Source organism: Emydura macquarii, unplaced genomic scaffold (genome assembly GCF_026122565.2).
Source record: "Emydura macquarii macquarii isolate MOO-44397 ecotype Brisbane River unplaced genomic scaffold, CSIRO-AGI_Emac_v2 contig_2768, whole genome shotgun sequence".
Classification (NCBI taxonomy): domain Eukaryota; kingdom Metazoa; phylum Chordata; order Testudines; family Chelidae; genus Emydura; species Emydura macquarii.
In genome coordinates, this window is record NW_027132905.1 from 47,545,725 (window position 1) to 47,605,041 (window position 59,317).

General features: G+C 43.1%; 3 protein-coding genes across 3 annotated transcripts; all 3 read left to right on the top strand.

Moving 5' to 3' along the window:
* Positions 1-5,054: 5,054 nt before the first annotated feature.
* LOC137165403 (arylacetamide deacetylase-like 4) lies at positions 5,055-15,417 on the top strand. Its single transcript, XM_067566661.1, has 4 exons — positions 5,055-5,231; positions 8,229-8,445; positions 10,549-10,612; positions 14,643-15,417. Exons 1-4 carry the CDS (start codon positions 5,055-5,057, stop codon positions 15,415-15,417), a joined length of 1,233 nt encoding a protein of 410 aa, XP_067422762.1.
* Positions 15,418-21,012: 5,595 nt separating this feature from the next.
* Positions 21,013-26,702, top strand: LOC137165559 (arylacetamide deacetylase-like 4). The gene is made up of 4 exons (XM_067566841.1): positions 21,013-21,260; positions 23,923-24,139; positions 24,570-24,633; positions 25,907-26,702. The coding sequence occupies exons 1-4, from the start codon at positions 21,084-21,086 to the stop codon at positions 26,679-26,681; spliced, it is 1,233 nt and encodes a 410-aa protein (XP_067422942.1). The 5' UTR covers positions 21,013-21,083; the 3' UTR covers positions 26,682-26,702.
* A 1,572-nt stretch (positions 26,703-28,274) lies between these two features.
* Positions 28,275-32,774, top strand: CFAP107 (cilia and flagella associated protein 107). Its single transcript, XM_067566662.1, has 4 exons — positions 28,275-28,405; positions 30,567-30,680; positions 31,714-31,891; positions 32,491-32,774. Exons 1-4 carry the CDS (start codon positions 28,295-28,297, stop codon positions 32,772-32,774), a joined length of 687 nt encoding a protein of 228 aa, XP_067422763.1. The 5' UTR covers positions 28,275-28,294.
* Positions 32,775-59,317: the final 26,543 nt, after the last annotated feature.

A 59,317-nucleotide genomic window follows, 5' to 3' on the forward strand; every position in this document is an offset into this window, starting at 1 on the left:
ACACTGCCAGACATAGCCAACAGGGTGAGGCTGCTCTGCCCCTCTATGCAGGTCCAGATGTTAACTATGCTGCACAGGTGCCACTTGGTTCTTTTAAATAAAGAAACCTCTGGTAACAAGTTAAAAGAAAGAATAGCTCTGAAGGGGCAGAATGATAAAGCAATGAGGGAAGCATTGAGAACACTGCCTGGGCTCTGGGCTTGCTGGACTTTCAGTGGTTGAGAAGGAATTCAAAGGTGATTGGACCCAATTTCCCCTCTTATATCCTTGGAATCCTCCGTAAAGAGAGGGACAATTGGCCCCTAAACCCCTGGTCTCTAGAAGATTCTGCAGCTTTCACTTGTAGACAATGTCAGAGGTGCGTAAAACTGCTGGCTCTCCTTAACCAGTTGCCAGGGCTCCCTCTGTCCCCTATTTCTCCCTTATGGTGTTTCCAATTTTCACCAGCACCCGTAGGGTTCTAACAACAGATACCTAGAACATGTCCTGAAATGTTGGACTTGGTCAGCTGCAGCCACCAGATGTCACTGCAGGACCACATTAAGTGACAAACTCCTTAGCTGCAGAATAATTCGAAACCTCGTTTCTAGCCACGGTCCAAGTGCAGAATGTGGGTGCATTACAGGAACAGTGGAAGGATAATAACCAGTTTAGTTTTCACTCTTTTCCCTGTTTTAGAAAAGCTATATTTAAAAAATGTCCCAATGTTATTTATAATTTGACAGCATCTGCAGCTGTGCTAAATGTTCAATAGAAACAATCTTAAACAAAAAATCCAATAGGACAATGGATCCAAATGCAGAATTTCTTGCTATTTCCATCACGTTGCGGAGAAAGTTCACAAGTGCTCCAATACTACGTGGGTGACGGGCGCCAGTAGAGGACCAAAGATAGATGCAAAGTTACTTAGAAAAGAGTGGAGAAAATCTGTTTATCATCAACATTTCATTTTGGCAAAAAACATGTGAGCAACTGTAGCCTTTTTGTTGCTTTTCACAGAACTCCATCCACCTATCCACCCATCCTCCTATCAACCAAAGCTGCTCCTTTTACCTGCCTCAGGTCATATGAATCCATTTCAAACTGATCCTCCCACTTAACCCAATTGAAAATGTTCCTCCAAACAGCCCTGCGTCAAGCTGTGACACCCGCTGCCTCATTCAACCTGCCAGGCAACCTTCCACATCTGGTGTTACAAGGACACCATCACACAAATCAGTCTCTCTCCCTTTGCACTATCTGAGCAGATACAAAGAGTTAAAGATCATCCCCTTATGTGTCGTGTGCTGAGTATTTTTGCAGCCTGTTTGACTACTAATGGAATAAGCAATTGTTTACCATGATAACTAATTGCAGAATATTGGGATAGAGAGGAAACTTGTTGGGTTTTTTTAAATCACGGGTGTCTTTTTACCCCCTCGATCATAATGCTTCTGCATGCCAATGATGCCTGAGTGGTGTGACGTGCCTGCGGGGACACCGTCTGTCTGTGCAAGTCAGAGCAGTCCTGAGGCTATTTGAACTTGTATTAATGGCTGAATTGGCTCCTGGCCAGCCCTAGGATCTAGGGGGCATAAAGGTGGTGAAAAGCTATTTTTGCTCTTCCCAGGTCCTGCAATGAACAGAGCTTAGTTAAGATCAAGAATCAGGGTCATTATTCTCACACCTTGTCTTCATTGTCCTGTCCCCCCTACCTCTCTGCTCTCATTCTCTCTAGACCTGTTCCCATTGTTCTTTTGCAAGTCTGGCACCTCACTGCTCCCTGCTTCTCCCATAACAGACTTTTCCCCTTCCATCACGCTGCCTCATCCTCTTATTGCTGGAGTAATGTCCTTTTCCTCATCTACCATTCACCTTCTATTCCCCTTCTTTCACACCCATGTCTTCCAGCGTACCCTCGTCTGCCTTTCTTACCATTCATATTCCCCACAGCCTCACTCAGAGGAGATGTTGGCCCTGATCTTTTGTTGTTTCTTTTGATTTGATCAGATTATAAAATATCCAGGTCAAGGAAGTGCCTATAATTATATCCACATTTTGAATCTGTAGTTCTCAGCCAAGGTGGATAACCACAATTATTATTTTTGCAAATGACGTAAGGGACAAAGAAAACAACTAATGGAGGGGACAAATAATACAGCCTACTTGTCCCGGCCCCCCCCCCCCCCCCCCCATGATCAGCCCATTAGATCATAGCTACCCCATAACAGATCTTTGTGTAGCACCAGGTACATTCACAGCGCTATACAAATAATTAACAACAACGTTCCTCTGCTGGGCATCAGGAGAGAGAGAGAAGCCAATCTGCAAGCATTTATATGTCTGAGAGAAAGAGATAAATTGTCAAAATTAGCTAGTTTAACTTGCCTATTCCACACAAAGGATCCTTAGATCTCCCTGTAGTTCTTGGTAACGTGCTTCAAAAGCAATCACATTATACTCCTTTGCTGCTTTTTTTTATATCACTATTAGTTCAAATAAAGTGGATCTCAACAGGTAGGTAAATTGGATAACAAGGTTAAAATGTATTCACAAAGTTTAACACTAAAATAGAAACAAGAAATGAGGAACCAGCTCTGAAAGAGTAACAGGATAATTGACTAAACAAGGGACTCTGTGTCAGCTGAAAAATGACCTTTCCACTGGAAATATTGTACTTACTGTTACAAGAAACACCTAAGGTGACTGAAAGAATCAAAGTTCTTTTATAGACCTGACCAGGCTTAGATAGCAGAAAGGAATCACTGTTGCCACTAATAGCAGTCATTACAGGTGAATCCTGTGTCCAATTTTAAACAGTTTAGATGCACCATCTATGAGGAGGCCTCAGGAAACAGGAAAAGAAAAACGTGTTAGGTATATAATTGGCCACCAGGTGTCATTGAGGAATGAACTAAAACACACAGGAGAAGGAGAATAACTTTGAACCCAGGGCTGGTAAAATTTTTCCATCTGTATTTATTTTTGAAGACAATTGGATTTTTGCTCAAAACATATTTCACAGGGTGTTTGAATTTCCTCCAAATTTTTCAGCTTTTCATCAGCAAACTGAAGCTTCTGGTTTTCGACAAAAAAAGTTTAATTTTTTCATTGAAAATTTTCATCAAAATGTTCATGAATGGGGCATTCTCCCCCCACTCCCGCAACACCTCTACTTGGAGTTCGTCTAGTTTGAGCTCTGACTACAGAATGGGGGGGAACTATACACTCATGTAATAGTTGTTTTAAGAATGACTTTTTTTCAACTGAATAATTCACGCCAGTTTTATACGGCGTCTAATTTTGGAGCTGCTGAGTTCCTACTGGCTTCAGTTAGAGCTTGTGTGCTCAGCGCCTGTGAAAATGAACTGCATCATATTTTATAGAACGTGAGTCTCAAAATACTTCAGACTTTCCATAAATGGTACAGTTACAGAGTTAAATAATATCTGGGTATGTGAGAAATAAAGAAGTGTTGATTAAGAGGGAAACTATATTTTTTCAGCTGAGTTTCCAAATGGGATAGAGAGTTATGGAGGCAAAGAAATGCAGGAAGGCTGGTCAAGATGCCAGGAGCTACAGAAACGACGACTCTTTTACCTACAGCGGTGAGTGTGGAGTTACAGGAAGAAGGGAAACACTAGAAAAAAAATAGGGTGTGTAAAGGAAGAAGAGAGTGACTAGATCCATGAGATAGGCTTCAGCAAGACTAGAGAGGGCTTTGGAAATTAAAAGGAAAAAAATGTAATGGGGTCCTTAAGGGAAGGAGCCAAGAAAGTTGCTTGAAGGTAGGACTGAAGTAGGTTAACTTTTCTGTGCCTGTTCGGAGGCAGTAGGCAGCCTTCTGTCTGTAGATACTGTAACTCAGAGAACTGGGCATTAAAGGAAGCCAAGTGGGAGGCGCTATAACGGTTGATGAGGATTTTGGTAAAGGTGGAACCAACGTATTGCTGGAAGGAGAAGAATCAGATGTCGTCGTTTACAAATGCTGGCAGAACACTAAATCAGAATGAAGTTGAAGTGGGTGGCAAGATATGAACTAAGTGCTCTTTCCTGCTGTCTGAATTGCTTCCAAACACCAAGGGCTAACCTCATTTGGTACAAATTGATGTGGCTCCATTTGAATTCAATGAAGTCATACCAATTTACACCAGCTGAGAATCTGGCCCATTGAACATCGTTTGGCGTTCCTCCCACAGTCTAAATGCAAACCACTGTTGAAGAACTAAACAGTTTGCTCCTTCTTTGCTATCTTAAATTCCTGCTGCATTATAGATGGACCCTGCTGGGGCCTGTTGAGGGGTGAAGGAATGAGGCTGTGGAGTAACCCAGGCAGAAGATCACCAAATATACAGAGAAACGGTTACATGTCTGAAGAGCATCTGAACTTTTGGTTACTTGACTGAATCACATTTCTAAAAGGTTCAAGACATTGTCACTTTCGCCCCCTCCCTTATCTTCTGAAAATAGTGGGATGCCTAGCAAGTTCTAAAATTACCGTCAGCCGCAAGAATTAAATGCGTAACTCCCATGTTCCTTGAGATGAATACACTGGAGATACAAAACTATCCTGCTGATTACATGTAGCATTAACAACTTTGTACATGTACAGTTTAGGTTTTGCTACCGTACTTTGGCTTTGCTCTGTCTCCTTATGAAAAAATCTGCACATCTCTTGTGTGGCTGTCAGGATGGGTGCGCTTGCCTAAACAATGGCCACTAACAGAATTTTATGCTAGTTTGTGCAGGAGAAAGCCTAAATTAAACCCATGAATCCAGCCAGTTACAGTGCAGACACCTCCAATCTCATCTCTCACAATTTCCAATATGATCTAACTAGTATTTACCTGCAACGCTTGCACAAATTGTTATGAAATCATTTACGGTGTCAACAGTGCTGTGATGAAATATTGGGAGCAATGAAACTTTCTGTATCATTGTTTCAGCTTCGGATGACAACCCACAATCTTTTGTGGAATGTAATAACATGGTTATATTACCAAGACACTTCAGAAACTGGAAGGAACATTAAGTTAAAGTCAGCTCCCTGACTACATCATCCCCAGACAAGAGACATGGAGCTTGCTTACTCTTTGTTCACATTTACAGTTGAAGTGTTGATTGTTTCTTTTATTCTGGTGGCAGCCTTTGCAATTTATTACGATTTTGCCTATTCAGAAATCCCTCCTGGAGTTGAGCAACCTAGAAAGCTCCGCATCCTTCATTGCCTGTTGATTATGTCAATGATTCTGGTGAGTTCACCTGGCTTGTTTTCATTTTGGTTTTTGATTGAGATGGGGGGAGGAGGGAAGCAGGTGGAAAGTTTTAAAAGCAAATGTTTAAATGTGGTGTGCTCTGCTGAAGCAGAAACCAGGAGAGGTGGGATGTGTGTGTAAGATAAGAAGAAAGCCTGGCTTTAGAATTATGGAGCAAATTCCACCATTTTTCTGCAGGTGCAGATATGCTCCTTCCAGCAGAATTAGATGCACAGGTCTGTGTGGCAGAGAATTCAACTCTGAATTCCACTGTCCAGGGACCAGGTGAGATCAAATCTGAGGCTGGAGGGCCTGGAAATCTGCTGCTACGTACATCCTCTGCTATCCCTGTCCTTCAGGAAGGGATATCTTAGAGCAACAACAGCTACTGTCCTCAGGGTTGCAACAAACACCTGTAGAACAGCAGTTGGTCTGACGCAGAGGATTTCTTTCCTTACTGCTCTATCCTTGTGGAAAAACTCAGGGTAGAGTGTTCGCAAATTCTCTATGATCTGCAAGCAGATTTATGCAATGCATACAATCAAGAAGCAAACACAAAACTCCTGTTCACCATCGAATATATAAATCTCACTGTGTGAAATATTTTTGTGCAACATAACTCAACAAAAACTGTTTGCAAAACTGATATGGTTTAACGTGGTTTTTTCCCTTAAACTGGTTTGTATGGGCTAGCGTGCCTTCATGTTCCAAAAGATTTTGCCTTTTCCATAGCTTAGTTGGATTGTCAGCCAGCAACAAAGATTTAGGTTTGAGGTGCGCTCTTGCATGTTCATGCAGATTTGAATACAGGGCCGGGAAAAAGAGTACACTTTACCAGAGCCTGGAGGCCCTGGGGTGCCGGCCCAGGCTGCAATCCCCATGGGTATGTGTGTGGGAGGAGGCCTGTGTTACAAGTTTGTACTGGGCCCGAAAAAATTATGTTTGGGCCCTATTTGCATAGGGCTTATCAGAATGGTATATGGGAGTGGAGGCCATATTGAGAAATAATATATGGCTTGTGACGTGATTTGTCTTATGGAACCTGGTTTGAACTTGAAATTCACAAGCTAATAGCAGCCTCAAATGTTTGCCGATAAGTTGGTTTTAACTGTTCCCTAAGGTGGAAAGGTGTATGCTTTTTGCTCCCCGGCTCACCTACAGATGTTAATTTTCTTGTTGTCTAAAAGTTCAATGACTTTAAAAAGTTGACAAATGGCTGTGAATGAACAAAGTTTAATTTTGATAATTTTTGAGATCTAAGTTGAACACTTCATACAATTCTAATGCTTGTGCAGTGAGGAAATGATTATTTTCTTTCTTGGTTGCAGTGACTGTAGTTAATTTCCTGTATCTGATGCACAACTGCATTACCAAATTTCTCGGTGTGACAGCTAATTTTATAGTAATTATAATAATTTTATTTCTGTTTGTCAGAAGTTGGGAATGTGCGACAGGATGGATCATTTGATGATGACCTGTTCTATTCATTCCCTCTGAAGCACCTGGCATTGGCCACTGTTGGAAGACAGGATGCTGGGCTAGATGGACCATTGGTCTGACCCAGTATGGCTGTTTTTATGTTCTTACAGTCTAGTACAACTTTAAATAATAGGGATTAGATGGTTTATGGGACTGGGGATGAAATACAGAGCCTTTTATCTCTAGGTCAACTGGTCACATTTATCTACTGTGGTAGCTAAAACTCACAATAATCTGAAGGCTATTTGATTATCTCTGTTAAAGGAGTTGATGATCTTAGATCACTTCCTAGTGGACCAATGGCCACCTTTGGCATGGATTTGCAATAGCATTCTTGGCAAAGGCAAAGGACTCAAAAGGACATGGGAGCTAACCTCTCGTTTGAGGCATAAAGACAGGGAGGTGTAGGGGTAACTTGCATAGCCACTACCAAGGAGGCATTTATTCTGAGGAAAAACAGAGGACTCCTGTCTCCAGGCCAATCAACTTGGTAACTTTTCCCATTGTAGCTGGGTGAAAAATTTCACACCCAATTCACCAAAAAAAAAAAAGAGGCAGTTTTGGGTAAACCAAAAGTATTCCCAAATTTGACACAAATTCACCAAATAGTTTTGGCTAATCTCCTCTCCCCCCAGGATTTAGCTGCCATTCACAAAATCAGCAGCAGCGGATGGTGTCCTTCTTATAACGTGTAGCCCTGTGGTTAGGGTGCTCACCGCTATTCAATTCTTCCCTCTGTCTGATGCGGAGAAGAGATGGGCACTTGGGTTTCCCACATTATGAATGCCTGTGAAGTACCACTATGAATGACAGCGAATAACCATTGGGCGAGGGAAAGAGAGAGAGACTGACTCTGTAGAGGTGGGTAGGCACTCATTTATGATATGGGAGACCCAAATTCAAGTCTCTGGCCCAATGAATATTTTATTATTTATACACATCTTAGCAGCTTCAACAGGAGAGACCTCAGAATGCCACATAGCCCCGTGGCTAGCGTACTTTTCATTCAGGGATTCAAATCTCTTCCCCCCATTAGATGGAGGGAGGAACTGAATGCAGGAAGATGCGCTAACCACTGAACTAAAAGTTATAACAAGCACATCGGCTCTTACCTTCTCCTCCAGCCATTTTGTGAATCTAACCCTTCAAAAATGCCAGCAATAAAATGTTGCAAGTCAAATAACGTGTTTCTTTCGACCCATAATGGATTTTTTCCATTTGCCAAATTTTTTTGTAGTTTTCAAAATTGGTTTGACCTGCACCACTTTCCCCCCGTTTTTCCAGATTTGCCAATCACCTGAAAAATCAATTATTTGCTCAGTTCTAATCACCATCCCTAAATTCACTTGAAATCCTGTTTTATGAGCTCAAAACACTACAGTAAATAGCCGCATCTTTGTTCGCCCATATGTAGAATAGTAAAAAAAAAACCACCGTAAGCCCTGTGCAGTATCTGCACAGTGGCCAGATCTGAGCCACCTTAAACTAAATTCTGGCCTTCTTTGTTCCAAACAGGGTAAGATTTTGGAGAGACTGGGTTTCTATTCTGAAATCAACTTCATCCGCTACGCACAAGAAAGAAAAAATCTGGGGAAGGACCCCAAACTCTTCATCCAGGACCTGCAGTTTGAGGAGGTGCCCGTAAGGATTTACCAGCCTAGTGCACTGACTGCTGGCCAAAGGAGAGGGCTCATCTACTTACATGGCGGGGGCTGGATGTTTGGAAGCATTAGTAAGTCATTAAAGTGAAAAAACGCGAATGGTATTTAAAACAATAACTCTTCTGAACTGTTCAGACCCTCAGAAAAGGTTCAAGCTCTGTTTTCCATTGCAGGAGAAGTTTTGGATCAGTTCTTAGGGTATCCAAATGGAGTTGTGCCTTCCATATTAGCATCTAAATTAATGCACACTAATTGCTGTCGGGAAAAAAATACATTGCTATGCTTTCAAGCCCAACCCTCTGAAGCCTGATGGCTAACGCCCTGTTTTTATTCAAATTTGTGCAACTCCATTGAACTCTGAGGGGAGGATTTAGGTCTGTAATGTTTATTGGTGCCTGTATTTTGCGTGTCCGTGTGCAATTAAGGTGTCACATGAAGGGTTTTTGGTTTTGTTTGTTTTTTTGGGGTGGGTGGAGAGTTTACACTGGGTAGAAGAGATTGCCTGTGATAGGCCACCCCAAGCCTTTCTACTAAGATTGGAAGAAACATTTTGTAGGAAGCAGATAGTCGTGAATTGCATTCAGGGCTAACACGGGGACATTTGCCACAAGGAAACTAGCCTCTTGCTTTCAAGAAAACTGAAAATATTCAGGATAGGGCTGGGCCAATAACTGTTTTTTTTGGTTCACAGACAGTTCTGCAAAAAATACATTAAAACCATTGGTTTGGGTCAAACTGAGTGATAAAGTGTTGTTGCCACCCACTTTATAATTTTCAGCCCGGTGCTTAGGACACTCCCCTTTGACGTGGCAGACCCAGGCTCAGATCCCTGCTTTAGAACAGGGATTTGAAGTCACATCTCCCTTCTGTTAAATAAGAGCCAAGCCACAGGCTGTAGGCTAGTCTGGGGCAGGTCTCTTGCAATCTTTCCTTTTGTAGCTGTTCCACTTTGTATAAAAACCTTGAATAGTCACTGGGCCAGAGAGTGAGTGCAAGAATGACTCTACAGTCTGGGGCTTTGGGGAGGATGTAGCAGGGGGAACATCCCAGTTAAAGTCCTTGTGCCAATGAATAGTTATCTGTATAAACTGGAACAGCTTCTTCAGGAGATATGAGAGAGCTCCACCCCAGAATAGCCCAGAGCCAGTTGCTAGGGCAATCACCTAAGAAGGTAGAGATGTAGGTTCAAATTGCTGCTCCAGAGCAGTGATTCAACCCTGAGCTAAAAGTTATAAGATGGGCAGCAGCACCGCTATCCCTCATTTTGTGAGCCTCGCCTCCCCCGAAAATTTTGGCCAAAACTATTTGGTGAATTTCTATCATATTAGTAAATCGTATCTGGTCAAACAAAAATTGCATTTTTTTGGTAAATAAACTGCATGTCTGAAAATTTTCCCAGCTCTAACAGAATTTTGAAGCAGCTTCAAGCCAGTCTCCAATTCTGTGCCCACTTTCAATTGCAGGTTTAATATTGTGGGTACAAACGGAGAGTCCATTTCAAGAAAATTTAGCTATCAGTAGCCATTTGTTGCTGTAGAAAGAGTCAGGAGAACAAATTCTGCCCTCAGTTTCTCCTTTTCAACCCCATTGCCTTCATGGAATTATAAAAAGGTTAGACAAGTACAACTGAAGACAGATTTAGCCCAAGCACATTAGCTACCTTACAGAATATACAACAGCACTGATTGGATCACCTCTGAGCAGACTTACATGATATGGTGTTAAAAATGTTGATGGCCCATCTGCATTAGGGCTCCCAACACTGGCGGAACTGAACCGTAGGAAATTTGCAGACATCTTCCCTACTGTAGAGAGACCCTGTGCCTACAATTAAATCAGTAATGGGAGTTATGTGTTGTTTGCTTGCAGTGGTAGTCTGAAAAATTCCATACCTGAACTTCTTAGAAATATGCATGTGAAGGGAAAGGTGAAAAGCATTGCACTTTAACAGGACTTTAAACAAGTGGAAATGGAATTGGTAAGCGAACAAATACAATTATTTAATTGGCAAAAACAAACAAACCCAAGAAGACTAGAAACAGGCCCAAACCAAAACCAGGGATTCCCACTCCAGATTATTTGGGGTGGAAATTTTTAGAATTAGATCTGAATCAAGAAACAAATGTTCAGCTGGGGCGCATCTGAATTTAAGACACTAATTCATTTGTTTTCAGATTCCTACGACAGAATATGCCGCTATCTTGCCAAAGAAAGTGAAACAGTGGTGCTGTCTGTTGGGTGAGTTAACCCAGTGCAAATGGAAATTATTTACAAGGAGAGGGTGTGATAGATACTGCAACCCTATGCAGTAACTTTGGGGACCATTTTATTCAATGTATGAATAGTTTATGTATTATTGTGTTCCACTTCTTCTGGGAGGGATACCACAACTCTTCCAGGAAGTAAGCATTGGGAGTTTTCATAGGTCAGATCAACTGCACCCTTATTTCACCTCAAAGTTTCAGCAAGAACACCCATTCTCAGGCATTCATCTCCCCAGCCATTGCCTTCTGTGCGTGGAGACTTTCACTCAACTCCCTTCTGACCAGGGTATTTCCAGGCTGCACAGTTCCCTGCTTTCACTGTGTTATTCCCATCAGAGACAGGTTGCACAAGCACCCCGGCTGACTTTCTTTTCAGAGATGATTCGCAGTATGACTGCCCACAGTTATAGATATCACCCAGCTCTTTTTATGCAAGCCTATTTTATTGGTAAAAGCACTACCGAGAAAACATATTAAAAACAATAAAAAACCTCCACACATACTAATAACTTTACTAGACATCAACCCAATTCTAACAGAGGCTCTAGGAGGGGATCTCTTCTATGGTTACAACTTCATAACAGCATCAGCTCAGAACTAGCACACTCATAACATTTTAATCCATCCTTTATACATGTCAGGGTCTTTGCTCTGGAGTTTCTAGGAGCAGGTAATTAGTAAACAATGGGTTTTCCTTCCCAGGACACACTTCAAAAGCTTTTAAAAGGTGGATTTTAACTGGGTCATTTGCATTCTCCTTACCCCCAGGTACTTTCTCAGAAATCCACTTCACATGCATTGTTCCAAAAAGCCCTTTGAAGTTCTTAATGTCTTTCAGAGATTAGCCAGTCTCCGAGAGAAGTTACATACATACAATTCCACAATAACACATACTCAACTGCATTTTTAATACAGTGCACTCCAAAGACAATACCCTTAATTCAGCAAGGTCCAACCTAATTTAATAGAATTCATTCAGGATATTGCAGGAAATTGTCAGGCTGTCACAAGGGTGATTAAGGCAAGTCACTGAGATGGTAAACAACTCCAAAGAGGTACCACCTTCTGAGTTGCTTTGCAAATACTGGACTGGGTTTTCCAGAGACCTAGAGACAAAGAAAGGGCTTTTGGTAAAAAAAAGCTGAGCTTGAACTGACACTGGGTTTTCTTCTTGATTCAGTGAATAGACAGGACCTTTGGTCTTAGGAGGACCCCAGCTCTCACTGAGGGGTTGGAAAGACTTTGGCCTACCATAGCCCTGTAAAACCAACGGATGATTTTTGGTACATTCAGTAAGTGTCTAAATCTGTTTATTATAGGTTTTCTCTGTGATGCGTTTACCCTAAGAATAAATGTTCTCTGCTGAGAAAGAGCTGTGTGGTAACTCATAGCTGCTGGCATACACTGGTCATAGACCTCAGAGAAAAAGCAGCATACAAGTGCTGGCCATCAGGCAGACTGGCTTGCTGGGGAGATCACACTGTATGTCAGGGGATTGTGGCTGCTTAGAACCCCTGGTCAGAAGGGAGTGGAACACAGGTTCCTGCCCAGAGACAGATGACAACTAGAGATCTGAGACCTGACTGAGCAGTCCTGGAGTGGACCACGGAAAGGGGACACAGGGGCAGTTACCTTGAAACTGTGACAGAGAGTTTAGAACTGGCAGATTGAGCTTTCAGAATATGCCCCATTGGTGAAATGTTCTTCCAGCATTAAAACAGCTCGCTAAAAGCCCCAGATTCACATTCTGCACTCAACATCGCAATGATGCAGGGCCTGCCCTGCATCACAAACTAGCCATCCCACTCCCCCAGTATGGTTCCTGCCATAAAAACAGGATTTTTCCCTTTGCATTTAATCCAATATTTACTATGGTTTTTGCAGGCCCAAGAAATAGTTTGCAAATACCACTGAGAAGGTTATGTTGTAGGATGAACAAGGGGGTGTTTGAGCGCACATCCTCTACCCTTTTTTGTGAGCACATGTGTTCCAAGCCTGTGGAAAACAGATCTTGCAATAGGAGACTCTTCCTCGGGGTTACTCTGGAATATTATAATTAATATTATTTAATTATCATTAAATTAAGAGAGAGCATGCATCATTTTTCTATTTACAAATACACAAAAGGTGCCCTGCCCTCTGAAAAGCCTCTTTTTCTTGTATCATAATTGCTAACATAATTGCTTCCTGCTTAGGAAGGACTCACCCTATTTTATTATTAGTGAACTATTTAGTCTTTATTTGCCTTTTCTGTAAAAAATCTCTCCTACTGCAGCAGAGTTAAGAGATGTGTCTACCTCTTTCTCCTCATATATCCCTCTCTGAAGTTTCTTATGTTGGCAGGTAGATAATTGGCATTTCCAGCACCCCAGATTAATGACGGATAACATATCTACTCATCTCTCCTATATGCCTCCTACTTGTTATGCTCCACCTTTTACAAATACTTCCTTCACTCCCACATTTGCGCCCTTCTTTTGTGCCATCCATTACTTAACCGCACCCTCCTAATTAATGTTTATCAAGTGGCTGATTTAGGCCCCTTGAAAAATTTGGCCCAATGTATTTTAAAATATTTACTATATTCACAGTTAATGTTGGATCCTTGATTGATCAGTTCTCTCTCTCTATGAAGCAGCTTGGGCCATAAAGAAAGCTGATCATGTTTTAGTTCTGATTGTTTTCTACTATTAAGTGGAGCCATTCCTACCACGAGGGAAGATTCTCCATGGAAATCTGAGCAGTTGCAATAAGAGTGTAGCTTGTGTAAAGGAAATGCTTCCTTCCCACAGAGGCTTCATTTATCTTTTGGCATAACAGTAGTAATTATTATTATTAGTAAATAGCACACTTAATAGTAACCGTGTACAGCTCAATGGAAATAAATGCAAAAGAATGACAAAGCAAGGGTACATCTTACAGGCCAACAGCCGTTTTGAAGAGCACATCAATACAGATCAGAGTGAAGAACAAAGCTCCACTCAATGTTAAACTCATTATGAAGGGTTTCCCCCAACTCCTTCCAGTTCAGGATATTAAAAATGTTTCTGCGTATGCGCACAGGGAGATGAATGGTGGAGGGATGGAAGAGCAGAAGAAAAACAATTGACTAGAAATAGAAAATAGTTGGCGTTGAACTTCCTCTCCCAATTGTTGTCTTTCCTTGTTCACGGGTATAAAGTATCCAATTTTTGTTTTTTAAACAAAATATTTGGGGCTGCTAAGAAGGATGCTCTGTCTGTAAGAAAATCCCAGCACCAAGACACAAAGAATTTTGAAAGAAAATGTTAAGTAATTATGACTTATGTCCATTACAGTTGTGTCCGGAGGATCTAGCTGAGATCTGTGCCCCTATTATGGTAGGTGCAGTAAGAGCAGACCCTGCTCTTCAGAAGCTTCAGTCTAAATAAAGAGAGCTGTATGAGTGACTGATTTTTCAGTTCAGTAGCTGAACTAAAATGATTTTAAAAAATCGTTTTGCTTCAATCCAAAACAAAATTTTTCTGATGAATCACAAAATATACATATACCCTCAAAAATATCATTTCAGTTTGAACAAAATGTTTCATTCGACCCAAAACAAAACGTTTCATTTAAGATTTTTGTAAACAACCGTTAAAAAAAAAAAAGAAATCAATATGAAATTCAAACAAAAAATCATTTTGAAAGGAAAAATCAAAACATTTGGTTTAAAAAAAAAATGTTGAAACAAAACATTTTGATTATTTCTGCCCCTGCCAAAACGATTTGCCGAGTTCAATACCAATTTGCAGAACGTTTTGGACGAACTGAATCTGCATTTTTCAGCGGAAAAAAAGCTTTGCCCGAAAAATTTCAACCAGCGCTCTGAATGGACAGAGCAGCCACAGTGCGCGAGGGAAACAGAGGCACAGCTAGGTGAAGTAGTTTGGCCCAAGATAAGTGACAGGCCTAGGAATAGAACTGTCCCTCCTAACTCCCCGTCCCTGCTGCCTCTCCAATAATCAATGTCTCCAATGTTGTAGGTACCGTTTGGCTCCTGAGCAAAAGTATCCATCTCAATTTAGGGACTGTCTCACTGCCAGCGTACACTTTATGAGGACAGCAGAAGACTATGGGGTGGATTCTGCCCGTATTATCATTAGTGGGGACAGTGTTGGAGGCACTCTTGCTGCTGCTGTTTGCCATGCACTGGTGTGCAGAACGGATCTCCCAAAGCCACTTGCTCAGATTTTGATCTATCCAGGCCTTCAGGCAATAGATTTTTATTTGCCTTCATATCAGCAAAACCATGCAGTGCCCATCCTGTACAGAGAGCAAGTTATTGGCTGTTGTCTGCAGTATCTGGAGGTGGACAGTTCAGCACTGAAAAATGTCATAGAGGGGTCCCATGTTCCTCTGGACATGAAACTGAAGTATGGGAGATGGATAAATCCAGACCGTATCCCTGAGGAGTTTAAAAACAGAGGCTACAAACCACATTTGTCCACTTCATACTTAGATGAAGTCCATGAAGTGGTTAAACAAGCTTTAGAACCAACTTTTTCCCCTCTTCTGACTGAAGATTCCATTGTCAGCCGCCTCCCCATGTCTTATATTTTAACCTGCGAGTATGATGTACTTCGGGACGATGGACTGCTCTACAAGAAACGGTTAGAAGACAGTGGTGTCCCTGTGACTTGGTACCACATTAAAGAGGGCTTCCACGGAGTGTTATACTTATTTGATTATGGGATTCTATCATTTCCCTCTGGGAAAAAAGCAGTAGATGACATTGTAAACTTTTTAAAAAGCTTATGAAAACTGTCTTTACATGGTCGTTTATATTTTAAAGTCTACATTGCTATCAAGTCTCCTGAAGTCTGGATCAAAGATTACTGTGTCGGGATTCAGGGTTTGTGGTTTTGATTCTGCCCTCATGTTTTAGTTGGAAGGGGAGGGGAAAACAAACAGGTCTACTTTTAAAGCTTGTTGGGATCACATTCTAAAGAGGACAGAGCATTGCACAAGTTTCTTTTGTTCAGTTCTGACTCCCAGACTGGAATAATAGTTACTTTGACCCTTTTCAATGATTAATCATTGTAATAGTTAATTCATTAAGAAAAAAAGAAACACACAATGCAAAGCAAATACACTTTGAATAGGAGCCATTTTTGGCTCGCTCTGCCTCTGTGGTTTGATACCTATTGTGATGGTTCTTGGGGGACCCACGGCTGTAAATCACCCTGCCGATAGTGAGAGGTAGCCTTAGTGAGGGGTGGTGGCTGGTCAGTTTCCTAACACCATCAGCCTTTCAGCCATGCATGCATTCTCCTTTAGGTTATACCAGCCTTGTCTTTGCCTTGCAAGTTAACGGTAGGAAAACCCCTGTCCCCAAGTCCCCTTGAATCGTTCCCTGTGCTATGCAGACCTTGACACTGGCTACTCACAGAAATCTCAGATCCTCTGCCCCAAAAGAGCCATGTACCCAGTTTAGTAGTTTTACCTTAAACCACTGCTCCTGTAAACCACACCACACTTATGAGCAATTTCTAATAAAACAAACGTAGGCTTATTTAAAAAATAATAGAGATTGAACTAGGAACAAGAGAGAGTGGTGGAAATAAATGTCTACAATACAAAACAAAATTATAGAACATGAATTAAGGCCTACACTTGTTAACAGTTGCCTTATCTATCTAATCAAGGAGGTTTTTTCTCCAAAGTCAGAGCTCATAGACTCATAGACTAAGACCAGAAGGGACCATTACGATCATCTCGTCTGACCTCCCGCACAACGCAGGCCACAGAACCTTACCCACCCACTCCTGTAATAGACCTGTAACCTAAGACTAAGTTACTGACGTCCTCAAATCAAGGTTTAAAGACTTCAAGGTACAGAGAATCCACCAGCAAGTGACCTGTGCGCCATACTACGAAGGAAGGTAAATGTTGAATGTTTAATGGTGAGCACTGTGTATACATAGCAGATTGAAGTAAAACAATTTCAGATTTACAAGAATAGATTCAGGAGCATGTAAGTTCTAGTCCTCAACATGGCAACAGACAAATATAGAAAGTTAGCCTCAACAGTGCAGAGCTCATACAATCCCAGCCTCAAGACTGCAAAAGTCCATCCTCTTATAGAATTATTGTTAGAAGAGCATATAGGATTATGCAAGAAACACGGCTCAGCAATGCAAAAATGCATGTAGAAACATGCCATAAAACACCCTCAGCACTACAAAAATACACAGAAGAGCACAGCCAACCATGGTCTCAAAATCCTGCTCATCTGCCTGTAGGAGAGGCCCCAGTAGGAATGACTTTGGGAATGGAAGGACCCTCAGGCACCAACAGCTGAGCTCTCTGCAGGAAGGTTCTGAAGGACTCTAATTTCACTCCGAGAGGTCCCGCAAGAGGCTCTTGTAGAGGTACCCAAGGCTGTGAGGCACCTCGCTACACCCCGTCCTTAGTGTCAGGAAGCCTCGGCTGTGCCTGCCAAGGGTTAGCTCTCTGATTCCATAGGTGACACATGCACTCCCATCTAGGCCTACGCAGGCCCAACTCTCTCTCTGTACAGGTCAGCGATAGGCACACTCCAACCTTGAGTCCTCCGAGCATGTTCCTGGCGTGCCCAGTCCCTGGTCCACTGGAAACTCGCAGTATTCATAGATTCTCTGCTTCTAACCAGTTTCACCTGAGATCATCACTTTGCTTACGTTCATGAGACAAGTCATGCTTGCCTCCTTGGTGAAAGATCCCATGTGTCTGTTTGCACCCCCAGACATAGAACAATCCATTAGCCTTATTCAGAAGCAGCATACCCCCTGCTGGTAGTGTTTTCCTGTAAACTCCTGTCTTGTATATTTCACAATCTTTTAATCATCCGTAGGGAACTAAGCATACATAATGAGGCGCACAATACACAACGATCTGATGGGAAATAAATATCTGTGTAAGTATCCACTGCCTGAATGGAAACTGTCTGAGAACGTCACTTCCTGGTTTCCTGCCCTAAGAACATAATTTTCAGGATAGACACATAACTCCTTACATATTATCTGAACATACATGTCACATTGATTAAGTTGACCAGTGAGCTACTGGTTCTTGGTAAAATGGGCCACCCTTTAGTGAATTATTATGCATGTATTTGACCCATGATATCCCTGGAAAATCCTATGCACCCCCTGTGCATCCTTGTCATCCCAAAATCCCCGGACCACTGATCTCTCTTTACTCCCCTGGGGAGTAGGAAGAGAACCACAAGGGGCCTCCTTCTCCATCTCTTAGGAAGGGAGAGTCACATAATGAATTCCTTGAGTAAACAAACATCAGATACATTTGGTATCTGAATATTACGGATTATTTTATAGCTGATGTTTGGTTGACACGGATTTGGTTTTCCCATCCTGACATCCAGAAAACTTGGCTCTCTGCCTGCCTGGCACAGCCAGCACATAACCTTTGAGCCAAACACCCAGAAAAACATTTATCCTGTGACTCTTACAATGTAAGTTCAGCAGAGTTATACTACAGTGAGGTCAGTGTAGCAGTTAGTTTTTAGCCTGAAAATTATCATATTACAAGTAGACAACATAATAAAAACTACTTTTTTTCTTCAGATGATATGGTGGACACTGCAAATGGTATATTTACCTGAAAACCTTATTCCAGATAAGTACTAAAGCAAAGCCATGCACTGGTTCTCCTGCTAAGAGGTATTACTAGTCTATTAACAACTGTAATAATTAAATTAGGTGATAAGGCCACTTTCTGTTTTCACATGCAATCTCCTAGCCCCATTGCTATCCCAACTCATATGCACACATATCAGAGCCTGGAGCAGGTCCTGAGTGCATAAGTATGTATCAGTTTACAAGGATGAATCCTATCCTTAGGGAAAAGGACCCCCGACAAACAGGAAAAACAAAACAAAAATACGTACCAGCTGGAAAAGGGGGAAATGAAGCAAAAGGCAGCCATTTGCAAAGCAGCCATTTTAGGGTTACAGCTGCTCATCTCCGCCAGATTTAAAGGGACAGTTCCCAGAAAGGCATGTTGGGAAAGGGTTTTGTTATAGGATCGGCTAAACCTTGTTATGGGTTTCATTAAAATCTCATTAAAAACTGATGTATGGACGTGCCCTCTGCTTAAGATAGTTGTGAGACAGTTAAGAGGGCATACCTAAAAGAAGGCCTAATAGAATCTGCTTGAAATCTAGGTTCATGAAAGCAAAGGGGAGAGGGTTCCAATGGGTACTGTGACCAAATGGGTCTAGGGGTGTCTGTGAGGGAAGACAGACCCAGAACCTCAAAGGCATTTAATCTTTGACTCCCACTGACTTCAATAGGAGATAGGTCTCGAAGAAGCTTTGAGGAAATGGCCAACAGAGATAGCTGGGAAAAGTCTAGGTAGAAGCCTGGAAGCATGGGGTGGCCCAGACACCCAGAGAGAGAGCCTTCGTTGGGGTGCTGGCTGTAAAGAAGCACTCCTTTTGCTTTCAATTCCTCCTGAATTCACAGAAGCAGGCCTTTGTACAGTCCTTGTAAATAAAGAAGATGGCAATAAAGAAAATACCAGACTCCGTCATCAGTTTCTTTTCCCAGCTGGAACATCCGGAGTGCTCCAAACTTTGACTAGCCTCTTGGGTTGGAAAAGGGCAATAGTTCCTATAAGTCAGCAACTGGTGTGTCTCTGCAGGCGTAATCAGTTGCACCTTTTTCTCTTCCATACCTGGGTTCTGGTTGGAGGCCTAATTAGAGCCTTCAATTGGAACTTTCTTTGCAGCCACTTCTACCTTGAAACATCAGGGAGCTTTTCTGTGTGTCTGAAGTAAGTTTGTAAATAGTTCCAGAGAGATAGCTGTGTTAATCTGTTTTTAGCAAAACAAGAGTTCTGTGGCACTTTAAAGACTAACACATTTCTTTGGGCAAAAGCTTTCATGGGCAGAAACCCACTTCATCAGAGGCAAATAAATAGGAAATTGTAAATAGTGTTGCTCATGTTACTTACATCAATCTGTTACAGTGCAGTAAATTAATATTAGACTTAATATGTTGAAGTCAAAATTAAGGCATTGTCAGTGACAATGATTTGCTAAAGCAAATGTTGTAAATTACTTTGTAATCAAATGTGTTTGCACTATGAGCATTTTAAATAAAACTGAATATTTTGCAATAAAAAAAAAGACTGACTTGATTTAAAATATTTTTCTCTATCTGGAATGCTGGCTATGATTACCTTTCCATAGGAACGAGCAAGATGATGCCAAGTAGAAAAGCATTATTTGTAATAACTTCATAACTGTGTGAAAGCATATGAACAAATAGAAAGAAAAGCGTCCTTGAGTTGAAAACTTCGAAGGCCTAGATCAGGGGTGTCAAACTCGCTCAAGGTGACGGGCCAAAATCACAGAACCTGTACTTCGAAAGGGCCATGCAATGCTCTCTGCCGAAAATTTCATGCAGTCTACCCATTTTCGGCGGCGCGGCATCAGCAATTTTCAGCGGTGCCGTTGCGCTGTGGGCTCCACTGACATTGCTGCTTTAAGACAATACCCGCCGCCGAAAAAGTGAGGACGACTTTTTTAAAACTGGAAGCTGAGATACTGATGTAAATCTATCATTCCCAAAGCTGGGCCTTTAAGAAAAAGACCAAATAATGAGATGCTTGTGATAAAATCATGAGCGGTGGGAACACAGGATCACATGGCTGAGAGGTACCACAAATGCAGGCATGATGGCAGCACCTTCAAAATGTTCAGAGTTCCTATTACCTGATGCATTTAGGATGCTTACTTGAACTCACACTTTAAATGGGATTGCCTTTCTTTCTTTCTTTTTTTTTTTTTTTAGTACAAGTAGCCAATTGTTTAGCTAACTCCTTTTTAAAGGTCCCGGGTTTTTTTGTTTTTGTTTTTTAAAATAGTGGCCTAATCCCAGTGCACTTTGAGATGACTAAATTATGGATGCAGGCAATGTGCAGTACACCCTTCACTACTGCAATTTTCTCTGTCTGCTGGTACATAAATCTGCATGCCACAAACTTGGACTTCAGGATCTTTACACAACCCTAGATAAATATCACCTATAAACAGTGTTGTATGCCATCCCGAGACATACGAGTGAACGGTACACATAGATCACCATGGCCCACACCCTTTCTCCTTCCCACAGTCAATGCAAGATTAAATCCTATCTCAGCGTATTAACAGGTGGCAGCTTGTACAATGTTTTGACGCTCTTCATAATATGTAACAGCTCATTGGCAGAGCTGCCTGCATACGCACCGTTGTGAGACTCATTACAATTCTGGACCTTGATCCCTGTGCAGCAGAGACCTTTGCACAGCCTGTAACTGGGGAGTGGAAAAATTTGTCCCGGTGCAGCCTGATTACATGCAGAGGTGCTCCAGAAACAGGAAGTGACAGATCAAAGAGAACGGAGGAGTCAAGTGAAAGTCAGATTCCTGGCTGCGTGGAAATGGAGTTTGCCTATGCACTGCTGGTGTTAGTGCTGGCCGTTTTCATTGCTGCTTTCGTATTGTTGGTCGTGGGGACAATTTATTTTGATCTCTCCAACTCAAAAATCCCTCCTGGAGTTGACCAGCCTGTAAAGCTCCGAATCATTCATTGTGTTTACATTGGTACAGCTGTTCTGGTGAGTTTACCTGGTTTGACAGGTGGGGTGCTTAAGTGAGTGTGTAAATGTCTAAGCATAATGCAAATATTGGAAATAGGAGCCCTGCCCGCTGCATTTCCTTGTGGTGAAGGCAGGATGCTACTTTTTGTGCTTTCTGGCTGTACTCAGGCAGCAGTTTCTCTAAGATGAGCTCTGTCAGACTCTTTTCTTTGCAGTACATTCACTGGTACAGTCAGATTCTGCTTGCCTCTGAAGGGGGTATCTAGTGGTGTGGCAGTATTGCCAACCCCAACGATTCAAAAATCATGAATCAGGCCCTAAAAATCATGAGATTTTTTTTTTTTAAAAAGAAAGATAATAAATGTTGGGCTGCTTTTATTTCCCCCCTCCCCCTTTCCAGCTCCTGAACCTTTTGGCTGCACGTGGGTCACGTTGCCAATTCTCTCTGCAACCATCAGGGCTAGAAACTTTGTTTTTGAATCAAGGCTGAGATTCTCATGAAATCACAGAATTCCAGGGGCAAGGGGGCTCGGAGAAAAGCCACCACGTGGCGTGAGAGTCATGACGTTTGGTGCTAGAAACACTTTAATTAGCCAATGGCTCAATCATTCAATGCATATTTAAAGCCAGGCATTTAAACGCTTCAGATTATTTGAAAAGCAAAGCAAAGCAAAACAAAGACGTATTTGTTTCTCAGCTGGGAATACCCGGAGTTGCAATAGGCCAAATAGCCTGGAATTCTGTAACACGATGCATGCCAAGAATGCAATGAGCCATTTTGAATTTTTAACAACTGGATTTTCTAGTTCCCCAAACTAGAAAATCCAGTTCTATCTCTCTCTTATTAACCACACACTGGCTGCTATATAATATGTCAGGTGTAGAAGCTACAATATAAGTGACTGGGTGTGACCCATACTTGCCAGGACCCATCTGAAAATGCCAAGGTCAGGGCAGGCTGCAAAAAGGAGAGTAGATTCTCCCAAACGGGAGGCTAACATTGCAGTTAGATTCACCAACCAGTCACAAACAGTGCTGCTGTTCCCCACACTGGTTATCAAGAAGCCTCACAAAAGAAATACACAGCCCCCTTTATTGTACTTCAGTCTCTGGCTCCCAATCAGCAACTTGGTCCAATAAAGAGATAAGTTATTTAAAATTTTATCCCTGGGTCAGCCACATCACCGGATCAATATAAGTTTGGATCTTACCCAAGATACCACACTGCCAGGCAATCCTTTAGTAACTAAAACTAAAGGTTTATTATAAAAGGAAAGAGACAAACAAGATGAGAGATAAATGATCAAAAGCATTCAGACACATACAAATGATTTCAAAGTTCATATATATCCGATTCTTAGCAGTCTTGGAGTTGGCAGGTTGGTACAGTCCTTCTGGAGGACACCCGGTACCTGGATGGGCCTCAGTCCTTTGTTTCACAGCTTCAGATGTAGAAGAGTTGATCCAGAGGTAAGAAGCCGGAATGAAGGCAAAATAGAGATGGTGCAGCCATGTGGCTTGTTTCAAACACAAGCTCACAGCACACGGGCAGGGAAAAGCATTTGCAGTCCCACCGACCACAGGCATGTCCCTACATGTCCTGATGATTCATAGGCATAGCCCCTGGCTTCTCTCCCTGGGCTCATTGTATAGTTCATGGCCCTTGATTCACCCTCAATCAGGCTGGTGAGTGATGAGTCTGAGGCTAATCTGTTGGGGATGTCACCCAGTAGCACAGCACAGGTTTTAGATACAGAAAAATCACACTTTATTGCTGTTATCAACTAGGAACTGAACCACAGGGAGGAAAAAGCCACCCCAATGTTTGATTAGACACTACTGACAATGTGAATGTAGAATCAGTCCGGCCAAACAGCTTTCTAAAGTGATTTCATCATGGTTATGGGTTTGGATAGGGGAATAGACCATCTCTTTTACAGTCTGTAAGAAGTGAGTGAGTGTGCAGTGAGGGCAGTTACACTGGGAAGATTAATTTCCTATCCCGCTTACCCAGACTAGAATCAATTCCTTATTTTTGCCTACCATCTGGATGTCAGATTACTCTCTGGGCCAGCTTCATTTTCTGCCTGCCTTTTTTTTTACGGGTGGATCAAACGGCTCAGGTAGTTGGCATGACAGAATCCTTTGCCTCTAATTGCTGGTATAATGAAAAATGATTGCCGCGTGAATTCTGTGGGTGACCTCTTCTCCCAGTCCTTGTGGATGAGTGTCCACATCGAGAAAACCTCCACTACAGTTATTACCTATCTACACCTTTGTTATCACGCTTAGCAGAATAATCAAGGACTGAATAACCTGTGGAGACTGAACTTTCTGGTAAAGGGCAGGGGCCCAATGATAACGCAGTGTGTGAAGGTGGCTGCATAGGCACTACCTGTGTGCTTCATTTCTTTGTGGACGGAGCCCTCCAGTCTCCCGGACTGCTAGTTTGCCACTTATCATGCTGCTATTGTTGTTATTATTTTATCTATTTGTATTGTGCTAGTGCCTGTAACTCTTATTTTTTTCTTTATGAGCTCCAGATTTTTTTATCCCGCCTTAGTTTCTCCAAATAAAGCACAGCTCCAACCTACCGAGCAACCTGTCTTGTGCAGTTTCTGCATATGGGGGAGAATGGAGTTTCTTTATGCTAATCCCTGGCCTCTTTCTCTCTGAACAGGGGAAGATCTTGGAGAAGCTGGGTCTCTGCAGTCAACTTAGCTTTGTCCGCTCTCTGCGATGGGGAAAGAAATTTGGGGAGGACCCAAAGCTCTTCATCAAGGACCTGCAGTTTGGGAAGGTGCCAGTGAGGCTTTACCAGCCTAGAGCGCCCTGTGCTGGTGGAAGGAGAGGGGTCATCTTCTTTCATGGAGGAGGCTGGATGTTTGGAAGTATAGGTAAGATATTTAACAGAAAAAAATGTGGTGGATAATTAAAGGTAAAAAGTCACTCCCATTTTACAGACTTCAAAGAGAAGATGATTTGGGCCTGAGATTTGGGAGAAGGTTTGACTGTTTATCGACAGACACACTCATGCTTTGGAAGGTGTTGACTGCAAGAAGAGAGCACTTGCTGAACATTACATGCCCATTCCAGGCATTGGGGCAGCTTGGAAAGAGGCGTGATGTCATGAGGAGCAAAGGGCACAAAGGGGATAGTGAGAAATTAAGCGTGGGTGGTGCGTAAAGGATGGGGAAGAGTGGGAATTAGATGGAGGAAAGGGGAGAATTGTCATTTTCCCTTAGCTGTCTCACAGAGATAACAGGGTATAGAACTGGTACTCCTTCGAGCGCTAGCGGGGAGTCAATGAAAACATTTATTTTCCAGATACCTATGAAACTATGTGCCGCTACATCGCCAGAGAAAGTGAATCGGTGGTTGTGTCTGTTGAGTAAGTGAGTCCTGGCCAGATCTACTATAAATAGGAACTATTTACTGTGCATTGTGATAGCCATGTTAGCGCTGCCCTGCTTCCAGGGGACAGCCCTTCTCAGAGGATTACATTCTCAGGAGTGCAGGTGACTGAAGAAGATGCTCAAGTTGACTTGTATGATCTTGCAGCTTTTCACTGCTTTTGTGCTGAGCTAGACAGACTAGACCCAGAATAAGATTGGTAGATCTGAGCCCAGCAGTGTCATCTGCTGAAAACAATAAAAGACAAAAAAAAAAGACAAAAATTGGAAAAAAAATTAACAGATAATTTTAATTAAAAAAAAAAAAATCTGTCTTGCATCCAGTAATTAACGTAAAGTTGTCAGATATTAAGCCAAATATTATTCTTAGTTCACCTTTAGTCAAACTGAGGCCTGGAGGTAAATGGGAATTTTGCTTGAATAAAAAACAAACAAGAAATATTTGTTTTTATTACTTGTGTTTCCACAGCACCAATAATAACAATACAAATATTGTTGTTGTATAACAGTAGCATTTATAGGAGCTAGGTATTATCATTACAGGCATCAACCAAGACTGGGGCTGCATGGTGCTGATCACTATAGAAACACATAGTAAGAGACAGTCCCCATCTCAAAGTCCTCACAATCTAAATAGATAAGACAAAGCAAGCATTATTATTCCCAGGGCCGTTTTAAGACCTTCATAGGCCCTAGGCACACTCGCCCTCGTAGGCCCCCCGACCGAAATAACTAATTTGATTTTAAGATATTAATAAATAGTTTTTTAAATAAAAAAAAATTATATATACAATTTTTTCCATAGGCTCTGAAAGTTTCGTAGGCCCTAGGCACTGTGCCTGTCGTGCCTAATGGATAATACGGCCCCGATTATTCCCATGGTACAGATGGGAAATGGAGGATAAAAAAAGAGATTAAATGACTAAGCCAAGGTCCCTCAGGGAGTCTGTGGCACAGCTGGGAATAAAACGCAGCTCTCCTGCCTTGCATGCCAATGCCTTAACCAGAAGACAATCCTGCCATGCTAAGGCCCCACCATTTGACCCTGCTGGTCATGGTTTATCTGTGATCTGTAAATATAGTAATGATTCCTTGGAGGGAGGATGCATGTTTCTGAGGTAATATTGCTGCCCATGGCTGCAAAATAACAGCAGGGCTGAAAGAGGAGGAGTTGGTAGCAAATAAACTTCCAACAAATAATAGTGCTTTTTTTTTTCCATTTTTATAATCACTGACTGTTCGATATATTAGGTATCGTCTGGCGCCTGAGCACACGTATCCAGCACAGTATGAGGACTGCCTCGCGGCTACCACACACTTTATGAAGACAGCAGAAGACTACGGGGTGGATCCTGCCTGTATTATCATTAGTGGGGACAGTGCTGGGGGCAATCTTGCTGCTGCTGTTTGCCAAACACTAGTGAGTAGACGAGACCTTCCAAAGGTATACGCTCAGGTCTTGATCTATCCATGCCTCCAGGCAATAGACTTCAATTTGCCATCGTATCAGCAAAACTGTGCCATCCCCATGTTGTTCAGGGAACGCACGGCTTTCTACATTCTGCAGTACCTGACGGGGGATGCATCGTTTTTGGAAGATGTCCTGGAGGGTTCCCATATGCCAGTAGATGTAAAATTGAAGTTTAGGAAATGGCTAAGTGCAGACAATATCCCGAAGGAATTTAAGGTCAGAGGGTACAAACCACAGGTGCCTATTGAATGCTCAAAGGAGGTTTATGAGGCAGTTAAAAATTGTTGTGAGCCAGCCTTTTCCCCACTTTTAGCTGACGACGCTGTTGTTCGCCAGCTCCCTGAGTCGTTCATCTTGACCTGTGAGTATGATGTGCTTAGAGATGACGGCCTGTTATACAAGAAGCGATTAGAGGACAGTGGGGTCCCAGTGACCTGGTACCACATGGAGAATGGATTCCATGGAATCATAAGCCTGTTCAGTCTAGGCAGGTTGACATTTCAATCTGGAAAAAAGGGACTGGACAACGTTGTAAACTTTCTAAGACGTTTATAAACACAATCTTCCTAAATACTGTGTCTTGTGTGTCCTCTGGTCTTTATATTTGCCCCAAAGTCTGGGACGAGATCTCTGGGAACAATATTTTATATCACATGATGGGCTGCCGTGACATGGTTTCCATGGCTGCTGAGGATCACGGGCTTGTGTGAAAGTCCCTTCTGTTACCGGTTGGACTGTTGGCTACACACCTACCTATTTTTACTGATTTCTTTGCATGATGCTGCAAGCTATTATCTTTAGAAATATTAATGAATACTATTTGTAATTGATTTTCTGGTTTGATCCATTAAGGCCTGACTGCTAATCCTTCTATGGAGAGAGATGGGGTGTGTGTGTTTGTGTGTAAGGAAAAAATACAAGCCACCTACATCAGAACATTATGATGCAAAGTCTGTCCGCTGCAGGACTTTTGGAGAGCAGCACCAGCATCCAACTTACATCCAGCTGCGGTAGTGAGGTGTTTTTGCGGTGTTTGGTCTTTTGACTTCCTGCAAATTTAAAAGTTCATTATGGATCATGGAATATTTTTCATCTCAGTCCAGATTATTACTTATATTGCATTGAACAAAGATTAGCCAAACATTTGATAAATACATACGGATCTTTTAATTTTGTCCAGTGGGCCACCCCTGTAAATAAAATGAAACATGAAAAAAGATCATTGTGTTCACCAAAGTCATGGTGCCATGAAATAAACATCTTTGCTACATCCCTCTACAGGAACGCCAGAGAGCTTCTGCTCTTCCATTTAACAATACTCCGCTACTTGTGAATAAGATCCAGGGTTGTATTACTATAATCTCATGTTTTTAGGGAACTAAAATTTTCCCTTAGTGTGAAACACACTTGCTGATTTACTTGCACTGTTTTCTCTTTCACTTCCATGATTCAAAGATGATCCCCTTATGGAAAAATTCTGTAGAATCTATTAGAAAATTACCACCTTTTTGGGAACCATCCTATAGAATTTACTTAATTATCTGCCTGCTTTTGAATTCTATAAGACGGTTAAAAAACTCTACGGAAAGGATAACATTTTTTATTCTTTTTTATTTAAAGGTTTCTAGAATAATTGCTACAGAAACCTGCTTAATTTCTGTAGTAATTCTACTGGCTGTATCTCTACTAAATTCTACAGGCATTCCTTAAAGCTAGAACCAGTGTCTTATCCAAATTCCTGCTCCAGTAATGATGTCCTTTCTGCTCTGTCTCTGTAACGTACAGTGCTGATGGATGACTTTTTATTAAAAATACCTTGTGGGGATTGTAAAGGTTCAATTCCACTTCCATCGAAGTGAGTGACAAAACTCCATTTATCTTCAATGCAGCAGGAGCTTCTTAGCCTACCATCCGCTGTTGCTTGGAGTGTGTTTGCATCCATTGACAATCACCATGGAGATAGTAAACAACAGCGATTCCAAGGCAGGGGAGTTCCACACATTAACTGTCTTGCCCTGCACACAGGCAGAGGGAAGCATAGATCCCGTTCTGCCTGCTCTCCGCTGCATGAACAACGGACCACCATTCATACCCCCAGAAGGGAAGGGCAGAGGAGCCATTGATTGTACAGGATTGGAGGGGAAGGGCTGCTGCTGAGACTAAGAAATATGTTTACATCTCAGAGGGATGTGCAGGAATGGTACCTTCCCAGCTGGAAAATAGAACCAAAGTACTCCACTAAAGTGCTCATTGGAAACTGGTTGGAAGAGAGGAAAAGGGTAAGAAGGGGTAAAAGAAAAGAGAGAATGGGAATAAAGAGGGTCAGACCTGATGTTCTGCAGAAGATCACCCACCAAGCTTTAGGGAAGTTTGGATCCAGACCCATCTCAAAACAGGGTCAAAGGCAGAACGTTGGGTGCCTTGACCACAAGGTTCGCCAGCCCGCTTCCATTCGTTCTGAGCAGGAGGTGGCACCCTTCTCTCTCAGCCAATACGAAAGCAATGCCCAAGCATGATGTCAAGGGGTTCTGTGCGGAGGGAGAGGTTCTTACAGCCACCATATAAAGTGGAGGTCCTGACAACTTTGGGCTATTAAAGATCCCCTGACTTTTCTCCCAAGACCAGGTATGTTCATTCCAGTTTTCTGGTTCACGTCCAGTTGTGTAATTAATTTCTGTCTACCTCAGATTCCCCAGTGCTTTCAGGTGGATAGGAGTCTTTGTCTTTGCCCTGCACTACTGTTGGGTACTGTGTAAAATCTGTCTCTTTCCATCCCAGGTGTATTTCAGTGGCGGGTGCAGACAACCCTGTGCTAGCACGTACACTTTGTAACTGCTCTCACCCAACCTTGCATGTGTATATATACCTACCAAACTGAAGTTTCCACTTTGTGCATCCAACGAAGTGGGTTTCTGCCCATGAAAGTGTGTGCCCAGATAAATTTGTTAGCCACAGGACTCTTGCTGTTTTGTTAAAAACAGACTAACACGGCTACCCCGCTGGAACTCAAATTGTATATAGGGCTATAGCCTAGATTGTAAACTCTTTGGGACAGTGACTGTTTCTTAGTCTCTGTTTGTACAGGACATAGTACAATGGGATTCTTGGCTTGGCATTATTATAACTCATAAAAATACCCACCACTGAACTGCAGCCACCTCGGCATGGGAACACAGCAGCTGTTTAACAGCACACATCAACACTGTTCAACAAAGACCTGATTAGTTTTCTCCCCTCACAAACTGTGACAAGTAACACCCTGATCTCTTTATAAAAAGTGCCAGAGGAACTGGAATGACCACAGTTGTTCTGGAACAGCAACTCCAGCTGCACAGCAACCTACACCATGTTGATCTTAATACTGACTGAGACAGAACTGCTTCCTTTTAAAGTCACTAAAACCACTTCTGACAGCCCCCCACAATTTCCTGGAATTGCAACCAAACTCTTACTCAGCCTGATACCACTGACAGGATCACAGCGGGAGGAGATATTTGAAGGGTGTAAGGAATTATTTAGGTTGTTGCACAGCAGTATAAAGTAGGATGAAATAAGAAAGGGAAAATGTAGGCTGCATATCAGGAAACGCTTCATGACAATGAGATGTATTAGAGGGTGGAATCATCTCCCAAGGGAAGTGGAAGAGGTCTTACCACTTGGGATTTTTACAACTAGACAGTTCACAATCCTAGAAGATATACTGTCGGGAACAATCCTGCACTGGGTGGGAGATGGACCAGGGATCAAAGCTGGAAGTTGAGCCTTTCCTTCCAGTAGCTGAGTCTACACTAGGTGAGGAGGTGTGGCAAGAAACCTCTGGTGAGCTTGTCATGTCTGTACAGCACCATAATGTCCACACGTAGCAACCATCCCAAGCTTTTTACAATCTCTGATAGTACTGGTTGATTGCAACACCTGCGACAAGGTCTTGAGCACAGGCCTTCGCAAACAACAAGTGTCTCCCCAGTGCGGACAGGCAGCCATTAGCGTTGGGGCTTTGGGATCCTTTGCAATGAACATTCATTTTTCTTCATTTGTTCTGTTGGTCTTCGGAAGGAGGACATTTCCAAAGGCACACGTGAGTCACCCAACTCAATGGGAGTTTGACGCTTCAGTAGAGTGATCATTAAGGAATTAACTGGATTACCAGAATATTATGGGCTGGAACCATGTTCTACCTGTCCCTTACTTCCTGTTTAGTTAGTATGTGTTTTCTCCCACTCTATAGATACCTGAAAAAGTAACACGATCCCAGCCTGTAGTACTGTCAGTAAAGTGTGTTTCTTGTGCAGTACGTGGTTTCTTTACAGAAGACACATAACTGCACTTTGTGCCTTTGAAAATCTCTCCCAGCACGGAGTAATTTTCCTGAAGACCCAACAACTGGGTCAGTGAGAATAACCGCGATGTGGCAGGTGTCTCCTTTTGGATCTCTTTTAGTTTACAAAAGACATTGGGAAACCCAGCAACAGCACCTATGGGACTGACTTTGTTCGCTTCCCTGACTGCAGAACCGATCAAATAGTGAGGAGAACCATTATGAAGAAACTTGATGTAAGTAAAAAAATGGTCTCAGGGCTTGACGACGCAGACATTTAGTGCATGGCAAACTACAGGGCACCAGCCTTCTGTGAGCTAAATGGCCCCGTGGACCCTCCTACCATGCACTAAAAGCTCCATAGTACGCTTTGCTCTACCGCTGTTTGAAACCGCAGGCTAGAGGGCTGTAGATTTACACTCTGGCTTGCCATGCACTGAGTGGCCATCTAGACAACACCTCAGATTTAAGATGATAAGAGTCAGCACTCAAAACAGGAATGTATTACATTTAAGATGAAAATCCTGCCCAAATGCATGTGTGTATGTACCCAGGGGAAGGTACAGAGTGATAGAGGCCAAGTTAAGGGGCCTCAGAGGCATCCTGCATGCTGGTTCAGGGCAGAATGGCTTGCATAAGAGAGACAATACCTATCCCACAATGCTTCTTGCTGCTCCCCCCAGTTCCTGTTGCTAACCCCAACACGTGCACAGGGGGAATAGGATGTGTTTCCAAATGGGGGGGGGGGGAGAGGGGAGCCTGCACTGCTGCATCACAGATGTGTTCAGGGAAGCGGCTCCTTGCACCCTCTTTCCATCAATGCACCCACATGAAACAGGGAGGATTTTGCCCTAAACGGGGACCAGATCCTCCAAAATGTTAGATTTCTCCCAAAACACCACTTCCTGCAGTGTCTCTTCCTGCACAATGCCCCCCACCCCAGACATCTGGATTATTTCCTCCCACTAGGTGTATGTGTGTGTTAATGCCTCGAAATACTTTAGTGACTCACACACTTTTTGTGTACCCCACTGCACCTGGAAATGCCTGAATGTGTGTGTGCAAATCTGCTAAAAACAAGTGATGCCTGGATGTATACGCACAGTCACTTGATTTGGTTGGGGATGTACCTGTTTTGGAAGTGCAAGTGGGGTTTGTTGGGGCTCGGGTTCTGACCCGTGGGGCACCATCTAACCTAAACGTTTCCAGCATCTATTAAATGCTCTGCCCAGGTACAAGCAATATGGTTGTGTGCACCTCTCATTACAGGGTCTGCCAAAGCAGCATCTGTTTATGCATCACGGGGAACCAAGCAACCGAAATTTAGTAACGCAGTACGATGATCAGTACAACAGACATGCCTATAATCCTGTGTTGCCTCCGCTCCGCAGATGGAATGGACAAAAGCTTGCCTGGCTTCCTGAGAAATCAGATTTCCCCATTTTCGGTACTTTTTAGTATTATCCTGGCAGTTGCTCACAGAGAGGCAGTGTGGTCTAGTGGTCAACACACAAGACTTAGACACTGGAAACCTCACTAAATTCTAATCTCTCTTCTCCAAATGGCTTGCTGTATGCCCTTAGGCAGGTCATTTACCCACTCTGTGCCTCAGTTTGCCCATCTGTAAAATGGAAATAATAATAATACCTACCCACCTTCAAGGAGACTAGTGAAGTTTAGTTAATGGGCCAAACTTTCCTCCCATGTGCAACAGTGCAACTCCCAATGAAAACAAGGCTGGATTTAAATGTCATTCTGCTCACTTTTCTATGCACCAGAAAGTGTGTCTACATACCACTGCTCTCGACAGCTGGACTCAGAACTGCTGAATTGTGTGTCACAGCTCCTATACTGTCAACAGCTAGCAGGGCTTCTCCTTCCATTCAAGCAGTAAAGCTCTCTGGTTTTGGAAGTAGGCGGTCTGTATTCTGTCCTCGCTGTTGTCATGAAGTTCTGAATTAAGCCCATGTGCCCTGCGTAATAGAATCCCAAATGGCCAGGAGTTTGTTTCTATCACTTATGACATTTAATCGTTTTCTGTTCCAGAACCACCCACCAACTATGGCCTTTTTGAGCAACTAATGAAAAAATGGCCCCAAAAAGAGACTGGAATGACGAACAGTGTCTACACGGTTTCTTATGAGAAACCACCTGTTTCTGCTTTTGCCATTCGCCGACGTCCGGTCACAACTTGCCACCTGTCCCCGCAAGATGGGCAGCATCTTCCCCACAACATCAGTGCAAGTCTGGAATGTGACAGAGCACCAGAATGCCACCAAACTCCTGAGCAGCTGGTCGGAGACACGGCAGCCATTGGCGCCATACTGTAGAGTGCTTATTGCAATATTATAACTGCTATTCAAATACAGCACATTGCCCAAACACCACAACTGTTCTGGTCCATGTGCTATTGGCAGAAATGGGAATTAAGTTATACAGAACAGTGGTTATCAACCCTGGGTACATGTACCTCTGGGGGTACACAGAGGTCTTCCAGGGGGTACATCAACTCATCTAGATTTTTGTCTAGTTTTACAACAGGCTAACTAAAAAGCGCTAGCAAAGTAAGTACAAACTAAAATTTCATACAGACAACGACTTCTTTATATTGCTCTATAGACTATACACTGAAATGTAAGTACAATATTTATATTCCAATGGATTTATTTTATAATTATAAGGTAAAAATGAGGAAGTCAGCAATTTTTCAGCAATAGTGTGCTGTGACACTTCGGTATTTTTATGTCTGATTTTGTAAGGAAGTAGTTTTTAAGTGAGGTGAAACTTGGGGATACCCAAGACAAATCAGATCCCTGAAAGTGGTTCCGTAGTCTGGAGAGGTTGGGAGACACATATAGATGGAGTGTTGTCTACTGGTTGGCGCAGAGCACTGGAATGTAGGGTGATTGAGTTACATTCCAAGCTCTGCCTTTGACCAGTGGCGACTCCTCAGGGTGGACTTCGTCCCCCTTACTTGAATCAGACACCTGCATGATCTTTCTGTGCTGCTGTGAATGGCTCTGAGTTCACTTTTGTGCATCAGTTTTGCCTACCCACTTACAAAAGTCACCATTGTCCACTGCCTGTACTGAGCGAGTCACCTTATTCAAGGAGTGGCCCTTCTGTGCCTGTCCCTGGTGGAAAGAAGCAATAAGATATACATTCCATATACAGAGAGAGTACCCTATACATTTATACAAATTATACATGAGGACTGTCATATATGAAGGGGCCCCTTTTTGTATTAGAGTGAATACATGATCTCTCATGAGCGCAATAGATAAAACACATGCTACTTTGATGGCATCTGCCTATTTTACGTATTTTTGTTTTACCTGAGCATTTGTAAAATGGTGTGAGGATTCTTGCCTGCTTCATGGGTTGTGCGTGTGGGTGAGGCTTAGCTGAATAATGGTTTATGAAGTGCTTTGAAGTGATCAGCGTGGACGATGCTATTGCATCAGTGCAAAAAGATCAAAACAGAGGAAGCAACACAGTCCTCTTTAGATCAGGAAGAAATTGGTGTATTTGGCTGTGCTAAAATTAGTTTGCGCTTCATAATGAGTTTGACTCATGCTTACCAGGAATTCTTCTGAGCATTTAGTGGTGAAGTTAAATGATTTGTGTGAATAACAATTAGTCTTTCGGGATAAATGGGATTCGACCAACTCTTAGTCAGACCAGGTTTGACCACATTTTTCTGCAGTCCTTTACACTGTCTATTCAACCTGATGCCTTAAAGCCAGATTGTCCCCTCCTAACTCACAGCTACAAAACTATTGTGTAAGTCAGGGGTGTCAAAGTTATCTGGCCACAAGGGCCATTTAAGACAAAATTGTTCACTTGGTGGGCCGCATGGTAAAAAAAAAATCAAATATATTAAAGAGGCAGCACAGTGGCGCAGCTTTCACGTACTCACTTTTCATACCCGCTTAATTCTCCGGGGGTTGGGAGCACTCAGGCTTGCGGTGCTCTGGTGTGGGGCAGATCGGCGCTGGGGTGGGCCGGCACTGGGGTGTCGTGTGGCCGGCAGCGCTCCAGGGGCTGGAAGCATTGAGGCCGGTGACACTCACAAAAATTAACTTCACGGGCCATATGTGGCCCACGGGCCGTATGTTTGACGCCCCTGATACAAGTGCTTGCCAGTGTGAGTTAGCTGAACAATCAAACCCTGATATTCAGTCGTGCCAATCATCCCATTGCAGGGTAAGGTGTGGCTCATTTTGAATAAAGGGTGCAGAATCTGTTTCTTAGTCTTCACTTGCATTTTGCACTCAAATACAATGATAACTTCTAATGAGAGAAACTTGTTGCAGCTAAACTGTATCTGTTTAGATGGGTCCTTAAACTGGACAGAATACACAAACTAATTTTGTTTCCCTAAACTGATTTACAAAGTTCATATAATTGTGTGCATTGTGGGGTTTGTTTTTTTGTTTGTTTAAAACAAATTCAGTCACTTTTTAAATGAAAAATAAATTAATGCCTCCAGCTCAGTTTTCACGAGCAACCCTACAAAAAATAAACTTAACAGCAGTAAAGAGAAAACCAGAGAGGGAGGGGGAGATTATCTTGACCTCTTTAAAAAGTGTTGATTTCAGCAGGTTTTGGTCATTGGCTATATGGCAATTTCAATATCAAGAAATTTATTGTCATGACAAGTTATTTGGGTGTCTTTGTAAAGTCAGGCACCACTATCTAGGACAGGTTTCACAATGGTGATAGCTTTATTATACAGTGTGTCCATTTCTCACTACTGCTTCATTCAGATTAGGGGACAGGCTGTTACAGATTGTGAAAGAAATATTCAATAATAATAACAAATAATAATAATACAGGGCTGTTTCATTTTATTGATCTAATTTTTTCCAGAGGGTCTGTGTATGTGTGCGTGTTTTTCTCCATTTAATTGTTATCTTCACCTTAGAGATAGGCCATACTGCAAAATCCTAGTGCAGATTTTGAAAGCACCAAGTTCAGGGATATTTGGATCAGCCCCGTACAGAAAAGGAGGTCAGCCTCAACATGAAGATCAAAATATAGGTTTGGAATCCAACTCCTCTTCTTCCTTTGTTTGGGGATGATCAAACTGGGGGTTTTGGAGGTTTACATTTCTGGAGTGGGGAGGGAGACAGAGTTCAATAATAGTTCTTGGTTTGGGAAGGGCGCAAGGAGGGGAATGAAAAGGGCGCTGTACATAGTCCCCAAACTCTTCTACTATCATTTCTTCCAGGAGCATGAGTGGCACACAGAAAGGGAGGGTTCCAGGTTACTACAAGAGATGGGCCCAAGCCACCATGTTTGGGTCTGAATTAAGATCTGGATCTGAAGTCCCCTGAAGTTCAGAGGGGTCCAGATCCTGGATCTAGTGCAGAGCCATTACCTAAGCTCCCACTGAGAAAGCACATTCAGTGTATAAACACTGTGCCACGGTCTCCAGAGCTGGTTACTGGAGTGACTGCAATAGAAAGGCATTGTGCAGCTTGGATGTTACCCTGGAAGGATGCGTGCCTCTCCCTTGGCTTGCCTTTTCTTTTTCTCCAAATGTCACTTGTACCCTGCTCTCTGTGTCTTGCGTCTGAGAAATTGGCAAGGAATCTGCTTTTTCTCAGCCCCCCTTCAAATAGGTATAGACATGTGAGACGGCTGGATACAAGGTGAACCAGGGTTGCTCTCAATACAATATGCAAGCAGACCTTTATGTGCCCTTGGCTGTACTTGGCTTACTAAATGTCCCATGACACGTAGGCGTAGATAAGCTGCAAGGTGAGGCTGCCTGGCCTTAAGTTACTGAACAGAGTAAGCCCAGAAGACATAACAGGAAGGAGCTTTTATGCTGCTGTGTAAGGCACCTTGCTACTGTTTTCAGTTGCTGGTAAGTCTGTGGATGAGCTGCAGACAGACTAATGGCACAATCCAACCTCTGTCGTTCCACAGATGTGCATTTATATCACACTTGCCCCTGAGGACAGATTCTAGTCCATACTGAGGTTCAGTTCAGACACAAGCTGCTAGCCAGCTGGGACCCACCAATGCATTAGCAGAGCGAAATGCTACAATAAGTTTTGCCAAATGCCTGTCTTGAACCCACACCCACTGGGGTTGCAATCAGTTATTTACCCATCCTTGAGCATCCTGTCTTGGGAGGAGCTCATTTATTGCAATGGAATTGTTGCCATTGCTATCGCACATTGTAAAAGTCGAATAGCCCACGAGGGAGGTTTGCCATGCACTGACACACTTTAAAGGCAGTGGTAGTAACTCAGAATGACTGAACGCATTGCAGGCATTTTCTGTGTTACACCTGGCCTGGTGATCTATGCTGTATAACTTCCTCTTGGAGTTTTTCCATGGACATCAGTGGTGATTGGATCATGTTCCTTGTGGATAGCACTGCTAAAACCTCACTCCACATGATGTGCATTGGAGCTACCAGATCCAGAGGGTTGTGTGACACAAACACAGAGCAGATACAGCTGTACTCCAGGTATTCCTGGAGAGTAGCACCTGTCTACCCCACCACCTGCATTGTTTTATTTAATTTATATATATATGCACCTCATCACTCCCTTTTGAATTTCAGCATGAAGTTTAAATTAATAACCTGACTTGACATGATTGTCTCTATCTTGATTGACTTACCAGGGGCTGGTGAAGGATTCTCATTTTGGGTAACAATACTGACAATTCAGAGGGTTTTGCACCTTTTCAGGCATGGGTCTCACAGCACTTTACAAACATACATAAGGATGCAGAAGTAGTCCCATGAAACACCACAAAACCACTTTTCGCGATTTTATTGTGAGTCCCATCATACTTGGTATTTTTTAAAGCCCCAGCTCCTGGAGTCATGTGACCACCCGAGAGTCTGAGCTTTCATTTTAAAAAATATTATGTTTCTAGCCCTCATGTTACTGGCAAAAAGCTTGAAAATGTGATGCCCAAGGGCTCAAAAAACATCAAACATTAAATAATCTCAAATTTCTTGGAACCTGCCTCATGTTTTTTAAATGTTGAGGCTGGCAATACTGGAATTTCCAGGAGACAATGGGTGTATTCAGGCACTTAAAGTTAAGTCTGTGCCCAAGTCTTTGCAAGATCAAGGCCTTAGGACAACATGATTGGTGCTAAGATCTGGACTGGGCCTTTGCACAGGGCTGAATTTTACCCATTATAATGTAAAGTGTTGTTTTTCCAGATTGAACACGATTTTCAAATTCAGATCAATTTCTGAGCCAACTGACTGATTGCTACGTGGATGTTTTAGTCCCTTCTGTGTAGAGCAATGGTGACATCTGTTGGCTACTGGTGCATATCGGCTAAACAATGTGAGCATGCCATGGTATTCCAGAGCCATACACAAGAGAGGCGGGCACAGCACAAGTCATGCATCCAGGATGAGACTGCAGCATTGCTAACGAAATCCCTCTGAGCCAGCACAGTCTTGATAAATACATGAAGCATTAAGTGTCCTACTTTTCAGAGGCCCAGGACTATCAAACCAGGACAATTTTAAAGAATGAGAATTAATATATAAGTCTGAGATTTCAGTGGTCATTGAAGAACACCAAGCAAGACACTGCACCATAAAAGAATTAGAAAGAAAACTTTAAAAGGAATCCAAAATAATTAGTCCCTTTCAAAGGAACGAAACAAGCTAGATCTGGGATTCCTATATCCACAGTCGAAAGTTGACCTGTAACTCCAGTAGCGCAAGCTATAGGTCACACGTGTGTAACTCCGCTTAATGATGACGTGAGTTAGGCGTGCATCTCAACAGCTAAACTGACCCCATGTATTCCAAATGCAGGTTAGACTTGCATGCAAATGTATGCTGCATTAGCACTGTCCTCCCTGTTTGCTTGGAAATCTGGACCTCAATCATTTATAAATATTAAACATTTATGATGAATGAAACATTTCTGATTCTTAGCTGTGGTGTATAGAAAACCAAAGCTCACATATGGGGAGCAACGTCCAGCTTGGGAATCATCAAAACACATAAGCAGAGTCCGATGACACGTGCATGAAGAAATTCATTCCAAACCTCTGAGTAGAGAGGGCTGGGCTCCCTGCTGCACAGGGCTGAGCTCGGGCAATAATTGAGTCTTGTAAAATTAGAATGTCTAACCAGCAAACTCAAAAGAACCAAAGCATGCTGGCAGACTGGATGTGACGTCTCTTCAAAGTAACCCGCTTACAAGTAAAATATGCAAAAGACCTATAAGGAGGTGCTGGCTGCAGTTGGTACTAGCCAGTAGCCAAGTATTTGCTTTTACAATATAAGTCAATTTGCTGCAAATTTTCAGCCTCTCTCTTTTCACTTTAGCAATGCAAACACCATATATGTGCCACTGGTCTATAACTGGAGCTTTATATAGAGCGTCAAGATTCCAGCCCTGTGCTGAATTCATTCCACGAAAGAGGCAGAGTCAGGATTTTAACAGGTGGCCCAATTCTGCCTTCCTCAGTCATGATGATTGCAACGGGAAAGATTCGCATTGGCTTCATTCAGCTTTGGATCAGGCCCTACAGTGGTACCCGATGTCAGTAAAGGACGCAGGATCAGGCTATGCCGAGCAGCTCACAGCAAACGTTGGATGAACTCTCAATGATCTCTTCCCCATTCCTCAGAGTTCAAATAATCTACGACGCAATATTCCAGAGAACACAGTACTGAGAAGCCAGTGACTTTTTTTTTGCTGTGATACAGTAGGAGTGACCTATATCGAGACAATTCCAAGCAGTTCCAAAGGACATGAAGGAGATTCTCAGCTGAATGCAGGGCTGCTGCTATCACCTGTCAGCGCAGCAGCTTTCCCTCTTTCTCCATTACCCCCGTGTTCAGTAAAGTTCTCTTGCAATTTTAGGCCCTGATCCTGCTAACTTTTATGCATGCAAGTAGTTCTGTGCACACAAGTGAAGTTAAGTATGTGCATAAGAGTTTGCAGGGCCAGGAACTTATATTACAGCTGTAATAAATGGGTTGAGGTAGGACAGGCACATATAAAAAGACATAATGGAATCCTACCCCTCTAATTAACATACCCTTATCTTTCATGCTATGGCGAAAACAGTGATAGTATATCTAGTAGTCTTTGGTTTCTATTCTGTTGGAGAACAAAACCCTTAAGTCATTATTAAACACATCTCCTCACCTTGCTGAGTGTAACACAATTAACCATCTCACTCTCATGCTTCCAGACATTGAAAAGACTATATTAATTCAATAGTAGAAAGTTACAGATGATATAATTTTGTCATTGCTCTTTCAGCAGGTAAATGCAACTAATATTTTGACAAATGACATGGAAAAAAGGGTGACATAAGAAATCTCAAAAAAGGAATTTCAAGGCATTCAATGTGTAAATGGACAGGACAGTCTGGAGATAATGTTAGATTTCAATAAAGTCCAAACTCTATTAGGAAAAATGCCTCCTCCTCCCCCTTCTTGGACTACAGAGGCCCGATTGCTACCCCACTTAGCTGCCTCTTCACCCCCAACAAGCCATAGCTGCATCCCCATTCCCCAGAAATATGGTGGAAAGGGGCTAGTTTCATGTAGCTCAGGCAGACATTAGAAAAACAGATGGTAGCATTATTCAAGATCAAAGCGCTGCGGGTGTGCAATAAGACTACTGCTGTGTCCGGGCCATTCCTGCAGGGTGCTGCTGGATATTTAATTGGGGGGAGCATTTAAAAAGAAAATTGCAACAATAAATCCTACACACACTGTTAAAAAAAGATTAACATAGGGCCCGATTGTGCTAGGAAGGCACAGTCCTGAGTGGGAAGGAGAAGGTAAGCAGCTTCCCTGAATTCTTGGGCCGCCTCTCAAAGGAGTGCAGCTTGCAGTGCTGACGCAGGGTGGGGATGTTGCCTCTCCTGAAGGGGCAGGAGGGGAGGTATACCAGCAGACATAACGGCTGCAACTGCAGACAGCTCCTGCGCAAAGGCATACAGGAGCAGAGGGCTCCCTGCATCCTGCGTGCAACAACTGGCTGCAATCCGGTTTATAATGGGTCTCCTCCCCATTTATTTTATCACAGCTTCGCTAGATGTGTTTCCCTAGTAAATCTCACTCCCTTTGGAATGCCATTCCTCATTACAGAAGGACAATGGAGCTTTGCACAGTGAAATCAGGCTCACTCTGGAACCTCTGTGACACCAGAGGGACGTGCAGATAGTGAGGACTGATACACGCCTTTCAGAGCTAGCACATTTCTTGCCTCGAAGGAGACTGGTGTCAGCCCAGATGAGCTGTGCAAACAAGAAGCTGGATTCTTTGGACTGGGACTCTCAGGGAGAGTGGGAGCTGACCAGGGAACTATGAGGCAGGCGGGCTGTCACAGCAATAACAGGGATTGTGCATGTGCCATCTGGGAGGTTAATGTGGTTAAGGAGAAAAAGGGACAGGATTTGAAGGAGAAGCCCAAAGAGAAACAAGCAATTGACAGGAGGTTGTTAGCATGGCCGGGAAGTCTCCTTTTGGAAGTTATAAATATTCCTTGTCAGTCTCTGAAAAAAGCATCCGAAGGCGTATTTGCTATTAAACAGTGTCTCTAGTCTGAACACTGCCCCCACCTTAATAGGACACACAGTCAGCCAGATTCTGCCCTCAAAATGTGCACATGTGACTCCCACTGACTTTTGTGTCTGAGCAATGTCTCCACGCACATGCATCCAGGGAGCCTGACGCTGCGTCCACCAGGGCAATAGCAAAGCTTCCTTTGACTTCAGTATGTCTGAAAAATAAGGCCACTTATTTAGCTGGATTTAGATGACTAACTTTAGGCACCCCATCTTTGGCAGCGTTGTCCGATATATTTAAATAAATATAATGTTCTCCTCCCTTCAGACTACAAAACTTTAATTGTTAACATGAAAAGAGTATTTTAAAAAGTCATTTTTCTTTTCCTATGGAGCAACAGGGATGGACAGTCTAACCAGCCTGATCAGTTTCACTGTGTATCTAGTCACTTTCACTACTGGCACATTGACACAATCCAGGCATGTGGAGATGACAGGTTTGGGGCCAGGGGGTTGTGAGCTGAGATTCTAGCACTGCAGTAGCACATCTTGTCATTCCTCCTCCCACTCTTTTTTTTTTGGGGTGGGGGTTTAAATAAAAGTTAGTTTTTGGAGCTCATGGACTAGAGGTTGCCCCTTCTCAGTATCTCTTCACATCAGCATAATTAAGCTCCCGTAAAGGCTTTAGTAAACGTAACATGCACCCTGAACACACTGTGCAACCTTTACTGAAATGGGTGAGCACTCGCATAAGTAGCCCCCTTTAAATCAGTGGGATTTCAATCATTTCAAAGGAGCCAGCTTGCCATTTTGTGAGACAGAGTTGATGCTGCATGTTACAAAGGAGAGACACACTGTGCTCTCTCCCTCTCATTTTGGCTTTACTTTGGTTCTTTCTTGTTTTCCTTCACTCTAAAACAAGAGCCACACAGACTGAAAAGGATAAATGCATGGAAAACATATCACAAAGGAACAACTTGGGGATATTGAGGAATTGCTGTAAAATAGACCTTTAAAATGTACATGTATTCCTGTACATAACATGCTGGGCAAGTGTGATCATGTCTGATCTGATCAACACGGAGCATTAGAGCCCACTACTTACACCAGGTCGTGGTGCTATTCTTTCAGATCATGTGGTAGAGGCTTATGATTTTGGTGCTGAAGATCTTCGATTTTATTCTCCACTGACCCTGGGTATGGGGGTGGTTGATATATATAAGTAACATACCGGATGACTGGGGCCAATACTATTTGTTGTGAAGCAAAGTCTCTAGTTGTGTTCACCATATAGGATAACTTTTCTTTATTATCAGTCATTTTTACTATTTCTACTGCCGTTGCTCCTAAGGTCCCCACCCTCACCGTGCGAGGTGGTGTACAAACACCGCAAGGGCAGACCCTGGGTCAGAAAGCTCCCAATCTGGGATGGCCTACATACGCTGACAGTGTTTTAAAAATACCTTTTGGTCAAGCCAGCCCAGTCTCTCAAATAAGAAGCGTGGACTGGCAGCCTCAACGTGTACTTAGCTGCTACAGAGCTCTTCTTGTCCATTGGGTCGTTAGGGCTGGTGCTTCAGACGATATTCTGGGTCTACCTTACAGTGCTGCAGATTTGGTCGAGTGGGTTTGGAGGACGGCCAGGTAAATATTACAAGCTGCGCGTCTTTCACAGCTGATTTAGTATGTGCTTAATTTAAAGGTAGCATGGACCAGATGGTGGCTTTTAAAAGTCATTGGCCTGATTTAGCCTAGAAAATGGCACCGATGTCTCCCTCAATATAAGCAATGGTCATTTCATCTAAGCTGCACTGATCCTTGGGTCTGATATTTGCAGGGATTAGTGCTATGTCAATGTCCATGCAGGATACACTGAAGAGAAAGCTCTTAAACAGTGCAAGAACAATTTTCCCTTTTCTCACAAACCCCGCGTTTATTTCAGCATCCAACCTCAGGCTGATTAGGAATGAGTCATTATGGGTGATGATCTAAACAGGGAGCTGTACTGCATTCAGTATCTGCTGCCTTTGCTAAAGCACAATGTGCTCTCACAGGGACACCAGCAGAATTCCTGGAAAAGCCCCAGCATCAGGAGTACAAGCAAGCACTGAGGGGATCCAGCTTGCATAAACACTGTTGCCGACAGAGACTCCTCTTACGGAAGCAGAAAAGCAAACCAGACTTGGTGTTGACAGCTAGCAGCGTTCTCTCAGCATCCACTAATGGAAATACAGGACCTGGGGTCTGGAACTGGGAGCTCTAGGGTTGACCAGATAGTGTGAAAAGTCGGGATGACGGTGAGGGTAATAGGCACCTATATAAGACAAAGACCCAAATATCGGGACTGTCCCTATAAAATCAGGACATATGGTCACCCTAGGCTGCTCAGACAGCAAGTTTGTGGTATTCTTCGAAACATAATCTCCCAAAGATAGGTCTTGAGGTGTGAATGGATCTAAGGTGGTCACAAAAGAGGGGAATTTTTCCTAATGCATGAGTGGAACCCTCTATAACTCTAAGTAGGGGTGGGCCTTGCCATGGAGGAGGCAGGCATTAAGGTCCAGTTCCTCAATGGTATTTAGGTGCCTAACTCCCATTGATTTCAAAGACCATTTGAGTCAATGGGAATCTTTCCATTGCTTTCAATGGGCTTTGGGTGACGCCCTAAAAAAAGGAGCAACATTATGTACACCAGGCTGTGCAATTTTTAATTTCCCGTGGGAGGGCAACACTTCATGTAGCGCTGCCTGGCTACATATGTTCTTTGTTACAGCTGGTATTATCCCACTCACACCGCCTAACAGCACCCACTCTGGGGAACATTGTCTAGTGGTTAGAGCAGCAGCTCGCAAGGCAGGCTACCCGGGTTGTATTTCTAGCTCCACCACCAGGGTGGGTTGAGATCGAGTATTTTGGTGCTACGCCCAGTTCCACCCATTCAACAGCGTAACAGGGTGAACGAAGGAGGGAAAAAAACGACCCTTTCACTTGAAGGGAAACATGGGTTCAGAAATACAAAGTAGTGGTTCTCGCTGTCAGAAGTTTTCAGAGCTGACAAAGGCCAGCCTGAGAAGACCACAAACAATATGTCCCAGTGCAGGCCCCATCTGGACCACTGGACGTCAGAACTACCTACAGCTCCTAGCCCATGTGAAACCCAACCTTATAATTGTATGTCTTATTTAAGGACTGCATCTTGTAAGGCTGGTGCATGGAAAGTACCCTGTGTCTTCACCCCAGCCTAGCAACACGAGCATTGGAGGTGGGAGAATTTGTGACAACTGGGCCTACAATTTCACCCTAATTGTGAGCTTGTTGGTGGACAAAATAGTGAGCGACTGGGCTGTTCCACCCGCCGTTCCCTTGTGAGAGCTTTAAAGAAAGATTTTGGGGAGAAAAAATGTCTCCAAGAGCAAAACTCACCATCATGGCTGCCACCCCCACCCTCTCCTAGGTCTCATTCATCCCAATCCCGTGACATCCTGACCAAAGAGAGGGAGCCAGATGACATCACCATCTCCAGCGGTTGAAACCTGAACACCGCCTGGGATGTGAGACTCTTTCTCCAACACCCCACATGTGCTGTTCCTTCCGCACCTTATTTCTTCTCTTTCCTATCCCTCTCCTTTTCCCTTCTGTCTAATAACGGTCTAGCTGAGCCTGCCAAGATTGCATATGTTGCAACACCTCTGGAGTCCTGTGAGCAGAAAGAGGCAGCTAAAAGCCCGACGATGATACAAATTTGCCAGGTCTCAGAGTGCTGGCCCTGCTTTTCCACCATCAACATCAACACAGAGACAGAAGCTGTATTTTCTCTCTCTGGTGTTCTTTTCTCTGCCCTTTCATGTGTTTGTCTTCGTCGAAATGGGATCAAACCTTAACTATAACCACAACTCCAGCCCATCTCTTTTCCTCCAAAGGGCCGCTATTACCATCTAAAAGACTGTCCATCAATGGGATTCCCCCCTCCCCCTGCCCTCCTGCCTCCCCGCTGCCCCCCAAAGGGACAGGGAACAAGGGACCTGTTAAAATGAAAAGCCTTATTTAATACACCACATCCCATTTTTCCTTCTTTTCTTTATCTCCAATAAAAGGTTTAAGACGACTCTGTATACCAAACTTCAAATCTTGCTTAACATGCTTTAATAGTGGACAGTGAGTGGGTTGTGTTTGGCTTAGATAGTTCATCTAAAGCAGTGCAACAGAGAAGAGAGGACATATGAAGCGCCAGGACAGTTAGACCTAGAACAATAGAGCACCAGAGTAGTTGCGGTAGGTCAAGAAATAGCATAGAGAAGTAGGTGTGTGTGTGAGCAAGAGGGAAAACAGAGCAGAAGTAGAGCTTCAGAGGAGGATGGGGGCAGGGAAGGGTGGAGAGACAGCAGCAACTAAACAACCAGGAATGAGGATAATAATGGGTCTAGATAAAAAATACTGATAGGCTTCCAGGGAGGCTCTGGTATCATTTCGTTGGGCTTAGTAGTGTCATTGGTGGGCGGGTGTGTGGGAAGGCTTGCAACTCAAGGAGGTGTATTCTGTTTCCTTTAGATAGCTTGTAGAACCCACCCCTGACATAAGAAAAACACCATTAGCTAAGATAGGGAAGTAGGCTTCATTTCACAGTATCGAAGGGAAAGCAAGATTCGGGAGGGCGGGTCTGCTGGAGAGAGGTCACTGGACAGGGCTCCTATTGGCCAATGTCCCCTTCTTCCACCATTGCCAACACGTGTAGTGGGGCCTCATGGCATTTACCAGGTAATGAGGACCTGCCACGCAGCCTTGGAGGAAGGAAGAAAGGCAGCCGGATTAACTTGAGGTTGGCAAGTTGTTTCCTGTTTTTTCACTTATGGCAGGGCCAGTCACACCGGTCTCAGCGTGTTGCCATGTTAAAAAGAATTCATTTAAAAGCTGCTAGGTTTGCCCTGCATCTAGAAAAATATGTTATTTTCCAGTCTAATAAACTTGATTAAACTTGGGACACGCTGAATACGCATCCACCCATCTTGTCCTAGCTCAGGGCATAAGCAGATGGACTCTGGGCTCCACAGTTGTCAAATGAGATTCATAAGCCAATGAGTGCTACATTCCCTTTAAAAAATATCCGAGCGCTTATTCCATCTTGGCAGCGTGATGGCCCATTATTTTAGATTTTTGGTGCCATCTCGAGTCTCGCGGGCATTTTTGACATTCCCCCCCCACCCCCCACATAAAGAGGGCTGATATTTTTGTGTTTGTTTTGTTTTAAGCTTGAACTTTTAACACATTGGAGCCGTCACCAGCTCCCTGGGAGACGCTATTTTGATTTTGCTCATTAGCAGCTGTGAAAGAGAAAAATAACGCGTCTCTCATTTGGTATTAATTAGAACATATTTTTGCCTGTGGCAGTTTCCTGATCGCAGGATGTACGTGCTGCAGACTGAGCTGCCTTTGCAAATCTTCCCCTATAAATAGAAAATAGTGAGCCCTGTTGCTACAGAATGACCAGCGTGCAGAAAAGAAGCCTGTTAATCAGGGTAATGGGCACGGACTCATAACACTGCCTAAAGAACCAAGCAGAATACTTTATTATATACTAATATTTTATATGGAAAAAAATATGGTCAAGTGGCTAAAGAATGGGACTTGTAATCAGAACTCTGCTACTGACAATTCTGGAAAATCACCTTGACTCTCTGTATGTTTACACCTGGAGCTGAGGGGGTGATGCCCCCTCAAGCAGACATCCGCTTGCAAGCTCTGATCCATCTCCTGTGCTAAAAATAGAGGGTAGCCAGGGCAGCGTGAGCAGCAGGCGGCCCCGAATACACACGTAGCATCTTGGATAGGAGTGTATTCAGGCAGCCAGCACTGTTTTAGCATGCCAGCTCAGTCACAGCTAATGTGGGTACCTTTCCTCAAGCTGGGAATCACACCTCCAGCTTGAAGTATAGACCTGCCCTTCGTTTAACCATTGATAAAGGGCCCAATCCTCCCTTCTATGACATCAGTGGGAGCAGGCATACTAATATGGGCTCAATGCCTCCAGCACGTGTGGCATAGATGTGATGAAAGGGTTAAGTAGTCAAGGCTTAAAACATGTTTGATCTCTGCCTGAAAATGCAAGATATTATTCCTGTTTACAGAACTACATTGCAACTTATTTTGGGCTAGATTCTGCCACCTTTCATAGTACCTTATTGACTTCCCTACTCATAGAGAAAGTACTGTCCAAGGCAGGCAAGACCCATTCATAGTACCTTACCAACATGTTTGATTCCTCGATTGTGTGCTCAGTGGGTACTGTTATGTGTCTATACTGCACATAGCACAAGAGGCCTTTGCGCCTTGATTGAGGTTCCTAGGCCATACTGTAGTAGCAATAAACAATAATAATAATAATAATACACCACATTTGTATGGCACCTTTCATCCCCAGCGATTGCAAAGTGCTTTTCAATCCTGTAAAAATGCAGCCTCCTCTGGGGTGGAGCGCTGAGTTTAAATAAATAAATTAAAAAAAGTGGCCAGCAACAACACGCCAGGTAGTAAGAAAGAAGATTTGAATCAGTTGAAACCGCAGAGGGAATTGAGGGAACTAAGTATTACCCAAATTGGCACCTGGCCACAAAATACTACGGTTAATCTCCAGCCTCTTCCAGAGAGTGCAATGGTACTTTCAGATCCACAACTGATCAGGATCAGGCAATTTTCTGCCTGTGCCCCCCTCATCAGCAGGCCTGAGTGGGGACATTATCTGCCTGTACAGCAGTTTCCAGGTTACCATGAGGTGAAGCTCTACTGCTTGTCTACAACACAGTTCAGAACCAAGAAATGGAACGTATGGGGCAAGAGAGAGTCTCTCTGAATTCACTTGTTGGTAATTCTTTGCTCTTCAGCGAAGAATGGGGGCAGGGAGTGGGATTTAAATAGTGATGCTTTGTAGGCAAATCTATTCTTGTGACACACATGAAAATAATGAAGTCACCCCTCGCCTGGCAGAGCCAGGCCACGATGTGTGAAGGACATCTTCAAAATAAATGAGTTACCAGGCATGAGAATCACAGAGGTCACAATTTAGGAAACCATCCCTAGTCAGGATGCATGTTCATTGAAGTCAGTGGGCCTTAAGCACATGCTTAAAGTTCAAGTATGTGCTTAAATGCTTTCCTGAGTAGCGTTCAGAATCACCAAGGGCAGGAAGTAAGTTGTACAAATAGACGCCTCAGTGTTCATTGTGGTGGTGCCATTTGTGGGGTGAATAGTTGTTCTCTAGAAACCAGATTGAACACATCAACTCATTTCACCCAGGCCACCAAAGCAATGGTGTTTTGCCAAAAGAAATGATTCACCTTGTTTCGGGGGGAAAATTGGTTATCTGGCACAGATGGCTTATGTAAGATTATCTCAATTCAGTGTAATTAAAGATAACCAATGTGTGGGAAATGTTCACCCTGAACAGAGACACTCATTGGAGAGTGCTTGGGCAAAATGCAGGTTCAAAACACCTTTTCCCAAGCCAGCACCATTTACAACTGTGGCAGTGTGCAGTGGACATTGCATGTTCCCCAGAGACAATGGTATTTAATTGAAGAGTAGGTTTGGCCACCATAGTGGTTTTATGGCAGAAATAAGGGAGTCCAGTTACCTGGGCTTCATAACACCCTGAAATGGGCACAGAAAATATGACAAAATGAAATGTTAGTAAATAGTAATTGAATAAAATTGAGTGCAAAGCAATGGAGGTGGCTGTAACGCAGAACTGTGTGGGGAGAGACAGAAAGGCCATTTACAGGCTTCAGAATCAGCAGGTCACAAAATGTCAAATCTACATCAACCTCTGTACCTTCTGCTTGTGTTCTGAGAGGTGATGAACAAATACGCCCGCGGGTAACATGGTTACATCTGAGCAATGGTGTCTGTACACGTGACGGCGTTCAAGAGAAGGCGTTCAAATGCCAGCTACAGCTGATATGCACCTCGGGAAATACCGAAGAGGCTTTCTTTGGAATTTGTCATACAATGCAACCCTACCCGCCATGACCTGCTGTAATGCGACATGTTTGCTTAAACAAAGGTGGAAGAGGCTAATGGAGTAAAGTAGCAGATACTTAGCAACTGCATTCAATGAGCAGCAGAGGAGCTGCGAGCGCTGCAGGTGCTTATTTTTTGTCCGTTACACATGAACACGTCCACCACCAAACTCTCTTGCCTCAGTAACCCAGGGCTTGAAAGGAGCCGGGATCAGGGAGGCCAGGGAATAATAATCATGTTTTATATTTCGAGAGCATCTTTCACACGGCAACAACCCAAAGTGGTTTATAAACTCACATTCACCCTGGACATATTTATTCTGTATCACTTTTGGGTGGATCATTTTAACAGCACCCAGATACACTGCTCAGCAGATAGTGGAGACTACCATATCCATGGATTTAAGGAGTCAGAATATAATGGTTTGAACTGGAATTTAGCCAGGCTAGTGCTAACCCCATCTCTCAAGTAAAGTACAACAAACTCTTTAATTTCTGCAAGCCACCTAGACATTGCTTATATGTCTCATCTAAGAGATGGTGGGAGAGTATGAATTCATTTAGCTCAGGTAAGAAACTCCAGTCTGGGGATTTACCTGCGGCTATCACAAGGGAAAAGCAGCAATGCCTAGAAGGAGGAGGAAATTACTATAACTATTATTTATATAATAAAATATAAAACCACCTACACCACAATGCTAGACACATGCCTAATGACCAAGTGCAGGGTCTTACTGCTGTAAACCCGCCTGCAGTTAGTTACCTTCACTTGTTGCATCACATCTAAAATGAGACTGAAAGTGAGATCTTGGGGGCAGGGACCGTCTCTTTCCAGTTCTATATTCTATAAAGTGCCCCGCACACTGTTGGGCGCGGGCAATAGCTCAACATGTGGTGTGTTACTGCTACTCCTTATTTTGCAAAACGTGCTTCTGTTGCTGTCCCTTGAATTGTTTATTTCTTCTGCCTGTTTCATGCTTGTCATAATTTTAGGTGCAGAGCGTCCGAGGGCAGGGACTGTCTTGGTAACTTGTTGGAACAGTGTCTAGCATAATGAGGCCCTGGCCCTGGATTGGGACTTCTTGAGGCTATTGAAGTAATAAAATAACCACAATCACAATAATCATAGTAAATTGTGCATAAATATCAGATGGGCAGAGGGCTTCTAGGCGGGAGAGGGCCTCAGTTTGTTGGCTTCTTTGGAATAATTCTTTAGCAAACACTTTCCATATGTCAGCACCAAGGCTCAAAGAAGATTGGAAATTTTTGCCGGTGCCTAATGGGTTCTAGTTTTCCCTGCAGAGAAGAAAAATGCCAGGATGGAATTTAGGCATGCCAAGGTATTTTATAAGTTGGGAAGCTCCAAAGCTTTCTGGAGTAAAGATATTCTTGATAGTCAATGAGTAAACATTACCATCTCTGGCATTGAGCCTCCTTCTACCCTGGCAATGCACGAGCTCTTCTGAAAGTCACTCTGTAATCAAATGTCCTGGGCTTTCATAATAGCAATTTGCCACACTCTCAGAAATAGGCTTATCCTGCTGCTATCACTGGTACCATGTGAATATCACTCGGTCTGTTGTGCCCTTCAGATGAAAGCCGGAGCTCAGAGCCTGTGTGTGTGAAAGAGAGAGTTAAAGGACATTAACCCTTTGTCTTTCAAAGAGCTGTGACTGACTCTTTTCTCCTTCAAACATTGCTAGCAAGACCCCTCTCAGTGCCCCTATCTGAAATAGGATGACCAGACATCTGGATATTTTTGCGACTGTCCTGATATTAAGGGCTTTGTCTTATATATGTAGCTGGGCCCTCCCCCCAAAAAAAAGATATCCCAGTTTTTCACACTTGCTATCTGGCCACCCTAACCCGAAATGACTATCATGTGGTTTCACTACATTAAGCGTATAGTTTTATTATATCCTATCATGTAATCTGCCAATTCTGAATGTCTGGCTGGGTTGAAGACAAAAGGGTAGCACATGCATAACAGAGGGCCTAATTTGGCTTGCAGAACCTTTCTCTATTCTGCCGATAATGTGGGAAGCGGGGGAGAAAACAGCTTCACCCTCCGATTCCAGGCTAAGTTTGCAGAGTTGTCAGCTTGGGGGAAAAAAAAAAACAAACCCTTCTCCTTGTAAACACAGCACATTTGGTATAAGGTTTGAGAGGCAATAAAGATGAAACTTCACAATCCTATGGTTTTCATCGGGAACTGCACTTCCAACATTACACAGTGAAATGTGCAGTCTTTTCATACATGATGGTGGATGCAAAAGCACAGACATGGTCAAGTTTGCTTAATGACATTAGGCAAGTTTTGAATAGTATATTACATATAACTGGCAATTTGTTTGGCCATCACCCATCCTCCGGCTTCTTGGCTATTACATTTAAGCATTAATATCTGACCGCAACCATAATCCCAGCACTGATTCAATGACTTTATAGGTACAATTAAATACAGTTACAAGCCATTTCTAATTTCCTTGGGGGGAAAACAACTCCTAGGATGGTTGCTGGTCGTGTTACATGAACAATCAGCCTGAAATGTAATTCCAGGCCCTTTCGCAGAAATTATTCATAATGAGCTCTCTGCTAAGGTGTAACATTACTTCCTGTTCCCTCTGACTGACACAGGAAGTCTGGCCTGCCAATGGCAGCCTACCGTGGTTGTTATAGAGATGCCTTCAGCTAGGTTGTCCAATTCCTCCTGATCCTGGGGTTAATTTAATTCAAAGAAATGTGTGCCAGGACAGAGGTCTTTGGTTGTGTCAACATGTCTTTAGAAATGCATTAACAAGTTGCTCCACATGTATAATTAATAGAGAGGAAGGAACCCTAGACCGTCAGAGAACTCTGGCTCCACCCCAGCTTCTGTAGACCTTCTTTTCTCTTTTATGTTGCTTCTCAGAATGTGGGTTTAGTATATTCTCAGGGTTTAGTATATTACCGAGCGACAGGAAGAACGTAGACGTGAACAAAGATATGATGCACTTTCTATGGGGCTAAAGAGAGATGATTAAACTATTTTGCCCCGCAGTAAAAGAGCATGTTTTACACAGCCAGCTCAATGTGCTTCACAAAGTGTAATTAAAAATTAAGCCTCACTACACCCATGCCAGGTAGGTAAGCTGTATCATATCCACTGTGCAGACGGTTAAAATGTAGCATAGAAAGATTAAATGATGTGCCCAGCGTCCTACAAGAATTCAGCAGCAATGCTGGGAATAGAACCCAGGAATCCCAGCCCCTACTCTGGTGCTATGATTATTAGGCTACAATAGAGAATGAGAGTTATTCTCTGTTGCCTTGGGAAAATGACTGCTACAGGGGATTCAGGGGACCGGTATTTGGATATGGCGTCTTTCACCATTGATGGTTACTGGTGGGTGGATGGGATAGCTCTTGGGATTGGACTGGGAGATAGTCACTGGCCTAGATCAGTACGGACCAAATGTCCTTATTCTCTGCCTGCAATATACCAATGCAGTGGAGGGAGAGAGGACTTCTCCCTCCACAGCTGTCAATCTGGCATCTTTGAAAATAGATTTCAAAGGTTCCTGCTTGCTGGTGCCGCAGTAAAATATCCAGACCTTGATGCAGCAAAGGCCTTAAGAACATGCTTTACTTTAAGCTGCACTTAAGTTCATCTCTATTCAGTAAAGCACTTAAAGGTAAGCATGTGCTTCAAGGTAAGCATGTGTTGTTGACTTGGGGACTTCAGGGAGCAATGTCTAGCTCAGAGAAGCTCAGCAGCACAGCGTGTGCGATACTCTCTCACTTAGAGAGAAGGAGACTCCCCTTTTCTTAGTCCCCCTGCCACAGCTGCCATCTATAGACTACTAGAAAGAGTCTAATTTGAGACTGGGGGCTTGTCTTCCCGTATAGCGCTACCGTGTCGCAGCTGCACAGCTGCGTTAGTGAAGACACTACACCTCCACCCAGCTTTGTCCTGCCAGGATGGATAAATGACCATCTTAACCCGATGCCAGAGGAGGCTGATGAGGAGGACTTGGGACTTGGTGGGGCTATAGATGGGGAGTGCATAGAGGAGCAGGTGCATAAGGGAAGGGGCTGCAACCTGCTACACGGCAGGTAGGCATGTTCCAGGGTCTCCTTCTTGCTGCAGATGGGAGATGTGTTGGGGGCGTCAGAGCACTGTGCTTAGAACCACAGCCCGGGAGATTGAAGTTCTGCTTGCATCCGTCCAGAGCACAGGTATGGCGTGGGCAGCAGAACAGCAAAGTTTCCCCACATGAATAAAGAAGATCTGAATAACTCACACCTCCTTAGAAGGATCCCAGGACAGTAACAATAAGTTCCTGGTTCAACGTCCATTGAAGTTAATAGGAATCTCTCCATAGATTTCAGGCTTTGGAATAGGCCCTAAAGGAGGGAATGAATGGTGGTCAAGTGATCCAAACAGAGAAAATGGAAGTCAGGACTCCTGGACTTATTCCCAGCTCAGTCATGGTCTTGCTGGGAGACCTTGGGTGGGAGACAGGAATAGTTTTGTGCCTCAGTGTTTTTAGTTCTAAAAGTGAGAGTGAGATGTGTCTACTCCATAGGGGTATTGTAAAGCTTTCGTAGCTAGGGCCAGGTCTTCCTTCCTTACACACATGAATCCACCTGTGTGAGTGAAAGGAGCAAGATTTGGTCCTGCGTTTGCAAATGATATTGAGACCCTGAGATGAAAAGTGTTTTGTCAATTCAAAGCACACACAATAATGATAAAATCATTTTATAAAGATATACACAGTGCATTTTACTAACAGTTTCCAGCCCTCATAGCCCCCCCCCCCCCTCCCCAAACATCCTTAAGCCAGTTTGTGCTTTCTGACAGCCACATCACCTCCCCGGAACTCAGTGAGGATGCCTGGCTGAAAATGAGATCAGAGTAATGGCCCCTTAGCCACAAACCATTTTCACTATCATCTATCAAATCAAAGGTCCTTAAAATAATCAATCAAAAAATCCCTCTGATGTAACATCCAGAGAAGTAATAAATTAAACCAGGACGGCAAAACTGCTCCCCAGAGAGATTAGGCCAGACAAAACAATTATCTTCTGCTTTCTGTTTTAATCCGAGATCAACCCTGCATAGGGAAATCCCTCCCGTTCATACGTCACAGAAGTTGGACGAGCCCGTATCCTAATGCATCCCATGGGAGGATTAGTGTGTCGTCTGTCTGTGCCTTGGCAGAGACCTAATCATGCTGAAGTTTGGTGCATATGTTCAGTAATGCATATCCCAGGGAATTTGCAGTAAAAGAGAGTGGGAGCAAAATTGGAAACATTTATCCACTTCCCCTCTCTGTACACTACACGTTGAAGGGCTCAGAGAAAAAGATCTAGTTAGCTATCACCTCCTAAGACTTGGGAGTCTTCCATCGACATCAATGGGCTTTGAATCAGGCCTCTCCTGCACGCTCGCTACCTTTCTATTTGCTTATATGGCTTCTATCCCCAGTGCATCTAACTCACCCCACAACTGTGCTCTTGGTTGGAGCTGGGCCTAAGATGTAAATCCTCATCTGGCCCCAGACTCCAAATGTCATGAAGTTCAGCGCTGGGGGTTTGGATCAGATGCTAAAGGTAGGGCCCACATGTGAACTCTGAAAGTCCCCTCCACACAAAGCTTTGTTCTGAGTGCCTCTCTAATACTGATTTTGCAAAATCAACACCACCACTTGCTGTGCTCATTTCTACAACAAACGTCTACAGAAGGCCTCGTACGTCTAGGAAATGTCTAGATTTCGTTGAAACACAAGCTTGGATCTCTTCACAGTCAATGAAAGAAACAAAATGCCTTCCAGAGGCGTCCCTCCCCCGTTGCAGTCCATAGGCCACTACTGAAGAACATGCATCAAATGACCTCTTACAAGCCTGGCTGGTGCAGAGGGGAGTGTGGGACATAGCCACAATCTCACCCCCTTACTGCCCTTGATGAGATGCAAGCTACAGCAGTGCTATTAGCTGTCAGGAGCCTGAGTGCAAGGGCTGCCCTTCTACCTGGCTATGTTGCTTCTTGCATCCTGTCTCCTCTATTTGGCACCCACCCTTGGGAAGGTCACAGTCTTGCCCTATTCCAGGGAAGACCATGATTCAGTGCTTGGTTGGGAAGTCTACAAGAAGACCCTCTGAAACAAGAAACGGCTCTTGCCGTGTCAGTCGGCCTGGCAGAGCAGATAGCTAGGCTGAAGTTAAAGAGGCTCACAATAAATCCATCGTCAAACTAGGACAAGGTACAATGGGCTACAGTGATGATGAGCTGTGGTGACTGTGCTTGGAAGTGCAATGAGTCAAGGATTTGTTGGCAGCTAAGACAAGACTGTGGTCAAGTTTAGATTAATGGGGCCCGATCCTGCTTTAATTGACCTTGAGGTGACTCCACTGCACTCATTTTAACCCAGCTGAGCATCTGTATGGATAACTGATTCCTATGTGCAGGAAAGGAACCCTCTAAGCTGTGCTATTTCACGTCGTAAACCAGAAGGACTAATTCAGACTCAGAAATTCATGGAAGTATGGAAATAACAGACATACCATCCATCATTGTAAAATGTGCATGCTATGGGCCATTTATTTCCTTCCTGCATCAAAATGTGCAGAGGAGAATAAACACGTACAAAATCTCCTCAGCACCATAATGGTTTACGTTTTCCCGACCATTTCCCAACAGGGGTAAATCAACATAGCTCTGTACCACTGAAGTCAATGGATCCACATTTGTTTATAGCACCTGAAGAATTGGTCCTGTATTTATTTTAGTATGCGACCATACAAGGGATATTGGTCTTAAAGCATTTTTTAAACCTACTATTTGAAGTTTAATAGAAACCAATCAATTGCTCTTCTTCTCTTTCACCCCCGGTCACACACGCACTGGCATGCACACACATACACACACATGCATGCACGCAACTGTCAGTAAGTAATGTGCTTCTTGCAAGGTGACATTACAAAGAAATCAGTCACAATGAAATATTTTCTTCTGGAAACAGTAAAAAGCTCTCAGCTCAATGTGTTTTGTGCTCTTCGGGGATGATATTAATTAGACCATGTTACATTTTTTTAGTCATTTTCTTGTCATATCATAGCTTTGTGTTCATCAGACTATGGTTTAAACCCTATCAGCTTTCATCTATAAACCAACCTTTCAGGTTTTATTTTCATTCAACTGATATAAAAACAAAACAAAAAAACCCCCAACCATTCCAGACTGAATAGTTCCAACAGCAGCTTTTTCCTGCAATTTTGTTTTAAAGATTATTTTTTAAAGTTATGAACGTTTGCTCTCTAATATAACTTCAGCCTTGAAATTTTGCCTGGCAATCGAATTGTGAGCATTTCCAACACCACATTCTGTAATACTAAAACATTTATAGCACTATGTTTTAGATATCACTTTTCTTGTCACATTTGCCAAACGAGCTGTTAGCGAAGGTCAAATAATAGAATGACATGTAGACTCTGCCATAAGAAGAAAAGAATTAATCCAGGTCACTGCAAAATAACACTCTCTCCCTTCCCTTTTTAAAGATGCAATGCACATTTTAAAAACAGAAGTTGTTGTGAGTGTGACAATCATGAAAACGGAAGGGTGAATTACACTGAAAGAACTATCTATTGAGAAGGAAGAGAGCATGGACAGGTGGACAATTTAGGATTAAGAGTCTAGACACCTGAGTTCTAATCCCGGTTCTGCCACTGCTTTGACATGTGACTTTGGAGAAATCACTTTGATCCAATTTTTCAGAAGGGGCCACTGATTTTGGAGGTTTTAATATTTGCATGTCCAATTTGAGATGCACCCAAAAATTGTGGCATTCAAAAACACCAGCCACATTTGAAAAGGTTGGCCTTAGCTTCTTTGTGCCTCAGTTTCCCCATTTGTAAAATGGGAATAAGGCTTATGGTACCTGCCTTTGTAAAGTGCTTGAGATCTATGGATGGAAGCCCAACAGGTGCTCTAAGCGCTAAGTGTTGTTGTACACCCATAATAAATAATAATAATACATTTATAACAAAAATAGACCACCTAGCTTTTACAGACATGGATTTAGGCATAAAATATAACATTTAATAAAAAAAATCCAAACATTCTATTGTGTGTCCCCTGTCTCCAATATAAATAATGGATCCATAAGAAACCGGATAACTTGAAAGTGAATATTATTATAGCCTTCCATGGAAATAAATTAAGAGATAATTGCTTAAAAAATGGAATCCGCAGGGTAATAGACTGTAAGCTCCTAGGGGCGGGGACCATGACTTCATACCTGCTTCTCCAATGCCCTAAAACACTGTGAGCACCACCAGAAATAAAGAATAATATTTAAACTTTTAAAATGACTTTCCATATGGATTTTAAATATGCAGTGAATGTGCTGACTCTGTCACCCAATGCACCACTTCAAGTGAATGGGAAAATCCGACACTTTTTTGGACAGATCGATCGCTCAGAAGGTTGGTTCAGCTTTTAAGTAACACGGGTGTTTTTAAAAACCATCTCACTCCATATTTATATGAGAGACTGAACAGGTTAAAAAGAGCTCCCCCAGCCTTTCAGATACATTGGATGCATTTTTAATAACGGTCTCAACCTGTGTTCGTCTAACCCTAACTGATCTGAATGACCAGAAGGGATTTTTTCTGATCATTTTCTTCTGTGACCTAAATCTCTGTTTGAAGCCAGATCTTCAAAGGATAAAGAGTAATACTTTAACCCACTGTAGATTGTGCAACCTAATCTAACTCTTGAGAGAACGACAGAGTTACTCAATTTAGGGGAAAATTAGTAGTTAAAAACAGATTGTCAAGTTGCATATAGTCATTTCATTCTCCATTAAATGCTTCAAGGACTAAACCTCATTCCTTCTGCAAAGCTTTTCAAAAAAGAGCCACTAAAAAGGCAGAGAACACCCTAAACTCCGCACTACAACACTCACTACCTGAGTGTCAGAAGTGTATTGTCTGTATCCAATTGTAAAGGACCAACTGTGAGCTCTCACACAACTGGGCAGTTTTGCTCAGTCCACAGGAATCTTTGGGTGATCTATAGCTGCCCTAGCAGCTCCTATGTTACCATCCTGGCTCCTGGGCCAGAGAGTGTGACCAGGAAGAAGGAGGCATGGTTGAGTTGCCTTTATGCTCCAGTGAGTCCTGGCTGGCAGGATGGTCCATGAGGGCCATAGGCCACTGTTGCAATTTACAGCAGCCTTCAGGTTGCTCATGGGGAATGTGGACTCTCCTGTTTCTGGCTTGTTCAGATCAGGGGTTTTGGTACAGCCCATTACAGAGCTAGCATGTCCCATTTCAGATCCAAATTCAAACCTTCTTGAAGTTGGCAAGTATTTCAGTTCACAGCTGTGTAAATCTGAGATTTTAATTCAGGTCCATTTTTATTCGAAATAGACCTTTTTAAAGGCTAAGGCCTGGCCTACCCAGATATGGCTAGTCTAACTTTCACTATTCACATTTTGTAGCAGAAGGTGCAGGGAAAGCAGCTCAGCAATTAATCAAAATGCTGCCTGTGAGAAAACCTTGAATCTACCAAACACTAGCACCCAAGTAGCTGGTTCATCTCCTATTTGTTGTTTGTTCCCGCAAACTTTCCTCTTTCCGAGATGCTAAAACTAAAGCTTGTTCCGTAGTGTTTACTCATATGTTTTTGACTACCTGACAAAAAGCACATTATGCACTGCTAACCCAATGTTACACATTTCCACATGGCTTCTCAGGGCTGGTGGTGGGGCGTGAACTCTGGGTGAAAGTGCCTGTGAAGTAAGAGAGATTCCAACTGCAATTCAAACTGCAGCCGGAGGGCTTTCTCACTGGCTGCACTGTCAGAAAGCTTGAAATCCAATGGGTTTTTCCTCCAAACTCTTTGTAGGTATCCCTACATGGGCAGTCATTCAGTATAAACAAAATCCTGCCTTACAGGGGAGCTTTCCTTAGTCTTCTGGTTAATGATTACTATTTAATTTAATGTATCATTTATATTGCTGTAGCATTCAGAGGTCTTAACCAGGTTGGGGGTCCATTGTGCTAGGTACTGTACAAAAATATAAACAACAGTCCCAGATGCAAAGATCCGTACAGCATGAAAGATAAGACATAACAGGTGGATAAAGCAAGCAAGTGAGCGAAGGGAGGGAGGATGTGGGAACAAAAATAGGATGTTTCACCACAAACCAGCTGTGTGCATAATCTGTAGCTGATCAACAGCAGTGATCATAGTAATCACAATTTGTGGCCTGGAATTCCAGGCCTTTCTTCTTCCCGATCAGGAGGAAGCCTCTGAATAAAACAGTCAAATTGATCTCAGACTT

Excerpts from the sequence above, each read along its gene's own strand:
- CFAP107 (XM_067566662.1), top strand. The coding sequence starts at position 28,295 with ATGTTTACATCTCAGAGGGATGTGCAGGAATGGTACCTTCCCAGCTGG. Across the intron at positions 30,681-31,713 it reads CCATTATGAAGAAACTTGAT|GGTCTGCCAAAGCAGCATCT; the intron begins GTAAGTAAAAAA and ends CTCTCATTACAG. Across the intron at positions 31,892-32,490 it reads ATCAGATTTCCCCATTTTCG|AACCACCCACCAACTATGGC; the intron begins GTACTTTTTAGT and ends TTTCTGTTCCAG.
- LOC137165403 (XM_067566661.1), top strand. The coding sequence starts at position 5,055 with ATGGAGCTTGCTTACTCTTTGTTCACATTTACAGTTGAAGTGTTGATT. Across the intron at positions 8,446-10,548 it reads CTGGATGTTTGGAAGCATTA|ATTCCTACGACAGAATATGC; the intron begins GTAAGTCATTAA and ends ATTTGTTTTCAG. Across the intron at positions 10,613-14,642 it reads ACAGTGGTGCTGTCTGTTGG|GTACCGTTTGGCTCCTGAGC; the intron begins GTGAGTTAACCC and ends CCAATGTTGTAG.
- LOC137165559 (XM_067566841.1), top strand. The coding sequence starts at position 21,084 with ATGGAGTTTGCCTATGCACTGCTGGTGTTAGTGCTGGCCGTTTTCATT. Across the intron at positions 24,140-24,569 it reads CTGGATGTTTGGAAGTATAG|ATACCTATGAAACTATGTGC; the intron begins GTAAGATATTTA and ends TTTATTTTCCAG. Across the intron at positions 24,634-25,906 it reads TCGGTGGTTGTGTCTGTTGA|GTATCGTCTGGCGCCTGAGC; the intron begins GTAAGTGAGTCC and ends TCGATATATTAG.